General features: G+C 46.3%; 2 protein-coding genes across 11 annotated transcripts in view; both read left to right on the forward strand.

Moving 5' to 3' along the window:
- The window catches only part of LEMD1 (LEM domain containing 1), an 18,417-nt gene extending 6,865 nt beyond the window's left edge, over positions 1 to 11,552 (forward strand). Inside the window, exons 2-8 of the mRNA XM_034767170.1 lie at positions 840 to 1,011; positions 1,336 to 1,461; positions 4,436 to 4,509; positions 5,358 to 5,441; positions 6,184 to 6,282; positions 8,057 to 8,145; positions 10,000 to 11,552. Of these exons, the coding sequence (XP_034623061.1) occupies positions 858 to 1,011; positions 1,336 to 1,461; positions 4,436 to 4,509; positions 5,358 to 5,441; positions 6,184 to 6,282; positions 8,057 to 8,145; positions 10,000 to 10,246 (873 nt within the window). The 5' untranslated portion in view covers positions 840 to 857 and the 3' untranslated portion in view covers positions 10,247 to 11,552. The remainder of the gene's footprint in view (positions 1 to 839; positions 1,012 to 1,335; positions 1,462 to 4,435; positions 4,510 to 5,357; positions 5,442 to 6,183; positions 6,283 to 8,056; positions 8,146 to 9,999) is intronic.
- A 9,147-nt stretch (positions 11,553 to 20,699) lies between these two features.
- Positions 20,700 to 58,898, forward strand: KLHDC8A (kelch domain containing 8A). 10 transcript variants are annotated; one of them, XM_034767172.1, is made up of 10 exons: positions 20,700 to 20,792; positions 23,385 to 23,419; positions 26,361 to 26,419; positions 29,877 to 30,088; positions 44,133 to 44,199; positions 44,404 to 44,835; positions 50,599 to 50,763; positions 54,442 to 54,657; positions 55,627 to 55,728; positions 57,317 to 57,510. In XM_034767172.1, exons 6-10 carry the CDS (start codon positions 44,460 to 44,462, stop codon positions 57,508 to 57,510), a joined length of 1,053 nt encoding a protein of 350 aa, XP_034623063.1. In that variant the 5' UTR covers positions 20,700 to 20,792; positions 23,385 to 23,419; positions 26,361 to 26,419; positions 29,877 to 30,088; positions 44,133 to 44,199; positions 44,404 to 44,459. The 10 variants fall into 10 exon arrangements, with proteins under 10 accessions (XP_034623063.1, XP_034623070.1, XP_034623069.1 ...); XM_034767171.1 differs by lacking the exon at positions 20,700 to 20,792 and adding an exon at positions 23,039 to 23,124; XM_034767175.1 differs by lacking the exons at positions 20,700 to 20,792; positions 29,877 to 30,088 and adding an exon at positions 23,039 to 23,124.
- The last annotated feature ends 6,486 nt before the right edge of the window (positions 58,899 to 65,384 follow it).

Raw genomic sequence — 65,384 nt, forward strand, 5'->3', positions numbered from 1 at the left:
AAATAACCTATTTTATTAATATAACCCAGACAAAGCATAGCTTTGACTTGCAGATCTTATAGGCTTTCCCTTCGGTCATATAGGCATAGGCAATCTGCCTCTTAGCTCTAGAAGCTTTACTGAAGACTATTAAATCTACATACATACATACAACTTGAATAGAGTGGCAGGCCTGAAAGGGACACTTCTCCATCACTACAAACATAAACTGAATAATGATACAATATTTTTAGGCTGCTACAGAGACAGCCAGCAAAAGGAAAGCAAGTTAACAAAACCATATTTCTAGAGCATTCATGACAGACAAAGCAGTGAAGAAGGCAGGATTGGGAGGTTGGGGGACAGGGAAGGAAGAGAAATGGTTCCCAAACTCTTGATACTGCAAACATCTGAACTATAAAGGGATACACAAAGTACTTTTCTAAACATGTTGCATATAGGCCTAGGGATTTAGTAATTATTGGTCTCTCTCTCTATACACGCACGCACAAAAGGTCTCTTTACCTCATTTCCGGAAGCCTCCTCTGAAATTTGAGCATACCATCTCTTGTTCCACTTAGCTGTAATTGTCAATTAAATATAATTTGTTACCTATAATTTGCCACCTAACTTTGTATGAAAGCTCTAAATCTGTAGATACTGAAATCTGTGATGGAATAGTGAGGCACTTGGAAACCATTCCAACAGTGGCAGGAAACCCAAATATAACTATTCCAGTTTATTAATCACTTCTATATATTTAGATAAAACAGGATTTGCAGAGCAACAGGATAAATGCTTAAAGATGCCTTTGTACTGTACTTAGCTTTCATGGTGAATTCTCGTATCTTATTCCAAAGATTCTGCTGTTGGAAAAGATGGCCCAGGTTACTGTTGGTGTGTTGTTAGAAAAGCAAGAACAAGAAAACCGAGATCAAGACACAACAGATGAAATCAGCATTAAACTACTGAGTGACAATGAATTGCAGGAAAAACTTCTCATGTACGGTGCCGAGCCTGGACCAATACTACGTATGCTTCAAATTAATTATGGTTCTGATTGGGAACAGATGGGGAATTAGAATCTAATCTAAAGTGTCTTTAAAGTGAGAAATTGGGTCTCAACCCAACTCAAAAACTTAAGACAAAAAACAAAGGCCTGAGTTTTCAAAAGAGCTCAGCTCCCATTTAAGCACCTAAATGATGTGCTCCGCACTTGTTCTCAACTGGAGTTGCTGGATCCTGAGCTCATTGTAAAATCCCTGAAATTTAGGACCAGATTTTCAAACAATAAAACTGTTTGCACAGCAAACCAATTGTTATTAATCCCCTTGTATTCTGAACTGCTTATTTTAGCTTCTACAAGGACTCTTTATGAGAATAAACTACTGCAGTTGGTGAATCCACGTCCACAAGGATTATGTGGCAAGCCAAAGGAAAGTGGAGGTCTTGATCGGAGCTCAGAGAGTGAGGAAGAAAAAGGTATAATAGTAAACTTTTTGGATGCAGAAATTAAGTGTCAGTTTATCAATCTTAATACTTTGTATGTTTGAGAACATTTAGTATTACCATGTGAGATTTTTCTGTGTTGCCTAGGAACCTATTTTCCATTAATTTCAATGGGAGTTAGGCCTATCTGCATCTTTGAGCGCTTCAAAAATCTGGCCTTAAGTGATTTAGGAGCACAAATCCCATTGAGAGTCAATGGGACTCATGCTCCTAAGGCCTGGTTTACACTAGAAAATTAGGTAATCATAATTACATCACTCTGGGATATGAAAAATCCATACCCTGACCGGTGCAGTAAAGCCGACCTAAATCCCTGGGTAGATAGCTAATCCTCCTGTCTGAAATTATTTTAAATGTTACTGATAAACAAAAGTATCTCAATGGTGACTTTTTAGGAAGGAAAGTAATCTTGCTGCAATAGTTCTGTGAGTCTTTGCAGCTGAACTCCAGAGCAATTTCTTAGGTCAAATCCCTTTTGTCCCTTCCATATTGTGCTCCTCATAGAATCATGGGGTGAAATCTTGGTCCGATTGAAGTCAGTGGGGGATTTGTCACTGACTTTAGTGGGGCCTGGATTTCACCTATTGATCTTACTTTCGTGTGGCTTAATGGGTTTGTGGTCTAAAACTGTTTTATCACCTCTTGCTGTCTTCCACTCCACCAGTCCCCATCTTGCAATTCATTATCAAGTGCGCCCCACCCCATACTGTTTGGTATGATTTTATTTTTTAAATCAAAAGTATAATGGCACATGGTTTATTCAGTGTCAGTGGAGTTGTAGGCTGACTCTGCTCTGAGATGGAAAACTAAAAATGCTATAAAACACAGATTCAGTAGCAAATGTCCCTGGGTGCTGTAAAAAAAAAAAAAAAAATTCAGATCTGGGCCATGTAACCCAAATAAACCACGCACATTGAAGGACTTGCATGTATTACACAAATAGAAAATAAGTTGCCTTGGCTTTTGGATGGCATCTTCAATCTCCTCTCATGCTGAAAACACTGGGACTGGTCAGTTTGAAGAGGAGAGAAATAAGGAGACACAGTCAAGGCATACAGGACAAGAGTTTTGAGAAGGTAAATTAGGGACATAGAATTATTTGTGTTGGAGAGAGGCCTAGGAACCCTAGTCATGGACCGGAACCCCATTGTGCTACGCTCTGGACAAACACAGAACAAATGAATGCAACTGAATGGTTATCAATATTCAGTTCATTAAAGGAAACACTTGTTTACATGATGCACAGCTAACCTTTGTAACTCAGTGTCACAAGATATTGAGTCTGAGGGCAAGTCTGTGCTGCAAAATTAAGTTGACCTAAGTTACATCGACATGCAGCCACTGCAGTAATTGAATCTGTTTTACACGTCCATTCTATGCTCCTTGTGTCAGTGGTGCGCATCCTTACCAGGAGCACTTGCATCGATTTAACTGCCAGTATGGGCATTGTGGGACAGTTGCTGAAAGGCAGCAACTGTCAATGTAAGCAACACAGTGTCTACACTGACACTGCGTCAACCTGACTATTGACCTAAGCACTACATCTCTTGTGGAGGTTTAGTTAAGTAGGTGTAGTGGGTGAGTTAAGTCGGTGGGAACTAAATTTTACTGTTGATGCTTTCAGAGTTAAGGCGACGTAAGCTGCCTTACATTGACCTAACTCTGTAGCATAGACCAGGCCTGAGATCTTAGCTAGATTTTTATAAACAGGGACTATTATTATTACACTAATACCTCTTTACAGTACTCTGAGGGGCAAATCCGCAGTTGGGGTAAACAATCATAATGCTTATTGAGGATTTGCTTCTGACATTGTAAAGGGCCTTAAATTGGCCCCTAACTTGGTATAACTTAGTCAGGTCCTATATGGAAAATGAGAATATCCACTGTTAAATGAGACGTTTAGAAGTCTGAAGAGATGTAAACCGGCATGTTTCAGGGCATAAGCCAATCTGTGTGGGAATTAGGAAGCAATTTATTCTATAGGCAGGTTGTTCTGTGACTGCCTGCCACAGGGTTCCCTGAAACATCTGGCACTGACCGCTGTCTGACATGCTATTGAACCTGATGGCCCTGTGGTCTGATCTGGCATGCTAATTCCTTTGTGAATATCAAGGAAATTGGAAATCTCTTCAGAGGAAAAAACGAATGTAGGGTTTTCTCTCGGCAGAAGTGTAACGTTCAGTAGCTCAATCCTGAAGATCTTTTTGGGGAGCTGCATAGAACTGAAAGCCAAGCTTTGCTTTTTTTTTTAATCGCTCATAAGCCTTCTTTTAAGTTCCCATCAAGGAGATAGCCAAGCCTCTCATTTATTTTACAGGCTGTAAGGAATTGCTAACTTTTTAAAGCAATTAGTTTGGTGGGGCAATTTCTGTTGCTTTTGAAAAAAAGGAGTTCCAAAATCCTGAGCGGATTAGAAGTGTTTTGAAAAATACTAAACCAACAGCTGCACGTCGGACTAATCTGACAGCATAGCAGCTGTCCTAACAAAAACATAGCTAGCTCAAACAAGCCTTCTTTTTCTATTGAGTGAAAATAATTTAAAGGAAAAAACACTTTCCTGGTTCTGTTGCATCATGCTATGGAATGGATAAGGAATTGTTTACTCGTTAGTTTTCCGGACGTGATTGCCAATATATGAATACTGTTCTGACACCTCTCCTACCCCTTTACCCCTGAAGACTTTAATCTAATCCTCTGTTAGGTAGACCGCTGGCATTTGGGCACATTGCCTCTTTGCAACTTCTCATCTATGTATTTGTATGTTGCCCATCACCATTGCATCTAGGTGAAAGCACAGGAGAATAATTAAGCAAAGCAGTTTCTAAAGATGGCCATCCTATAGCTCTTGTTCTGAAGTGTTGACTCAGGCAACAAGGCATAGATACTCCAGCATAATTTACTCTTTTAAGGGCCTCACTTATTAGTTTTTCCGCTCCTTATTCAGAGACCAGTACTGAAGTAGTCCTTGAAACAAAAGACTTCAAAGTGACAGCAGCTTGTGCCACTGGCTACAGTAAAGTAAGTAACCTACTAATGCATGAATATTTTATGTAGCTGCTGCTACATGCAGGAAATTTCAAGTTAATAGAACCTGATGTTCTTTGTATTAAGCTCTTGACAAATGCAGCAATTACCTTCAATCAGTTAATTATAGTATGCTTCTATGGCATAACTTCTACCGTACAGCCCAAGGAAATCTACTGTGAAACAGTCAGCTCGGGTGTTTAAGAATATGCCAAGTTGATTTCCTGATGTACAAAGTGCCCAAGTAATTATAAATGCCGACTTAAAATTAACTATTAAATATTGATTCAATTACCAGTGTTTCAGCATGTTAAATAACATTTAAGCTTAGATTTTAAAGGGATACAAAGTAAGGTGACCATTGTAAGTGGTGTGAAAACCAGTTCCTACAAATCTTAAGACCAGACACATCCCATTTATCTAAAGTTTTTATAGGGAAATGCTATTATCCCCATCTTACATTATAGATGGGGGAAACTGAGGCGCAGAGAGAAACTAAGTGACTTGCCGAAGGCTGCACAGAGAGTTTGTGGCAAGGCATGTAATTTAACTCGAGACTCCGGAGTCCCAGCTACTGCTCTAACCATTGGACAAGCCTTCCTCAAGTTTCTTCATATTTTACAGAAAAAAAATTCCGAATTACAACAGTTGGCTTCAGATGTTGCCCTGCAGCATTTGAGGAAAGCTTAAGTGATAAATACCATACTAAGATGTGGTGGCTCCATCTATGTAAAATAAACAGTTCAATATTGCACCGATTTAACAGTTCAATATTTGAAAAATATGGACCTTTAATTAAGATCACGGTCAGTAAAAGTATTGTGGATTTCTTTTTCTTACAGGCTCCACACACTGAATTTTCAGAGCGCCACAAGAAACTCCTAGCACCTGATGCAGATTACAGTCTTGCCAAGATCGTGGCAGAGGAAAGTACCTACCCTCCCAATATTTTAATTTATGGTTACGTTGGTGCTCCTAACAATTCACAAATTTTATGCATGAACTTGCATGAGAAAAAGCTTCTCATTAGGCATGCTGTAATGCAGCTGAACGTTCCTTCACTGCTTCTTACTTCACCGACCGCTAACTTTTCAGCAATGGTTATTCGTGATCGGGGTTGACCTAGAACATCGGCTTTGGCCTATTTGCATCTTGTTCATATAGAAAAGCCTTATCGTTCAAATTACATACTGGAAATAGTCACGAGAATAATTCCCTTGTGAAATTACTGGCCCATGTCACTGAAGGTGTTCCATTAACTGTCAAATGGGCCATATTATAGACATCTACATTGGGCCTTTAAAAAATAAGTAGCAATCGAATATCAGCTTGCCTTAACAACAGTTTCTGCTCTATCTTGAGGACTACTTTACATGTCTGATGTGTGATGCACAGATGATTCCAGGTTCTTGGTTACATTGTTTTTTGGTTTGTTTGTTTGTTTAAATCAGCGATGCACAATAAATGAAGGTGTAGACTTATTGTCACAGATGGAAAAATCACTAGTAGTCATTTTTTGGATAAGCACAGGTTGTTAACTGCAAGAGAATAGTCTCTTGTGCACAGTATTCTTGACCTTGATACAGCAGCTTTGACCAGGAGAGTATTCAATTATGCATAGATTGTTTACCCTTCCAATTAATGAATGCCTGTCTTGGATATTAACAGCTAGAGCAAATATTGCCAGAGGATAAGTTGCCAGCACGTCGGCCACAAGGACAGAAGAGGTCAGGTGACAGCAGTCCCCAGGCTACTCGTAGGACAAAGGTACTCTGGCATCAATTAACTTATAATAAACTGGCTTTTTTCCAGAAAATCTTCCAAAAGTGCTATCCGCAAAACTGTGTCCCAGAGCAAATAGTAAAGCAAAATGGTGCACATGATGGATCGCTGAATAACATTTAGCTACCTAATGCACTATCCATTCACTTCAAAACTCCTTTCCTTGGTCTTGCATTTGATCCCTAATACAAATCTTCTCTTACCCTAATTTAAGACAAAGTAGCACTACCTCAAAGGTGGACTCTTAAAACAAGCAAAATGCACACCCAATTGCATGCCTCCTTTTAAGGAATAGAAAATAATTGCAGAATGACGCTTCTTTGCATTTATAAATCAGCAAGAGATGATCTTGAAACTGTATGATGTATACTTAACTTTATGCAAGATTTCAGCGCAGGAAAGTTGAATTTGTTTTAGGCCCCGGTCCTGTAAAGTCTTATAACAGAGCACGAAGTTAAGCACACGCCTACATCTTTGCCAGATTGGGGCACTAGATTGTGATGTCTTTAAAGGGAGGATAGCCAGAACCTGGGACTGGACAATCATATGGATTACTTGATAATTGTTCTGTTCTCTTCATTGTGTCTGAAGCATCTGCACTGGCCACTGTCAAAGACAAGATACTGGGCTAGATGGACCCTTGTTCTGCTCCAGTGTGGCTGTCCTTATGTTTGTACAGCAACCAGCACAGTGGGTCTCAGCTCCCGATGAAGGCCTTTGGATGCTATGATAACATAAATGTTGATATATCACTGTTTATCTTTTTCATTCTGAGGGCTTTAGACCAGACCTATTGTGTGCTTCAGCCCATAAACCTAGCTTATCCATAAAAATAATTGTTGACTCACAGCTGAACACTTTTTGTTGGTATCCGTGAATAATAGTCAGCCTTCCAACAACCTAAACAGGGTCCATTTGGAGTAGTGCCATTGCAATCTTTTGAACAGATTCAGTCTTGAATTTCATATTTGCCCTAAATGCCCTAAGTGTTACAGCTCAAAAAAGCTTAAAATCCATCATTTCCCCCTCCCCCATTATTCCATTTCTTTCTTACCTGAACCACTTTTTTTTTTTTAATTGCAGTGGGTGGTTTTTGTTGAACTTGTTTATATGGGCCATTGAATTCGTGGATTTAGATCATATGTCCAGATACAAAGTACTTCTTATTGTGGAATGTTGATTTATTTACTTAAAGTAAGCTGTAATCACTTGCTTCTTTGGCAGGGTAAGATCATGCTGGACAAGAGCACAATGACTTATCGAACACCAGCTAATACTCCACAGGCCTCAATATTTGTTAAACAGAGTAGACTGCAGGCAACTAATCTATTTTTTTTTTTAAACTTAATTTCCTGGGTGGCTGTAAATCCTTCACAAGGTGTCTTTTCTGGTCACAATAGAGGAAATATCCACTTTAAAAAAAGTTATTTGAAGGCTGCTTCCACTCACTGAATTGCTTCTTATTAGAAAACAAAGAATTTGGTTATTACGTTTCTGACACAACTCTCCTTCCGGCTTTTGTGATCACAGCTAATGTTCCAGACTAGCACTGGGCACATAATTGCCCTTTCCCATTCATCTTGTTTTTGGTCATTGTAAATCCACCAAGATGAATCCTCACTCCAAAAAAGTTAACTATGATTTTCTTACTCTCTTAATTATCCACAACTTGTTCAGGGGCTTCAGCAGTTGGGAGTAAAGGATCCTGCATACAGTCTATTTACTAAATCTCCCACTATAAACTTTCTTCTCTTGTCAGGCAGCTGACACAACGGGTTGCTCAGTTGGCAAAGATGATGGTCAAGGTGAAACATGGTTTCCTGATCCCCGGTCTCCCATAGGAATAAGGTAATGCTCTTCAGCCATTCACATTTGATACAACCGCACTACTTATCAATAGCCTCTCTTCCTTCCTATTCCCTTGGCAGTTGAAAAGCTGAGACTCCACCAGGGTCTTCCATGGATGGTAAGGTCTCTGGTCAAAAATGTTGGTAGGCAGCACTGAGGTGAGGTAGGAAAGAACTACAGAAAGCGCATGACATACACAGCCGCTTCTTAGAATGTATATTCTCTTCAGCTGTCAAGTCTTTCCATAATGTGTTGGGGAGGAGAGGGGGGCATTAGCCAGGGGAATGCAGAAGTTGCAAGTTACTATATTTAAGTTCTTGGGTGACCCAGCCAATGGGCCTTGAATTGGGGAGACCTCTTTTACCTGAGAAGAGTCTAATCTCCATGGCGCAATGGATCTTTTTCTCTGAGTGCCATTGAGTACCATTTATCGGCCCTTGTGATATGGCCGCTCTTCACCTAGGAATTAGACACAGACTTGCTAACGCATTTCACATAACCTACCAAGCAGCTTAAAGATGGTGATGATGTTTAGTCCCCTGGGGCTGACTTGAGCCATTGATGTAGAGGTGAGAGAGGAAGGATTACTGGTTAAATCACTGGACTTGGGACTTGGGAGATCTGGGTTCAGTTCTGAGCTCTGCCACAGACCTTGAACAAGTCAGTTAATCTCTGTGCCTTATCCATAAAACAGGGAGGAGGATAACCCTTGTCTGTTTAGACTGTAAGCTCTTCAGGGACAGAGTTTCTCTCATGTGTATGTACAGTGCCTAGTACAATGGGGTTCCAATCTTGCTTGGGAATACTAGGTGCTACATAAAATACAATAATTAGTAGTACAGAGACTCCATATTGAACCACTGAATCCACTGGGCCATTCACTAGCGTCCACTCTTCCCTGTTCTGAGTTTCATAGGAGAGAAAACACTGACCCCAAATGGACTAGAACAAGAGATGTGCACTGTTCTAATGCACAAAAAAAGCTGGTGTCTCTTGTCCTTTTTGCAGCAGCCAATATCTGCTTGAAGAGACATGAGCTTTGATAAAAGGCTGTGTTCCTGGAGTGCTTTGAAGTGGCAACTAGAGGTACTGCCAATCAGTGTCACAATAAAAATGAACAGTTTAATTTTTTTAATCTGGGGGGCGGCATACAGATTCTAAACACCAGTCGTCTTTGTTTCAAAAATTCACTACTCCGTCACTGAAACTAGTGTAGCGGCTTTTAGCTGTTTCTCTCTTAGGTATGAGCTTCCTTTGCAGCTCTGCAAAAAAGCTACTTTCTAATTCTTTAGAGCTTCTCCTAGACAAGAACTCGTTTCCTCCTGCTGCCTTAGAAGGCCTTGCGGAGGAGCGCTTATCTTGCAGTGCAGCTCATTAAACAAAAGGAGTCCTGACCTGTGAATTTTGTTTCTGTTGGCTACCAACCAGAATGCAGTGTTTCCCAATACCACTTTACCATCACTGTTAACACAACAAATAGTGACCATATGGCAAAAGCCCATCTGGGAATGTATTCCTTCCAGTTTTATATTAAGGAAGGGCATGCTGGTCCATGCTGTGTTAAAATGAACTTCCTGGCTGCAATGGGTGCCCAGCCTGAGTTTAAAGCAATCCTTGGCTGTCCCCATATACGCAGTTCATAAAAACTACCTATTGTTATGTTTAATCTCAAAGTATCTTATTTGATCATATGGAGGTTTGCTTCAGCTTTGGCTATATTTTAGTTTGTCTTGATCACAAGAAGCCTGATCCCTGGTGCTATATTTCTCTGAGCCTGTGTGCTTAAGTTTGAAAGGTAACGGTGGATGTCTTAAACTTTAAAAGTTGTCTTAAACTTTACCATCCTTTTCACAGTCCTGCTAGGAGAAGATCAGTGAGAGAGAGTGACCCATCAACACAGAATATTGTGGAGAAATCCAAGGTGGAAAAGGAGAATCTTGAGGCAGCAGCATTAGAGCGGGAGGAGGCCCGTCGAGGAATCATACCGATGCCCATAAGGATTGCTATACTCGCTATCTTTGTTTTCATACTCTTTGTGTATGTAACTATGGAGACCAACCCAGACAATCCATTCACAAACTTCATCACAGGAAGAGGATAGTAGTGGTGTCCTGACACCCAGCTAGGGAGCATTTAGGAGTGACTACAAAACAAAGCAAACACCTTTTTTGCTCCCTACTTTCATGTGAACAAGCTCTTGAAATCATGAATTAAAAGACCAACAGAGGAAAAATATTAGTCACTGAGTTTTCTTTTGTCAAATATTCATTATATAGAGAGGCTCATAAGTCTTGGAGACCCAACTTGCTTCACAATTTATCACCTCACCTTGAGCTGGGGAGAAACAGACATGTATCTCATGATCAGATTCATCAGTTCATCCACTCGGAAGGGGTTTGCATTTTTCTAAACTACCAGTGGCTGACCATTGTCTTTCCACAAAATGAATGCTCTTTTATTGAACTGTTGCTCCCTTGTATTGGAGAAGCACTAGCTCAAGACCTAGAAAACAAATTGCACACCTCTGACAAGCCATGTAACAGCCAGCATGGTACCACACACAATGAGGAGCAAGTCTCAGGGTCCCTCTGGAGTGCCTTCTTGTTTCTTAACTATGACAGGAAATTTGCTTTCTTCTGCACTCCTCCGATTCTGGATGGTATCAAAAGTGAATACTGTGGTTGTCAGCACATTTCTGAGGCAATGTGTTTCCTCCTGTTTTAAAGTTGAACTGTCTTTTGTTTTTTGAAATACGGATAAGATCCTAAATCACTCAAGTTACGATGCTGTAAAAATTAAGATGCTTTAAAACAGTAAAGGAAAATAATTTCTTTTTACCTGCCAGGACCAAATTGAGAGCATTTAATGTCTGCATCTCTTATAGGAAAAACACAGAACTCTGAACTTAGGGCTTGACCCTAACGCATCACCAAAGCCTTATGAAATGTGTTTAATTTTAAGTCTACTCATGTAGTCAATTAACGGCATAAGATATTGAATGGTCTCTTCTAATTCTTAAAGGCATTTCATTTAGCCTAAGATATCAGCAAATCACTTTACGACTGTGTCTGATACCCTCACCTAAAATCTTGGATAAAGTTTCAATGTGAGGTAATGGATTATCTCTTTCCTAAACTGATAACTAGTAACAAGGAGAAAGGGCTTGACTCCTACAATTGTTGTGTATAATTCCACTGCCTCAGAAAATTCTCCCACTGTATTCTGAGTTGCATGTTCTAAAATGCTAGCTGCTTTGAAAAAAGCCATCTTTCAATATAGTAAATGCAAGGAAAGCTGGAAGATGCTATTTTTGCATGGCTTTGTATTTACATGGAAACACTTAACTGTTTCAGATTGTTGTGTAAGTACCAAGTTATTTTAAGTGCAATTGCTACAATGTTAAATAAAGAGCCTTGTGATATGAAGTCAGTTTCCCTCCTCAAATCCACACCTTGTGATTTCAGCCTTTGACAGCAGGGGCACGTAAGCAGCGATCTAGCTGTCACTCAGTTCCCGTCTCTAAATCTTGTGTTGTATTTTCCAGCTGAAATTGGTTGCTTAGGTCTGGTTATTTAGGATGGAGAATGGGAGATGTAGTTTGTACACCCTGTTCTAGAAGGGTTTTAAATCTTCCTCTGAAGCAGCTAGTATTCTGCTTTTTGGCATATCCGCCTCAATGGACCACTGTTCTGAGCTAGTATGGCAACTTTTGTGTTCCCAAAATCTGTCTTAGTTGTAAAATATATTGCCTCTGATAGAACTGGTTTGGCCTAAGCAACTAGCTTTAAATTTTGTCCTCTTACATTCAGAAAGTTTGGTGCTTTTTATGTGATGAAAAGAGCTAGGTATTATTGTCTCCCTTTTCCCTGCAGATTCTGAGAAACTTTCTCTTGCCTCTACAGATACTTTCAAAACTTACCTTAGTTTTGAGATAAGTTCTGAATACGGGGTAATGCAGTACAGGGCTTGTCTACATGAACACTGAGTTTGTGGCAAACTGGGGTGTGAATCTAGCTCGCACTAGGCTGCTGTGCACTGACTGTCCATGTGCACTTTTCTGAAGCACACAAACAGTTCAATGCGCTTTAATCTACTCCTGTTTCAATCTGCACTCTAACTTACCGTGAACTCTGGTGTAGACAAGCCCACAAGTGCTTTGAAGAGAACCTGTCATTTTCCCAGCATCTAGATGTGATCTGAGACCACACCAACCTATGTGCTGGATTTACATGATAGTCTTCATGGAAATACAAAGGATGTTGCACTGGAGAGAGTTGTATGTTGAATGGGTAGTTCACATGAACATCAAATTTTGTTACTTTTGTCTGCAAGTTCTTTTAAAGCCTGTTCCTCTCCATTACCAGCAGATCAATTAAGTTTATAATACACTAAGAAGAAGCAATATTAACCAGACTTCCTGTCTCTTGGCATTAGCTGCTTAACACCATGGAACATGTTGTGGGGCCTGTCCGTGCGCTTCCCCCACTGGGTTAATGCAAAGAAGCTAGTGAATTTACTCTTGTCCGTCATCTAAACCAGTGGTTCTCAACCTGCGGGCTGCTTGTGGCCCAATCAGCACACAGCTGTGGCCCATGTGACATCCTCTGGGCCATACAGCTACTATATATATTGTGTGGATGCAGCCCACATAACACACCGAGAGCTGCATATACAGCCCACAATGGTAAATAGGTTGAGAACCACTGCTCTGGACATTACGTGCTTCTTGCTTCTCCTGCTGCCATCTACTCATGAGAAAAATGTTAGCATGCAATGCCCTCTCCCTCACTAGGTGATATTTCTTGATCTAGGTCCTGCAAGGGCAAGTATATATCGGTGGGTATTTATTTCTTAATTTTTGGTTTGCTGGGCTACTATGTTCGGTGCTGTACATTCTAAGTGAAGATACCGGGGGGGTGGGGAGGCTGAATTTGATTTATTTCAACAAATGCAGAAAACTGGCTTGCTGGATCTGCTGAAAATGCCTAGTATTCAAATTTTCCCCTAACCTATAGCTATATCTGCTTCCCTGTAATTGATTGACCTACTTTAAGAAAGCATGTAATGGATTGAAAGCTTAGTTAATCCTTGTCAATATTTTATTCTGTTTTTTTTTTTTTTTAAATCCTTCTCACCTTGGAATGGAGCAAAACAAGCAGCTTCCTCAACCTCCAGAGAAGTTTTGTGCCAGCTGTTACCCATCTCCATTGAGCTAGACAAGGCAGCAGTTACCTTGCCAAAGTGATATAGGAAGCAATGCTTCTATACCCCAGGGAGCTAACTTAGCACGTATTGTGCTTGTTCATTTTACAGAACAGATCAGCAAAACAAACACACGAACAAACATCATGAAGGTGTTTGTAAGGCGTCGATAGAAGGTGAGCTGTGCAACACCAGGGTATCAGCTTTTGAAAAGTGATAGTTACAGGCAATATTCTCGTGCGTGGAAGGTAGCTTTAACACAGTCCGTAACTAATAGTGCGTGTGTTCTTGGCAAATCGCGTATATCCATGGTACAGGGCAAGAAAATGTTGGTGCCTTGCTGCAGGGTTCCTGATGGGCACAGTAAGGCAAGGGGCGTCAGAAATTGCATCCGTGCTAGCCAACGCCTATGGTAAAACATTGGTCCGAAGTTCAGGGATCATCCTATAGTGCAGCAGGGCACCTATTCAAGTTGAAATGCTGCTGCTTTCATTTTCAGCAGCACGCTGTGGGCAAAACAAGGGAATAAGGAAGTGATCCATGGAGAACAGAGACAGAAAAGACCTTATTAGCTTATGCTCCATCCTCCTCCCCTTTGTGGTCTTGTTCCCTGCAGTATACCATATTATTATTACAGTCTAGGGTTACCATATCTAATAAATAAAAAAAAGAGGACCCTCCACGGGCCCTGGCCCTGCCCATTTTCCCACCCCCTATCCCCGCCCCAACTCCACCCCTTCTCCGCTCCCTCCCACTCCCAGCCACGGGGAAAGGGCTGCCCCAGTGCTACCGGCTTCAGGGTTTGCCGGGCAGCCCCCAGACCCTGCGCCTCTGGCGGGCGCTTCCCCAACACAGCTGGAGCCCGGGAGGGGAAGCGCCCAGCCGGGGGCGCAGGGTTTGGAGGCTGCCCGGCAAACCATGAAGCCGGTAGCGCTGGGGCAGCCCTTTTCCCGTGGCTGGGAGTGGGAGGGAGCGGAGAAGGGGTGGAGTTGGGGCGGGGATAGGGGGTGGGAAAATGGGCAGGGCCAGGGCCCGTGGAGGGTCCTCTTTTTTTTATTTATTAGATATGGTAACCCTAGACTGTAATAATAATATGGTATACTGCAGGGAACAAGACCACAAAGGGGAGGAGGATGGAGCATAAGCTAATAAGGTCTTTTCTGTCTCTGTTCTCCATGGATCACTTCCTTATTCCCTTGTTTTGCCCACAGCGTGCTGCTGAAAATGAAAGCAGCAGCATTTCAACTTGAATAGNAGCCCCGTGCCTCCAGACCCTGCGCCGCCGGAGCCCAGGCAGGAGAAGTGCCCGGCTGGGAGTGCAGGGTCCGGAGGCACGGGGGCTGCCCGAAGCCGGTAGCGCTCGGGCAGCCCGGCTCTTAAACAGAGCCGAAGAGTCGGGAGGAGCAGAGCCGCCATTTTCCCAGACATGTTCGGCTTTTTGGCAATTCCCCCCGGACGGGGGTTTGACTGCCGAAAAGCCGGACATGTCCGGGAAAAAGAGGGCGTATGTTAACCCTATTACAGTAACTTACAGCTTCCTTCAGACAGGGCTCCATTGTGCTACTGTACAGACAAAGAGTAAAAGACAACCGCTGCCCCAAAGAGTTGACATTATTTGACTAGGTCCTCACTGACAACCTGTGTTTGTTAAATGCACCTGACTATCCAGCTGTAAAAACATACTGGAGACCAGGCACTGTAGTTCTACTGTGAGGTAAGCTAGGCAAGGTCAGCCATGGGTGTGGGTATAGTGCTAACCTCACCTAGCTACCATGCGGCAAATGCTACACATGTCTTGTCTTCTTTTAGGATTTTACAGCAAGATAAATATCACGTGTTATCTCGCTGTATTTCAAAACCCAAACCTTTCAATGAAGACAAAGTCGTAGATTGAGGCATGAATGGGAGGAGGGGACATAACTGAATTTGGCATGGCTCTATAGTGCTTTGTCAGGCTTGTTATCAAGTAGTTGGACTTCCATTTCCCTTGAACGACAATCCTAGAGTCTATTCAGTCTCTCCTGTGTGTGTTGGTTCTTCCATTATTCTTTACTTTCCCAAACTTTTTGGATTGCCGCGTATGTATGTACTCATGAGGAATGCCTCGTGTCGTGTGCTCTTGAGACGTGGCCTAGAACATATTGCAGTTGTAAGAAAGTTTATGCCGGGATGCAGTTTTGTTGCTGAAATTAAGTGGCCAGTTTTGGGGGGGCAGGGAAGAGGGTTATGCTTCTTCTTACTATTTCTGCAGTAATCAAGGCTGCTCTTCCATCTCAGCATGGCCTCAGACTATGCCCTCCGTAGCCAGGGATCTTTACGGCCAGCCCATCTGCTGAAGGGTGATGATCATGATATGAAGCGCTGAGGCCGCTGCAGCGTATGCTGAGTAAGAGCAGAGAACCACAAGCAGTTGCTCATCTTGCTTTGCTTAAGACAAGCCCCTTGAATGATTTCTACCTTATGAGATCCATAATAATGATATTGTGATCACAGTGCACGTTGTACAGCCAATACTTGCATCTTGCACTGCTTTCGATAGGTGTGGAATGGCAGATAGGTAAAGCATTACCATGAATGGTACTTTATCCAGCATCACTAGAGTTAGCGGGAGCTTTATTCTGGGCTCCAGAATGATGAATAAACCAGATTCTACTATAGAGAGATCACAAGTGGGTTGTAGTTCATTAGTTAGCCAAATGAGCACAGAGGAAAATAAACAGGGCTCTACATGCCTGTTTTCATTTTTATTTTAAGGTGTCAAACATCTGGTGGAAGCTCAGTAACTCCAAGTTGTTCTAGGGCCATCGTTACTTGGCTGAAAGCTTTTTGCCTGAACTGGAATTTAACAGTACTTGGAAACTCAGATGTTACAAATAACAGTGAGTTGTAAATTTCTTTTGCAATAAAAATGTGATGTTCAGACTCAGCCTAGATGGGCTATTTCTCTCGCGCGTGCACTCGCTCTCTCCTAAATCCATTTTATAGGAGTTTGGGGTCTTTAAACTTGATATGCTGTACACTTAGGGCATTAGATGGTAAGATTTCAGTAATAAATTTGCTGAGTTTCAGTTGAACATAGCTGGACAGTCCATATTTGCAAGCAGAATGTTGGAGGTATCTTTTATGCCTTTTTCCACAAGTTTAGAGCTCGTGTGGCCAACTTTAGGGTAGAATTTGCACGACTTAGTATTTAAGAATTAAAAAAATTTTTTTTTGATTTTTAATAGGAAAATCGTGTTCTAAGGTGGATTTAAATAGAGTTTAGTTACTTGTGAGTGTAGAGAGGGCCTAATCTCTACTTGTGTAGCTCAACTTCAGTCAATAGAGTTACACTTGCAGAGAATTTGGCCTGGGGCTTTCCAAGTAGTAGGGACAACATGGGAGAAGAAATGTGTGGAGAAAGCAAAGGATCGGTATCCAGCAGGTGAGCAGATGGAAATGGGAACTTGAAAGTGAGGATTTGCAGCTAGAACTTGGTAGGTCAGGTGAGAGGAAGGTAGGAAAGGGATGTGAAGTGGGGAAATGACGTGGTCAGATCAACAGGACGGGGAGTTGTGTTTTAAGCAGCAGCATTTAATCAGTTGGCTCTTCAATAAAGGAAGCAGCCAAAGGAAGTAATTAGGTCTCTGAGCTGAGACAAGATAAATGATTTCATAAATGCTCAGCAGGAATTCCACTCCCTGTATTTGGGCTCAGAAAAGAGTCTCTGGAGATCAGAGGCAATTCAAATGCACGGTAAGTCTGTGGAGCCCATGCACCTTAAGGAACCTGCAGTTCCCAATGAGTTTAAATGGAGTTGTGGGTGCTCGGCATCTCTGAAAATCTGACCCGGAAGCTCTGATTTAGCAAAGCGCTTGCCCCGTGCTTAAGTCCCATTGAAGGTAAATGCTTTGCTGAGTCATGGCATACGTGAATGGGTGAGGGTAGCGACGTGGCCTGAGTGCTTCACTCTCTCAGAGCCTAGGGAATAAGTCCTTCCTCTGCTAGTTCATTGTGTCTCACCTCTAGCCTTTCAAGCCTCCATTTCAGAACCACTTCCAACATTGTGCTCTAATTGTGCTCTGTGGGATTTCATTTCAAGGCTATGCATTGACTTTAATGGCCAATTGGCTAAAAAAAAATAAAATACTCTTCCATTATGCTCTGTCTCCTATCAGTGTACTCTATACAAAATGTTATAAACAGGACCTTTTGTACTAGTGCAGATTAGACTGCAACCCAGAGCTGTTTATATCTTTGCTGAAGCTATGATTCTGTAGCGTTCAGCGCACAGCGTGGAGAGAGGGGTCAGATTTATTCCCGATGTCACTTTGTTGAAGGTAATGAAGTTTCCAAGAACAGCTTTGGCCTCTTAATATTGAATATGACATTGTTGTCACTTGATCTCATAACACTTTAGAACGATTAATCCTCACAATCTCCCCGGGGGAGGAAGGTAAGATTTATTACCTCATTTTACAGATGGGAGAACCCAAGGCAAAGAACAGGTTTCAGAGTAGCAGCCGTGTTAGTCTGTATCCGCAAAAAGAACAGGAGTACTTGTGGCACCTTAGAGACTAACAAATTTATTAGAGCATAAGCTTTCGTGGACTACAGCCCACTTCTTCGGATGTGAATCTCGCCACATTCTGCTCTGTGCAAGGCAAATTTCTTTGACTTTGCCTTCTCTACCATAAACATACAGCTGTGTGTTGATTAGATAGATATAGCTTATTACCCACATACTCCATATATGTGTATATGTGTGTGTGTGTGTGTGTGTGAGTGTGTGTACAGATGGTGTCTAATATAAGCATGCGTGTGTATATGAATCCAAAACACACACAGCACTGCTCCCATATCTCCCCTGGGGCGAGGATGACTGAACATGTAACAGATGTTAGTCCCTATGCTCAATGCACACCTGGAAGGTGCTCTGATATTACAGCGAGGCGTGTGGTGTAAGAACCTATACAGACTCTAAGAGGCCTTGTGCAAGCTCCCATGAATTAGTGGCAGAGTTGGGAATAGTGAGTCCATTCTCATGGCTCCCACAATGCTCTACCCACTCAACACGTTGCTCACGTGACTTGGTGCCACAGATGCACTCTTCAATCCTTACGAGTGAAGCAAAGTGGGAAATGGTGCCGCTTTTATCTGAACTCCGAAGGCTGAGAGTAGCATGATATGGACTGATCACCTTTGCTAGCCATAGGAAGCTACCAAATAACAGTAATGAAGGTGAGAGTCTGCATGAAAGATCAAGTGTCATGGTGGAGTCTCCATCACTGACCATTTATAAATCCAGACAGAATGTTTTTCTAAAAGATCTGCTCTAGGAATTACTGTGGGGAAGTTCTGTGGCCTGTGTTATGCAGACTATAGATGGTCACAATGGTCCCATCTGACCTTAGAATCTCTGAATTAGTATTACAGCAGCCCCAACCAAGACTGGGACCTATTGTGGTAGGTACCATATATACATGGAGTGAGCAGTCCAGCCATGATAAAGAGTGGGAGAAAGGAGGGATTTGTATAGAGGGGAAACTGAGGCACAGAGGATAAATGACTGGCCAAAGGTCACACCAGGTATCCAGCCCTCTTGAGTTCTGTAGCAGTGCCTGAACCATCCCATTGTCTTGCCCTTTTATCATCTGTTTCAGTAGATGTATGAAATCATAGTTACGGAGTCTGGCTGGGGATTTGATCAGTTTTCCTGTCTTACAATTAATCCCACTGAGGGTGAAAGCCTTGTGCCTTTTCCTTTATGTTCAGAGAGATAGCAGCAATGTTCTGTAGAGAGGACTGGTAGGAGGGGCCTGTCCATGGAGACTGATTGCTGGGAACACGAAGCAGGAAGGAGAGTCTGTGCTCTCTTGGCTGTATTATCTCCCACTCTCTGGATTTTATCTCCTTTTCCTGACTGCTCTATGTCCGTTCCATAGCCAGGAGCCTTATTCTAGTGCTTCATCCCATAAACTTGGAGAGAACCCCTCAAGCTGGCTAATCCACCATGGCGACTGCTTCGCCTGACCACAAATCTGACACTTTATTTACTTTGCTTGGGCGCAGACCCTTCTGCTTCCTCTCCAGTCACTTTGCGAATGTAAACGCCTGCTGCTGGTCTGTGCTGTGACAGCTCTCAGCATCCCGCCAGGGCGTGGCTTCCTGAGGCAGCCTGTTGCTTAGAATGGAGGAGATAGCAGCAGCTTGTCCTTTCTTCAGAAAATACTTCACAAATGTCTGAGTTGCATCTGCATCTGGGAGAGAAGGAGCAGCTGGCTTTGGTTTGGTTTGGTTTTTTTCATTCTTTTTTTTTTATATCTGGCTAAAGAGAATTACTGCCCCTATATCCAGGAAACACAAGGTCCAATCCTGCTGTCTGTTATGCCCCTGTCAGTGCAGAGAAACTTCAGTGGAATAAGTATAGAGTGATCCAGTAGATTGAGCATTAAAAGGATCCCTAACTTGTAGCATCAATAGTTCAAACGTGTCCGGTTACAGAGACCCTGCTAGATAAAAAGAAAGGGCTATATTTGCACCAGCTTTTGTTTCAATTATCTGGTTGTTTATATTTTGCCTCTGTGTCTTTCCCTCCATCCTCTGTGCTCTGAATTCCGATCAATGAACTGGGAGGAATGATTACTGGACTAGGGTCCACTCTCCTTTCTTAACCAACTAGCCCCTCCTCTGCTGTGCTTGTTGCAGCTTCCCCTTCGGTCGTACCACCCACAGATTGCTGGCAGGCTGCCGTCTCAGACTGCCTCTCCCACCCATCTAATTTTACGCACTGCAGCCTTCTCCTCTTGAGACCTGTCAGCGAGGATCTGTGCTAGGCAGAAATAGCCCTGGGAGAGTAATGACAGCAAAATGGTTGCTAAATAGGGAATGGCTGGGGCACTGCAGCAGAAAGGTCAATTATAATCAACTTGTCTCCATATTCCTCAGAGACATCCCAGGGATGAGGAGCAGCTGGGGCTGTAAGGCGTCTTAGAGAGCTGCCACTGATGAAGACAATAAGGTATCAGACGGATGGGACTATCACCTTTTCCTTATGCATTTGCTGTGGTGGTACTGTCTTCTCCCATTGTTGTGAACATAGCTCTGCCCAATCTACTAGTTGCTCCTGTTGTTTTGCAAGGCTTCAGATACTTGCAAAAGTGCCTAGTGCCTAGAGGCTTGTGACCTAACTTTTCATCCACCCAACTGTGGAGCTAGAGAATGAATGGACTTCTGAATGCAGGTCCTCGCCTACCAGTACAAGGTTCTGCCCTGCTGGCATGCAAACTAAATGGTGTACACCTGTTTAGTGATTAACACACTTGCTGTCTTTAAGGCTCAGCTGAAGTTCCCCAAAGTATTTTCAGAAATTCTTATGACCACTACACTTCCTCGAGGGCTTTCTCAACCAGCTGATCTCCAAATGAGTGGCAGACACTAGCTAAACCTAACACCCCCCTTGTGCGGTGAGTAAATGAAGTGCCCATTTTACGGATTTCCAAACCAATACACAGAGTTTAGGTGGCTTGCCTGGAGAGCTCACAATCAGACGGTGGCTGAGCAAGGAACAGAATCCATAAGTCTCAACTCTCATTCCCCTGATCTAACCACCAGAGCACATTCCTCTTCCTGGTCAGGGAATAGAGCTCATGACACCTGATTCCTAAGCCACCTGCTCTAACCACTGGACCCCATACTCCCCCACCCCCTCAAGCTATGAATAGAATCTCAGAGTCCTGACTCTGATTTGCCTTGTTCAAACCATTAGACAAACGCACTCACTCACTCTTTCTCGCTCTCTGAGCTGGGAACATAATGTAGAAGACCTGATTTTATGATCTGCTATCCTAACTGCACTGCCTCCTGTACTGGACTATGTAGGAAATCATCTTTTGCCTTCTTTACATACAGGACAGTATAACTGAACTCGGAGAGTAAGGAGCTCTCCATGACAATGGCAAACTATTGGTTTATTTCCATGGGCTTCCATTTATCACAATGGTAATCCTGAGTAGAGATCCGCTATTTTGATTCCTGCTAGGTCCCAAGTAAGCTTTCTCCATAAGAACAAACATTTTCCCAGCTGTAAATAAACATGGACTTACTTTTTTTTTTTTTTTTTTTTTTTAAGCCGATGGCTTATTTTTCACCCCATTTCTATAGGCTGGCTTGTTATGCAGCTTAGCATCTTCTGCTGCTGATGATGAAATGCTACTAACTGGCTAATTTTGAATGTTGCTCTCATGTATGTATCTTTTCAGCCACTATCTTTTCTTAGAGGCTGCCTCTGCTGAAATGATGACCCTCTGTCAGAGGGTCAGGTGCAGCCGGTGAACTTCTCCCCTTGAGAGAGCCTGAAGCTCTTAGCTCAAGTTTCCAAGGATTGAGGTGACTAGCTGTGGCAGAACTAGCTGAGGGACCTGCACTGAGGGAGAATTAATTAAATGCCAGACTGCCAGATCTATGAGAGAGACTGTCAGTGAGGAATGGATCTAGCCGCTCTAACTCCACAATACAGGCCTCTACCATGTAAATGAAACGGCTAATTTTGCTCTCTGTGAGCAGTAGCAGATGGCGATCCTGTGTGGGTCAACCAGAGTGGCACCAAGACATGCTTGGCTAATGTGCTACGCCTCTTTTCCCCTGCAAATAAATCCCACACTGCTGAATAGACTTCAGGTCTCCTGCTCCGAAGAAGATTCCTGTCTGTTGGGTGGCTGAGCCACCACTAGAGTCCGGGGTGTGTGGAACGAGCCGTTTGTTCTCTCCCATCACCCTCCGCCTGGTCTCATCACTGCAGCTCAGCCACGGGACCCATCAATAGCAGAGGGGCTGCTGCAGAAGCTGTAGCAGGATGATCCAAGGGATGAATCTGGCTCATAGTGTATTAGTTAATGAAGGCCGGGAAATTAACCCTTTATTAGCTGCTCTAAAACACCTTGCTGCATAAAGCATACATGCAAAACCAGTATCTGGTCTGATGCCACCAGGTAAAAGATCCACGAGGCGGGTTAGTTTCCTCCCGAGGATGTAATATGCCTAGGAAAGAGCAGGGGGAGGAAAAAATGGCTGCCTCTTTGACCAACCGCATATATTAAGAATATATTAGTTGAATCTTAAAGGCTGCAGGTGCTATGGGAGGGAACCTGAAATTTGTAGCGTTCAGCCTATTTGTGTAATTTACAAGAGTCCCGACAATTCTACTGCTGCTGTTCCCATGGAAACAGATGTTGGCTTGCAGAAAATCTTTACAGGTTTTGTTGTTTGTTTTTAAATTTAAGTCCTCCTGCCTCGTTTTCAGAGAGGCAGGACACTTTTGCTACCTAGTCCCTGTTTGCCAGGGCATGCCAGAGTTTGACTGGGCTGTTCCCAACCCATAAGCTACCTTAAGCATCTTGAGATCCCTCTGCATCTGTCCCCATGCCAAGGCAATGCTAAGACTACCCATGAAAATGAGGACACCAGCTGGAGTCAATCCATGGGTGGATTTTGTTCTGCTTGTTCTGTAGTTGTACTTGACATTGTTCTCTGCTCTGACCATATTTCAACATCATAAGTTGCTAGACGAACCTCCCCCCCACCCTGCCCTTTCTCTCTCCCACTCATCTAATGGAACAGTCTGACTTCCAAATCTGTTTGGTGAGTTTGTTTCCATGGCAGTTGCTGTCTGTCTCTGCGTCCCTCCCTTTCATTACAGAGCAGGCCCCCAGCAGCCAGGGAGATGGTGTAGGTGGAAGGAGGTCTAGTAACTATGCACACTGCTGTGGCTTTTTTACCATTTAAAAAGCAACTGCTAGGGTAAACCAACTCCTATCTTTGTATATGAAGACTCTCGAGTCTCTGTAGCATGTTACGTAAGCTTGGTTCTTAAGAGACAGACAGTTATTTTCCAGCTTGTCAGGTCTGGCTCAGACAGCAGGGGAAGTCATCAATCATGCAATGAACACGTTGGATTTTGTGGCCGAGCTGATCTACCATCTCTGCAACACATTTCTCTATCTAGAACAAACACACTTTCTTTCACAATCTTGATCTTTCACTTCTTTTGTCTTTTGCAGATGTTAACGTGATGCAGTTTATTCTCCCTGGGAAGGTAAGTCTCTCTGAATTACTCTTTTAAGAAATGATTGCCAGGCAAATGAAGGATCGTAATGTTATGTTTTAAAAAGTGGGGTGAATTAGATGCTGATGGGCTAATAGCATTAGCCCTTATGAATGATTTTATTAGCAGTAGCTAGAATGAAACCATGAGGAGAGAGACTGTGCAAGCTTCCACACATGGATCTCTGTTGATACATCCATGATCTACCCTGCAACATCTCTGGTATCCTGTTAGTATTCATATTACTGTAGGACCTACAGACCCCAGCTAAGATCAGGTCATATGGTGCTAGGCACTGTGCATACACATAATAAGAGACAGTCCCTTCCCCAAAGAGCTTACAGTTTAAAATAGACCAAAGATGGGAGGGGAACAGAGACGGTATGTTGTCCAAGATCACACAAACTTATCGACAAAGTCTGGAATAGACCTTCTGAGCCCCAGTTCTGGGCCTTCCCATTAGACTCCCCTAGTACTGGCTGGCTCAACCCATTTTATGTTGCTCAGTAATGTAACCCATGCCAGCTTGCTGGGGCACTCTGCACCCTTCTAGTGATGGCTGGACCATCTGGAGGTTGATGAGCCTGTGACAGCCTTGGCTCAGAGAGGTGGGTCTCTTCAGTTGGGCGTAACAATTCATGCACTGGCTGGAGGACAACAGCTCCAGTCTGATGGATTTTGAGATTTCAGAATTTGGCTTCGTTGGGCATCGGAATGAAACCTGAATGTTTTGGTTGTGTGGTTTTTTTTTTTTTTTTCAAATTTCGATTTCAACGGCTTTTGATTAGATGTTCTGTTCCATGTGTGTGAGAGAGAAATTTGAAATAAAGACATTTCAAAATGAAAAAGCAAAATGTCTCATTCCCCAGTTGTTCAGCTTTGTTTGAATGTTCCCTTCTCCCCTGTCCCGCCCCGTTTTTTCCCCGAAACAAAAATTCGGAAAAATTTACAGGACTCCACTAAGTGTTTCGAATATGATGGGGGAGCTGCATTTTCCAGGGGCAAACGGTTCCATTGACATTTTTCTGAGCTGTTCTAATCCAGAGATCTCCGGTTTGGTCCCTGCTTTTGACCATCCACACACATGTTTTTCTGAGGCGAACAAAAGTCTGCTAGGGAGCACGGCAATCTCCGTTTTAGAGCTGCTGAAAAATGCGTCAAAGGTTTTCACCAAACAGTTTTTTTGTTTTTAAGACTTGAAAATTCTACAACAAATATTCACTGGAATTTCACTTTTTGAAATTTTTTGACCAACTCTCTCCGTTTTCATTTTTCATGCCACCGGCTCCAGAGTCTAAAAGCATCTTAATGTATGTAATGCATAGTGATAGGCACTGTACAGACACATAAGAAGAGAAATGATGATCATTAGAAGTGGGAGCCTAAGCCACCAAATTGGAACACTCAGGGAGTTTGAATCCAAGGTTTCAGAGTATCCTAGTAGAAACACAGGGGTCAGTAGTGAAATTTAGATTCAGATTCTGACCCCCCCTCAGGTCCCTCCTCAAAGTTTGGGCATGTTCAGATCTGGGGGGTTGGTTCAGGTCCTCCTCTGAGGACAACACTTACATGTAGGATGAAATAATTGATGGGGGAGGAGGGTCTAACCATTGCCTTCTACTGAATAGGCTTTCCGACCTTCTGAAGCATATGTTATCATTGTCCTCCTCTAGTGGTTGCAGCCAACAGAGAGGCTATACAATCTAATACTCCTATAGCTAATAAAGATAATTTTTTAGTTCAGGTGGCTTGGAGCACTAGGTCCTTGGGTTTTCTATTCCTGCTGTTGACCTTGAAGTCCAGGTGCCCCTCAACCTGCGTGTGGGGAAGCTGACAGCTGTGAAGTCATGCTCAGTCTCCGAATCACTGGGATTGTATTGCACAGGCAGGTGCAAACTGTGGGCCCCGATCCTGCCATTGGACCTTAGTGCCTATCCAAATCCACAATGAGTTAAGCGTGCAGAAGTGGCTCTGAATTCAGGACTGGAGCTTGTGGCAGTTGCTATTGTAATGCTGGTGACTACGCTCCAGGCTGTTGCGGTGAAAGGATGCAAAATGCAACAATAAATAGAGAAATATCCAGTTTTTAGTACTTCCCGTCCCCAATTGCATTGGCCCTCACTATGTCACAGGGTGTAATGTTTGTTCCATTTTGATTTCTACTGAGACCCTTATATACATAAAGTGCATTACAGAGCTGAACTGTATAATACACAGTAACTTACCCTGTGATGTAAACTATGCAGCGTGCATGGTAAGAATAGCCCTGCCCATTCACAAAATAGCTGAGATGCCAAGTACCAGTGGAGCCTCTTGAGAAATAATAATAAAAGGCATCATCATAATTACTAAAAAAGAAAAGACTATATCCAGCCATTTCCTCTATACCTGAGCTTTGCATAGTGCCAGATCTTGGTCCATTTGCTAGCACCTCCCATGCATTTACAAGCATAGCAGTTAGAAAAATTACTTTTCTATGAAAGATTTGGAAAGAGATGAACAATTTTCATTAATGTTTTGTTCACTGATTTTCTTTTTTTGGAGGTGGGGGAGTCGTTACAAAAAATTAAACCCACAACTGTTTGGTATTCAGTTCCCCAAAAATGGGGGGGATCATTTTTGGTTACTGAAATGTTTTCATTTTTCAGTATCACTATTATTTTAGTTGTATTGCATTGGTGCCTTGGATTCCCAGTCATGGGCCAGGACCCCATGGTGCTAGGCGCTGTACAGACAGAACAAAACAATGGCCACTGCCCAGAGAGCTTCCCATCTAAGTACTGAGTGTTTTACTTTTTTTTGACAAAAACACAACTGTTTTTTTTATGAAAATGGAAGTCTTGGTGAAAAATCTTCAATTTAATCAAAAAGCCGTTTTTTGTGGGGGGAAAAAAGTTTCCGTGAACTTTTTTCCAACCATCTCTCCTTACAGGTCCGGATCCTGCTTGGAAAACAGTGGCAAACCTCCTAAACCCTGACCCACAAAAAGAGGTGTGTGACTGTGTGTGAGACTAGTTCCATTGGGACTACTCGCATGCTTAAATTACACAAGTGCTTAGGTGCCTTGATGGATGGCTGGAGCTCTCTTGCCTCTTTTCACTTATTTATCCACAGTGGCTGTTTCATTTTGGGGCACATCAGATTCCCTTTCCACAGTTCCTCTCCCTTACCTTATAATTTATACTCTACTCAACTAGGTGTTTCATGGCCTGAGAAGACTTTTCATGATGATGTTCCCACCTCCATAGCAGTCAGCTCAAATCTTGCAAATTCCTTGGTGTCTAGGTTTTCAGCTGTCTGGATTGAGTGGTAAACAGTCTGTTAAATAATAATAACTTATAAATACTAAGTGTCTAATAAAACCAAACCTCTAATAAGCCCCCATTAAAATGCACGTTGACATTCTTTTTAATTTTTAAAGAGGCAAATGCATTTGTAATTAGCATTTTAACATTAGATTGGCCATGTTCCTAAGGTTTCTATTTAAATGCAAATTAAATCCTCCCACTGGAAAGCTAATCGGAGATGAAAATAGCTGGTAGGGGATGGGAATTTGCTTCCATGTGGAGTCATTTTAGTCATCTTGCTGTTGATTTCTTCATTTTTTATGGCCTGGTTTGCTTTAAAAATAGAGTTCCTATGTAGAACTGCATGAAACATCTGTAATAATTAACCTTGCTTGGTTCCTGACAACACTGAAAGTTAAGCTCAGACTCTCCGAAAGGTTTGCTAGCTTTCTGCAAACATGGACTAAAGTTAGAACTAGCCTGGGCCCAGTTTTGGACGATCTAGCGCTTGGTTTCACATAGTAATCAGGTCAGAGAGGAAGGATGGTCCTGCGTTAGGATCCTAGAATAGGATTTCGAAGTTTCGTTTCCAGCTCTGCCACGCACTCCTTGTGTGATGATGGGCAAGGCATCGGGGGCCAGATTTTTAAATGTACACCTCTACCCCGATATAACGTGACCCGATATAACACGAATTTGGATATGATGCGGTAAAGCAGTGCTCCAGGGAGGCGGGGCTGCACACTCTGGCGGATCAAAGCAAGCTCGATATAACGCGGTTTCACCTATAACGCGGTAAGATTTTTTGGCTCCCAAGGACAGTGTTATATCGGGGTAGAGGTGTATTTAGGCACCTAAAGATGCCAATAGGAACTTAAGAGGCGCTTAGGCCCTTTGGAAAATCCAACTAGGTGCCTATCTGCATCTGTAGGCATCTAAATACCTTTAAACATCTGGCCCTTAACTCTCTCAGTGCCTCAGTTCCCCATCTGCGAAAGGGGGACTCCTTGTCTGAGCTAAGCACACATGCAACCCATACTGAAAAGAAACTGAGTCTGTCTCCCTGTGGTGTCTGGTGTACATAACAGCTTAAAGAGGCTACTACAGATCAGATAATACTACAAGGGGACATTACAGGGCTGAGATCTTTACGTCAAGTGATAGCTGCTCATGCTTTTAGATCTGAAGCGTGCTGGTTCAAACCCTACTAACTATCCAAGCCTGGGTGACTATACACAGATGTGCATGTGCTGTTTTAGGACGCATCCCGTATCTCAAGGAGCTCATAGATTTAGGAAGTGGTATCCAGTGGGATCATCAACCATTTTCTCAGGTATATGTGAATGTGAGAAATTCAATGTGGAGAGAGTCAGCCAAAATAAGTGGTAAAGAGAATGAATTATGAGATTGTCATAGTTTAGGGAGCTCCTCAGTAGATGTTGATGTTGGCTCCAGGAAAAAACTGCTCTAGGCCATTATGCAAATATAACTTTGGGAAGTAGTTACTGGGATATACTTTGAGATACAAGGTTGATTTGAGGAACATCTTTTATTGATCCAACTTCTGTTGGTAGAAGAGACAAGCTTTTGAGCTCCACAGAGCTCTTCTTCAGGGCTGGGAAAGTTAATCAGGGTGTCACAGCTGAATACAAGATGGAACAGATGGTTAAGCATAAGGAGTTAACGCATGTTGCAAGAAATTGTTCAAGATGAAGTGGGCAATTAACACCTCTGCAGTCACAGGACAAAGGCAAGTTAGTGGGTTACAGAGTGTTGTAATGAGATATAAAACCAATGTCTCTATTGAGTCCCTGATTTTTGGTGTCTAGCAGAGTTATGAAATTTAAGATCCCAGGCTCCTCTTCTGAAGGTGTGTGCAGGTTTCCTTTGAGGATGAAGACTGAGAGGTCAGCTGTAGAGTGTTCTTTTTATGAAAAGTGATCAGCAGCAGATAGGGTGTTTTTGTCTTTTATCATTTTTCTGTGTGAGTTCATTTGAGAGTCTAGTGATTGTCTAGTTTCACCCACGTTCTTGTTGGGGCATTTGATGCACTGGACAAGGTATACCACATGTTGTGATGGGCATGTGTAGGACCCTTGGGTCTTTGAAGGTATGTTGGGGGTGGTGGTGGGGGGAGTATTGACCATCATAGCAGTGGAGATATAGCTGCAGGTTTTGCATCTGTTATGACGGCCTGGTGCTGCTTTGAGTTGGTGGGGTGCTAGCTTCTGAAGATGAGCTTAGCGATGCTACAGGATTGTTTGAAGTTCCAAAAGAGAGGGTTTGGGAAAGATTTCTTTCAGGATGTAGTCCCCATGGAGTATGGGTTGTAACTGTTCAATGATATCCTGTATGGGTTCTAATGTGGGGTGGTAGGTGACAGCTAAGGGTGTGCGGTCAGTGGGTTTTTTCTTTTCTGTATTGAAGCAGGCTCTTTTGCGGGATTAGGGTGGCCCGTTCCATGATGCGCTCTACTTCTCTCGTGGAATGTCCTCCTTTGGTGAAGGTGGTTTCAAGTGAATCCAGCCATCTATTAAATCTTGCTCGTCCTCCAGGGCTCTGACTCTAGCCAAACAGGCACAAGGGATCATTTGCATCTCTCTCCCCTGCCCCTAAAGGATCTAGGGTGTGGGCTGAGCAGCTGCCTAATGAGATGCTCGCTGAGACCTTGAGCTAAATTCAGTCCTGGCTCAAGCAGGCGAAACTCTCCACAAGTCAAGGGAGCTACATTTGTCTCTCCAGGGTTACCTTTTGCCCCTCTGTATCTTATTGGAAACATCTCCTGCTTTTCATCTTTCCCATTTTAGTCCTTCCTTCTGCCTCCCTTTCCCTGTTGTTTTTGTTTTCCGTGCAAGTTCAGAGAGAGACCCTCTTACAAAACATCATGTGCTAGCATGGGGAGCCATAAAAGGCTTAGCATAGCTCTCATAATCCAGTACGTGTACACACACACACACACACACACACCTCTCTCTCTGACTTCGGGCACTGAGAAAAATACAGGTCACCACACCAGATGGGGATTCCTCTGACTCTAATAGTCTTTCATCTTCTGTAGGAAAGTGATTAGGTCCGTTGGATTTATGCAGCCAGTTGATTTTATTTCTCCCCCTGGAAACCCAGTTTGCTTCTTTCTTGGTTTACTTTCCTCTTAAACAAAGGCTGCAACCTCCAGGGAGAAGGAGAGAGACCAACGCACAGAGAGAGAGAATGGCTGTTGAGAGAAATGAGACAGAGGAACAAGGGAGGGGAAGAGAGATTCAGAGCTGTTCCTGCAGGAGCTAGGTGTCTGGACTTTCTTGTGTTAAAGTTGCAGAGCATTCTGAATAAAGAGCAAGTCTTCCTTGGGACCCACTGCTGCCTCTCAAAAACTGTAAGTACAAGACACTTTTGAAGTATTTCTTTGGCAGCTGAGAGAAAATTCCGCACTCACTAGAGGTCATTGGGTTATTAGCGTGTGTGTATGAGTGCAAGCCTTGCAAGGGAACAGCTTCTTTCACACATGAGCATAGCTTTTAAGGTGCAACCTGAGATGAATCTTTAAGAGCATCGATGTTCTCAAAAAGAAATGCGTGGGTCAGGCCAGGGTGGTAATTTTCTCTCAGTGGTTGCTTTTTAATGGCTTCAAAACTAAGGTTGCATTGTATATAAATTCTCAGAGGGTGCTTCTGGTTGGCATCTCCTGAGGCTATATCTGTGGGGCTGCGGCTCACCGTGCCACAATCCAAAGCCAGACGGTGTCAGCCTTTTGCAGTCCAGGCCAATCCTTGAAGGAAGAGGCCCAGATCCTCAGTTGGTATAAAGGGGTGAAGTCAATGGATCTATGTTAATTTACCCCAGTTGAAGATCTGGCCCAAGCTCCTTAAATTATATTTATAGAGATGGCCTAAATACCACAAGGCTGGGTGCCTCGCAAATATGATTAATGAGACTGAAAGATACGAAAGTGAAACTCGCATATTTGATCCAGTGAAAAATAAAATGACTGACTTATAGAGAGCAACAGTAGTTATGACCGGGTGGGAATGAGGAACACAGCATGGGGATTAGGAAGATCAGGAAAGGGTCAGCGTTTGCTATGTGAAGTGGATTGTTTTTCTTTTGTAGGAATTGTAGCTCTGAGTCTCTCATTAGACAAATCCCAGGGTGAATCAAGCAGTCCAATAAATCTTGCTATGTCCTCCGAGGCTCCCCAGCCACACAGGGACGAGGGATAATTTGCATTCCTCTCTGTCCTAACAGGCAGAATTTCCAGAGGTGTGGTGCCCACCCCCTCTAAAAATTGACTGTCATTTCTTTCCCTTCTGCCCCTGCTCTGGGGCTCCTACAGATTTACCCTTGCCCTGCTGTTAGCTGTGGAATATTTCCTTGCAAATGCTGTTCTGTCCTCCCTTTTAGCAACATCGGGAAAATTACATTTGGCATAAGACAGCAAATAACAATCTCCAGGGGCTGGTAATGGGGTTAAAACCAGGCAGGAAGTTAAATATTCATAGTCTGCTGTCTTTGCATTAAAACTGTGTGCATATAAATTAAGAATGAGCGACATGAACTGCCCATTGTAGCAAAGGCCTCTTCTCTCCTCACAAAGTTTCAGTTAATTCCCATTTACCAATACAATCTTTTCCCTCTCTTTCCACACCCAAAGCATCTTTTCCCCTGCACGACATTTTCCAGCCATGTAATCCTGGAAGAAATAGGGCTTGTCAGGGTTTTGTCGGGTTTTCTGGTAGCTGTCGAGAGACTTGATTCAACTTGATGGGAGGTCAGCAAATGTCAGATTTAACCAGAATATATATATATATAATCTAGAAACCTCAGCTGTCAGGCCTTGTGCAAAGGGGAAATGATGTTGGCACCAGAGTCCCTGTTTTCAGAATGATTTGAAGCCTTTGCTGCTAAAATGTGGCATAAATTGGGGTTGTTTGAAAGCACAGGCTGGTAACTCAATACTGTGCGGGGCAGGCTAATCATCAAATAATACTCTAAGCTCATAACTTTCAGATCTGCATATGGAAGGCCTTCCTATCCACAGATATTGCTGAGCTTAGCTGCACAGCTTTCTGCGAGGGTAGCAACAGCAGGGAGAGGCTTTATTTTTACAGGATCATGCCGTAAAGCATGGAAATCTTTAGGAGGAGGACCAGATTTCCAAGCGCTCAGCACTCACAAAAGGCGTCCGAGTTTCAAACAAGACACTGCTCCTATGTAGGCACCAAAAGAAATGGCCAGAGTTCCAGGGGAGCTCAGCAAGTTGAGTGCCCACTGGGTGCTGAGTGCTTGGAAATCTGGCCCCGTTATGTGTGTTGAGCACTGAGAAATCTGGCTTGTTGCTTTTCTGAAAATCTGCCCCACAGTGTGTTTCATGCTTCGCTCATTGGCTATGTCTTCACTGCAAAAAAAAGGTGTATTTAACATCAAGCTTGGTTTCTCAGTGTAAAATTCTGAGAGAATTTTTTACCTCCTAGCAGAGGTCAACCCCAGGTGGTGGGCAGAGAGTTGACCTTGAATAGCTGCATCAAGATAAAAACAACAATGCCTTCTTTCCACTAGGATTTTACATCAAGAGAGCTACCTTGATATAAAAACCCTCTTCTGTTTGCAGTGAGAGCATAACCAACGAGGCCTGATTCTGCTCGCCTTGGGGCTTTTGTCACTGATGTCTATCGGCCCACGAATCGAGCCCTTGGCACTAGGTTCACCTTGGCTGAAATTCATCCAGAACATTCCATGCAACTACCCCAAAAAAGCACGTGAATTAAATGATATATATTTTTAGATGAGCCGAAGCAGCTGATTTTGATGATAGTGATTCATTTCAAGGTTTACAGGACATTTGCTTGTCTGGAACATTTCAGGACTCTGTGTGTTTATTTAAAATACATTGCATCCTGCCAACTTTTTGTGCATGTAGTAACAGAACAAAAAAGGTTGAAGGAAATATTCACAATTATTCTCTTCTCCCTCCCCCCAATTTGGTCATATTTTGATTCTCCATAAGCTTCCTGCCGTGTTCTAGAAAAATGTGATTTTTTTGTTCCTGTTGTATTGTCAGGAAGCTCCAAGTTCAGATGTTTAAAATGCTACTTTTTGCTTCTCTGTTAAAGGCATATGTAACAGGGTATGTTGGCACTGTAAGGCAGGCCTACAGTCTAGTTCTTTTCTGAACATTTCACCAAGGTGAATCAATTGAGTCTCCCATCCCTCTTGCAGGTGCATTGCATTGAAAAACATTGAGTTTCTGTTTAAATAACAAAGCAAAGACACTGCTCCCATTTAGGATAAGTGGGATTTTAAGGCTGCAGGGCTAACTCAGCTCTGATGTAACTCCATTGACTTTAGAGCTGAACTTGGCCCTAGTCTGAAATAAACCTGAGTCTTTACTAGATGACTAATAGGATGCTTAGTCATTGCCCTCCGGAGCAAGCGATCAGATGCTACACGCAGTCTCAATAAAATTAAGCACTGAGTCCTGCTCCAGAGCGTACACTGACTTCATTTGGGTTTTGGATCAGGCAGTAGGTGAAGCTATCCACACTGAGCAGCTGGTGTGCAGCACCACATGTGAACCCGTTCCCGGACTCGAGATGTCTACGTAAGAATGGCCATGCTGGGTCAGACCAAAGGTCCATCTAGCCCAGTATCCTGTCTTCCAACAGTGGCCAATGCCAGGTGCCCCAGAGGGAATGAACAGAACAGGTAATCATCAAGTGATCCATCCTCTGTCGCCCATTCCCAGCTTCTGGCAAACAGAGGTTAGGGACACCATCCCTGCCCAACCTGGCTAATAGCCATTGATAGACCTATCCTCTATGAATTTATCTAGTTCTTTTTTGAACCCTATTATAGTCTTAGCCTTCACAACATCCTCTGGCAAGGAGTTCCATAGGTTGTGAAAAAATACTTCCTTTTGTTTGTTTTAAACCTGCTGCTTATTAATTTCATATGGTGGCCCCTAATTCTTGTGTTATGAGAAGGAGTAAATAACACTTCCTTATTTACTTTCTTTTCTTGGCAACAGTGCAACCAGTCTAGGGAGCTGTCATGATTTTATAGATCTCTATCATATCCGCTCTTAGTGGTTTCTCTTCCAAGCTGCAAAGTCTCAGTCTTATTAAGCTCTCCTCATATGGAAGCCGTTCCATACCCCTAATCATTTTTGCTGACCTTTTCTGAACCTTTTCCAATTCTAATACATCTTTTTTGAGATGGGGCGACCACATCTGCACACAGTATTCAAGATGCAGGCATACCATGGATTTATATAGAGGCAACATGATATTTTCTGTCCATTTACCTATCCCTTTCTTAATGATTCCCAGCATTCTGTTCTCTTTTTTGACTGCTGCTGCACATTGAGTGCATGTTTTCAGAGAACTATTCACAATGATTCCAAGATCCTTCTTGAGCAGTAACAGCTAATTTAGACCCCATCATTTTATAGGTATAGTTGGGATTATGTTTCCAATGTGCATTACTTTGCATTTACCAACATTTGAATTTCATCTGCCATTTTGTTGCCCAGTCACCCAGTTTTGAGAGAACCTTTTGTAGCTCTTCACAGTCTGCCTGGGACTTAACTATCTTGAGTAGTTTTGTATGATCTGCAATTTTTGCCACCTCACTGTTTACCCCTTTTTCCAGATCATTTGAGTATGTTGAATAGGACTGGACCCAGTGCAGACCCCCTGGGGGACACTATTATTTATCTCTCTCTATTCTGAGAACTGACCATTTATACCTACCCTTTGTTTCCTATCTTTTAACCAGTTACCAATCCACAAGAGAACCTTCCCTCTTAGCCCATGACTTCTTACTTTGCTTAACAGCCTTTAGTAAGGGACCTTATTAAAGGCTTTCTGAAAATCTAAATATACTATTGCCACTGGATCCTGCTTATCCACATGCTTGTTGGACCCCCCCCCCCTCAAAGAATTCTAGTAGATTGGAGAGGCATGATTTCCCTTTACAAAAACCATGTTGACTACTCCCCAACAAATTATGTTCATCTATGTGTCTGACGGTTTTGTTCTTTACTATAGTTTCACCCAGTTTGCCTGGTACTGAAGTCAGGCTTACTGGCCTGTAATTGCCAGGATCACCAATGGAGCCCTTTTTAAAAATTGGCATCACATTAGCTATCCTCCTGTCATTTGGTACAGAAGCTGATTTAAGTGATAGGTTACAGACTACAGTTAGTCCTGCAATTTCGCATTTGAATTCCTTCAGAACTCTTGGGTGAATAACATCTGGGCCTAGTGACTTATTACTGTTTAGTTTATCAGTTTGTTTCAAAACCTCCTCTAATGACACCTCAATCTGGGACAGTTCCTCAGATTTGTCACCTAAAAAAAATGGCTCATGTTTGTGAATATCCCTCACATCCTCAACTGTGAAGACCGATCTAGGTGTGACTGGAGCTTGTGTAGACATACTCTAGCTAGCTTTAATGGAGCTAGCTCAGATAGTGGTGGTTCAGTGCAGGTTAGCCTCGTGAGGAATTAGCCAGGCTTCTGGGTGGGTTTGTACAGTGCGCACTGAAGCATGTGCTGCTGCATCTTCACTGCTCCAGTCCCCAAGCTAGCTGGATGAAAGCTAGCTTGGGTATGTCTGCATGAGCTGCAACTGCACCCCTTGATTGCAATATGGACATACCCCAAGAAACGTACACAGTGAAGGGGTGGAGAACAGCCACCCACAAGGAGATGTGATCTTCAGCACAGTCCTTGTGGTGATTACGGGACATGTAGCTACAGGATCCACGCCGAGGCCTCCCTCCTGCCACCAGGTGTTCCATGAATGCTGGATCAGGATTCCATGTCTGCCAACCTCACCCTCATATCTTCCCACAGGCCCTATATCAGTGGTCCCCAACCTTTTGTGGCCAGTAGCACATTCATGTTTTCAGAAGAGTGCGGCGGGCACCAACAATTTTTCAAGGCTTATTTTGTATTTGTACATTAAATAATACGAAAAACATCATATTTAATATTACGTAATATACGAATCCAGAAAGAAGAGAGAAGCCGCGAGGACAGAGAACACCGGCGTCCGCAACCCCAGAGTACTCTGTCCCCAGCAGGCGCAGGGCCCCGGCTTCTCTCCCCTACTGGGCACTAGGCGGGCCCCACGCCTGCCGGGGACAGAGAACACCGGCGCCTGCAGCCTGCAGCCCTGGAGTTCTCTGTCCCCGGCAGGCGCGGGGCTGAAGCTTCTCTCCCCTGCTGGGCAGTAAGTGGGCGCACATAAATGCCCTGGTGGGCGCCAAAGCACCTGCAGGCACCGCGTTGGGGACCACTGCCCTAGATGGTGACCTTCGAAGAGCAAATATCAGCTCAGTTCTCAGCCCTGAAGTACCTCCCTTGAGACGGTGTCTCTATCTCCGAGCCATGCTGCCTGTAGTCTCCTCCTGCTCCTTTTAACAGCACGCAGGCAGTCAGTATAATTGAAATGAAGCAGCTCACTCAGAAACATAAATGCTGTGCTTGGGGAACAGGAGATGAGATCTTTCGCCAGTGTTTGCATAACATTCCCAACGTATTGTTGCCCGTCTTCCTGTCTCTGCTGCTGTGACAGTCCCCAGTGTATTGAGAATAATTGTGGATTCAGCTATTGGTATTGGTTTGTCATATTATTCACAGCAAAACATTCAAACCTCCTTGACAGTTCAGATAGCACACAGCAGAGCTGCACAGCACTTATCTGATGTGACATTTAGGTGAGTACAAGAGCTTCCTCTTGGAATCGGAAGGAATATAGGTTCTCTAGTGTCTTTGTCAGGCTGGTGGCTAATCTGTCTGTCTAGCCCACGTCTTGGCAACCGTGCAACCAGTCTGGGGAGCTGTAATATTTTAGAATCGTAGTCCTCGAAGGGACTCTGTCAGATGTCATGGGCTTAACTCGCCTCTCAGTTGACACCAGTGTAAATCAGGAGTAACTCCACCAAAGCCAGCAGAGTTCAGAGTCGCCTGTGTACAACCAATGTGAGATCAGAACGAAGCCCTGTATTTTTAAGAAACACAGTGGCAAATCAAGCCTTGTAACTCCTTGGAAATCGGTATCATTCCACCAGCTTGGAGCATGCAGTGGTGTACCAGCTCCAGATTTCCTTAACCTTTGGCATAAAATGAAAAGAATTGTGAGCATCACATTTACTTTTCAACATCTAAGACCCTTGTGCATTCATTCAGCTTAGAGAGTGAAAAGAGACTCCCTTTCCTTTGCAGTCGTTCTCTAGTAGGTTTACACTCTCAGCTCTCAGGCACTGACTTGCACAGGGCTACAATGTTTGGGTTTGCTGATGCTTTAGGAGCGAGTTTAAATCCAAACAAAGCTGTTTTCATTGGAATGAAGACTCAAGACGTAAGTGGCTCCTAGGTCTTGCTCTGGCCCACTGCGCAGGGGTGAATTTTACCGTTAGAGCATGACGCCCTTTGAAATACGTGTGAGATGAGATTCTATGAAAGAGAGAGGTAGCATAAAGGACCTACCTGCATTCTAGCAAATCTAGGTGTGTTCAGAGTTCATCCCCCTCCCCCCCAACACACTGACACACAATCACTTTACTACAATATTTAACACACACAGCTGTTTAATAAATGGCAAATGGCTGTTTTGTAAAGAGCAAACTGCTGCAAATCATAAACGTTGCTTTAAAAACCGTGGGGCTGGATCCTCAGCCGGGTGTGACTTTGTGTAGCTCTATTGACTTCAATAGAGTCACGCCAGCTGAATATTTAAAAAGTAACATTAATTGTGCATGTTCTGCACTCCCCCGAGATACCAAACAGTGACCTGTTCAAAGCATGATGGAAACCAGAGGGCAAGGAATAATGGTTTTGTCTGTAACAGCTTCCAGGTTGTTTTTTTAACTCTTGTAGGATACAAACTATGGCCTAGAGCAGTGGCTCTCAACCTTTCCTGACTACTGTACCTCTTTCAGGAGTAGGATTTGTCTTGCGTACCCCCAAGTTTCACCTCACTTAAAAACTACTTACAAAATCAGACATAAAAATACCCAGTGTCACAGCACACTTTTGCTTCCGTTCTTATTTTTACCATATAATTATACAAATAAATCAACTGGAATATAAATATTGTACTTACATTTCAGTGGATAGTATATAGAGCAGTATAAACAAGTCATTGTCTGTATGACATTTTAGTTTGTACAGACTTCACTAGTGCTTTTTGTGTAGCCTGTTGTCTAGTTTTACAAGCATCTAGATGAGTTGATGTACCCCCTGGAAGATCTCTGTGTACCCCCAGGGGTACAGTACCACTGGACTAGAGGCTTCAGTTGCTGCGCATCCTCTGCTCTCATCAGTTTCACTCCCATATTCAGGCCCCCTGTATTTTTCTTTCTTGAGGTTGTAAATTTCTTGCCTTCCCTGCACCTTGCTTTCAACACCTCGTCACCTGCTATGAACCACAAATGCACCCAGTGGTCCAGGGATACCCCACTGCTAGGAGCTTTTATCCTGGCACTTTCTGGGCGAGACTGATTTGAGCAGCTCTGGCAGCTGGCTCAGCATGACAAAGAGAATCTCTCCTCTCCCATCTCCTTTGATAGAAAAGCAATTACTATTCATTTTTGTTTTAATGTAGCCATTTAGGAAGAAAATGTTAACGCTTCCAATTTGTTTGGTATAATTAAGTGGTAATTCCATTTGCCTGGGAGTAGATGAAGAGGAAAATGGCTGAAGTAGGTTGGGGCTATTTGCTCAGCACATTAGTGACAGCCATACAGTCCCGAGGCACGGCACAGTTATTACTTTGGAGTGAAAACCCTAGTGCCCCTTGAGAGAGGAGGGAAGGACTAAGTGTTTCAGGCTGACCTTAACTATTTTTTTATTGTATATTGTTTAGAGATGGACGGCAAGGCTAGAAGATAATTCTTCTGCCTTGGCATTGAAACTCATACGAGGTAGCAGATTAATGCACTAGATGCTCCCCTTTGGACGCCCACGCCTGGGTTCCATTTGACGTGGGTCACAACTGGAATGAATTTGGCAGGTCTCTGCTTAGTCTGTCCTCGCTATGGGCCTGATCCAAAGCCCAGTGAAGTCAGTGGAAAGATTCTTGTCCGCTTCAATGGGGCCATGATCAAGCCCATGGCTTTCCTATGCTCTGACACAATTGGGAGTCTCTGAAGCTCAAGTGTGAGGCTCAGGGTTTGCTCCAGGACAGGATTAAGAGAGGTCACTGGCTGAACTGTCTGGGAATGCCAGCAATGAATAGAAGGGGGGGAAGGCCCTTGGGGGAAGAATGAGGTGCATTGGCTCATTAGTGCATTGAGTAGGGGAGCCTAGACCTGGTATGTACAGTAGAACCCCTCTTTTGCTAATTTATTGGGGTTTCAGGTCATAAAATCAAACAGCTCAAAAATAGAGCAGATGCAGGGCATAAGTTGCAGCCTGGTGCACTGTGTGGCTTTCGTCTTGTCCTTCACACCAATGGCAAAGCGATTCCCCAAGCACCGAAGGCATCGGAATGGGAAGGGATGTCGACTTGTTCATAATCACTTGTTCTCCCTTGTTTTTCTCCAGTTTGGGAAAAAATGGTTCGTATAACTGGTTGTTCATAAGGCTGGTGCTTGTGAAATCGAGGTTCTACTGCAGTAGTAGGGTGTGGGGCTTCAGGTCAGGGCTGAGATCAATTAACAAAGCTGTGCGGGGAGTCAAGAACCCAGCACTGGAAAGCAGGGTTCCTCAAGTTCAGGACTGAGATGCACTGGCAGGGCTGTATGGAGGCTCGGGACTGGAGTAATCAGATTGCTGCGGTTCAGGAGGGAGATGAATTAACAGGACCCTGTGGGCTGAAAGAAGCTTGCATAGCAAATGTCTGCATTGTGTGGTGTTCTCAATCGTCTCATTTTCACCACTATTGAAATTCCCTAATGAGACAGCTGAATACAGACTATGGGATTGTGACGTTGCCTCCCTTTACGTTTGGGTTACCTTAGATTTTGCTCCTAGGCTCTGTTGTCTCAGTTTTGATCATAGAATATTAGGGTTGGAAGGGACCTCAGGAGGTCATCTAGTCCAACCCCCTTCTCAAAGCAGGACCAATCCCCAGACAGATTTTTACCCCAGTTCCCTAAACGGGCCCCCTCAAGGATTGAACTCACAACCCTGGGTTTAGCCAGCCAATGCTCAAACCACTGAGCTATCCCTCCCCCCATGCTGACCCTGGAACGACCACCCACTGAATCATATGCAGGAAAATCTGCTTCTTTCAGGCCAAACTGCACAAAGTCCTCGGAACCCTATGCGTCTCCTGTTCCAATAAGGATCTTGCATTTCACAAGGAAAGCAATGCAACTGACTCAGTACAGGGACGCTTGATCAGCTCAGACTGCTGCCAAAGGCACTGAAAGGGTTATAACTCTTGGTCTTGATGCCTCAGTGTGCTGCGACTGTACTTCCCATTACAGTAACAATATTCGTGTGGGTCTCCCACCCCAGGGAGGGACAGAGGTAGCTGCTAAGCTCTGAGTACATTCACCCTTAAACCACATTTGGGAGCTTAACATTAGTTTTAACCCCGTTCTAGCTGGTTTCTAAGTAACACAGTTTGCCCAGCCACAGTTCCTGGGGTCGAAGTTTGTTCAGAAAGCCTGGTTTAGAACACTGGGACCAGTCCCCCCGCTGGTGTAAATTGGCGATGAAATCAGTGAAGCTAGGCGGTCTTAAATGCTGTGGACATCAGTGGAGCAATGTTGATTTATACCAGCTAAAGATCTGGCTCATCATTTTTAGTTAACATGCTTTGGGCTTCGCAAAGGTCAAATCATGGCAGAATCTAGTTTAGTTGGAGTCATGTTTAAACACGGTTCCTGAAATCAGCTTAAAGAGCAGTGTAGCTGAAACCTCATAGTATGGTAACGGGAAGAGGATTTGCCACTGATACCTTGTCGAAGTGGCTAGTTTTTAAACTGCTGGAAAATAAGTTGCATCCCACATGGGAAGAGGAATTGGTTGGTTAAATAATACTGTTCCCTGGCACCTGAGCTGAAGTTCTGCTTTTGCCAAATGTTTGGGATAATAATGCTCAGCTCTTTATAGGTGGGGAAGTGACTTATCCAAGGTCACACAGCAAGTGAGTGGCGGAGCTGGGAATAGAACTCAAGTCTCCTGGTCCAATGCCCTATTTGCTGGGCCATGCTGGTTCTATTGTGATGGTGTAAAATAAACTACAGGTGAAAACGTTAAACGAGGGCTTCCAAGCCACCAAGGTACAGGAGGGTGGGGAAGGAATAAAAACCACAGAGCTGATCAAATTCTGAGTGAAATTATATATTTGACAAATATTGAATTGTTCAGCTATTATTCAAGAGACAATGAAGCAATGCTGACTTACACCACATAAGGATCTAGTTGTTGTTTGAATCTCTCAGTGATCAAATAATTCACAAAATGCTTTAACTTATTGTTATTACAGGTTAATTTGTAGTACGCGAGTGCCTAGATGTCCTGATCCAAGGTCCCGTTGTGCTAGGTTATATATAAACACACCCATAATGAAGATGGTCCCTGCCCCAAAACGCTTACAATCTCAGTAACGCAACAGAACTTAATTTGTGTCGGAGCTTGCACGGGCTCAGCACAGCACCTCTGCTGTCAGTGGTGTTTAGTAACACATGCAATTCGCCACTTGCATGCACGGTGTGACCTTGCGCCTACGGTGCGTGCGAGGTGATGGTGTGCGGCAGACTCCATTTTGAGCTCTGACACATCTTTCTTTACAAATTAAGCACTGATAATGCATAAAGACAATAGCTTATCCAATTAATATTATTTGATCCGCTCTATAAACATGTAAATTGGAAGGTTGAATTGCAAAAAAACAACCTTTTGATCTCCTGATGTAAAGCACAATATAAGAATTCTATAATATTTATCAATAACCCATTTTACATTTTTAAAAAAGGAACCAACCTCAGCTTTACTTTGCTGGTTAAGATCTGGACAGTGCTGTGCTGTTGGAAGACTATTTAGCAGCTCATGTGTGAAATGAATTTGATGGACCTCAGTCCAGTTGTCAGTAGTTAGCTGTCTGCATCACAGTTGCCCTCCCTCTATTGGCAGTGAAGAAGCTAAGTAGTGACTGGGCTAGGCAGACTGAGCTCACCTGCAGGTGGTCCTTACTGATCAAGGCTAGCAAATGATGGCAGGACAGTGGGTGAGAAGTTTGCTTTGCTGATGCCAGTTCTATACCCACTCAGGGATAAATAATAATAATCGCTTGCGTTCTATAGCACTTGCCATCCGTGGATCTCACGAGGCTGTACAAACTATCAGTATCCCAACTTTCCTGATGGGGAAAACAGAGGCGAAGTGATTTGCCCAAGGACATCCAGCAGGTCAGTGACAGAGCTGGGCACAGAAACCAGGTCTGTATGCTCTACTGACCGTGCCACAGCAGGGCTATCAGTTCTGTCCTTTGCCACAGCACTGAATTCAGGCTGGAAAGTTTCAGCCATGCAGAGCCTTTCTGATAGCCCTGGTTCCTTTGGCGCTAAGAACCTCTGCCCCTCTTTCCTTCTGGGGAGAATTTGCTCATGCTCCACAGTGCGGTTCAGTGAACCCATCAAGATAGCAACTCAGATCAGAAATGATGGGTGATTAAAGGGAGTTGTAGGTGGCTGTTGCTAGGTTACAGGCTCTCTCAATCTGCTCTCACTGTCAAAGGGTTCTGAGTTGGGGAGATCTGAAGCAATGTGGCCGGGACTGGAGGAGTAAGTACTTCCAACCCGTTGTGTGTGTGGACAGCCCTGTCGGCCCAGAAGCAACCAGGGACTTCTAACGTGGGAGGCTTGGCTCCTTAGGAAGCAATGCCAGGCATGGCATGAGACGTGGTGTGGGTTAGTAGGAGGTGCTGCGGACATATCTCCTCTGGAGTTCTGTGATAGCTCCTAGTTCTGGCAGTGGCAAGGGGCATCCCAGCCGCTGCCTTTGGGCAGAGCCATGATCTGCAAGTGGTGGTGTGAGCTCAGGCTTCTGGAATGGGGCGCGCAGAAGTGTCTGGGAGCAAATTGTTTCCTTTCCCTCTGCTCCTGCTGATGCAGAGGGGTGTGGGGCTGGGCTTTGCCCCTAAAAAGCTGGGACCACAGCCAGTTGTTGGCTTTGCTTGGGCTTAGGGCTTGCCCTTATCTTACCTTTGAAATAGATGGGAAAGCGCCATTAGGCCATTGAGTCGACACCTTTCCCCATCACAAACAGGAGAGAGTTCCCCCCACAATAGGGCAATCACGGTATCCGAGGCTTAAACTGATGCCATGTTCAGTCTTAGCCAGAAGGTTGAGAAGAGGTGATGGGCGTTAGCTTCTCTAAAACGAAACCGTGCAGAGGAGCAGGCTCAGGTTGCATCTCACATGCATCAAGATCCCCGAAAGCTCCAGAGGAAGTGGGGACCAAGTCAGATAGCCCTGCACTCCGGGAGTCCGGATTCCTGGGTTCTTTCCTCATCTCTGACACTGACTCGCTGTGTGACCTTGGGCAAATCACTTCACCTTTCTGTGCCCCTCTTTCAAATGGGGATAATGTTACTTTGTGAAAGCACTATAAAGGATAAGTACGAAGCATTACAATGCTAGGTGGGGAAAGGTTTCCCATATAGGCTAATAAACCACCACATGTGCTCTACTTTGATAGTGGCAAATATCCATTATTGCTAGAAGCCTGAATTTCAGAGATCAATTTGTGACACTTGGAGAGGAGCATTGGCCCCTGGAGCCAGAAGTGTGCCTGTGCTCTGTATACTGTGTGTGTTGAGGATGATACAGTCCCAGAGTGATGGGATATATAAATCCTACTTTACTTTAAGTTTAAACTCGCCAGCAGCTTGGGTTACATAACGAAGGCTGAGTTTCTCACTGTGGTTTGCACACCTATTTATACACAGGTGTGAGTGCGTGGGTGGCTGCCTCTCTCGATCCCCTTCTGTGTGTCTCCTCTCCTCTGTCGCTCTTCATTTGTTCATTTCATCTGAAGGTTTGACAGCTATTCAGAGCGAGAGGAAAAAATAATCCCTGGTTTCCAAGGGTAGTTTGAGACTCTCACTCTGTCCTGCTGGGCTGCTTTTTGGATCTTGTACAGTTCAGCTGTAATACTGCGTGTGACAGTCAGAGAGCTGTGGCTGGAGGGTTGGTCTCTGTACTCCAGCCTTTTTGCCTTTCCCAGCAGGAGGTACCATAGTAGGTTCCCCCTGGGGGTTTGGGAAGATGTTGACAATGGGCATTAATAATAATCTTGTCAATGAAGAATTAAAGAAAGAAAAGTTCCTAATGAGCCAAGGAAGCACCGAGCCGGGGAGCTGACAGCTTGCAGCATCCTCGGTTGGAATGTCCTGTGGGGGAGGGGATGCTCAGAAAAGGGGGGAGCGAGCTGAATCCAACCTGTGCCTTTTATTTTTAGGACCCGGCTCTGCGTGAGCTGCTCTGGCAGATGTGGAACTGCAGGATTAATGGAGACGTGATGAAAGGTACCGGCTCCTGCTTCTCTCTCTTTCTCTCTGTCTCTCTGTGGTAGATGGGACCTCTCATTATGGACGGCTGCGTGGAAATAGATGCATTGCTCGTGAAGGGGTTACTGTGTGCCCGGCTCTCTGGTGGGGGTGGGGGTTCTTTGTATATTTCTCTGCTTGTTTTCCCTGTGTGTGATGCTTGTCTCTGGCTGTGTTTTGCAGCTTAGCCAGCCCTCTGGCAGGCAGGACAGATGCTGCCTCATCCCTGACGATCCGCAATGGAAGTGCCCAGTACCAAAGATTTCCAATGGAAAACCCTCGCACCCCTCCCCAGCGGCAGGGTCTACTGCTCGCTGGTGGAGGCAGGCGGCCAGGTCTTTGCCATCGGAGGCTGCGACGACAACGGAGTCCCCATGAACTGCTTCGAGGTTTACTCCCCCGAAGCCAACCAGTGGAACTCTCTCCCTCCCATGCCCACGGCCCGGGCAGGAGTAGCCGTGGCCGCCCTGGGCAAGCGGATCATGGTGATAGGAGGGGTCGGGATGAACCAGACGCCCTTGAAGATAGTGGAGATGTACAACATAGATGATGGCAAGTGGAAGAAGAGGAACTCCTTGAGGGAAGCCTCAATGGGCATCTCCGTGACGGTGAAAGGCAAGGAGAATTTGTTTCCTAGGCAGCGTGTGGGGAATGGCACTACAGAGAGAAAGGGTGGAGGGTAAGGTGAGAGTTCAATTTATGCATCTAGCCAAACAGCTTTCAGAGACTCTTGGGGCGGTGGGGGGCTTTGAACAGGGGCAAGGAAGCAATCCCCCTTCCCAAACCCTGCACTGAGAACTTGAGATGAGCCTTATCTGAGGTTGGAGAAGTTGGGTCAGCTAGACCCCTCCTCCTTGCAATGTCCAAACAAGGCAGGACTGGACCAGAACCACTGTAAAGAGGACTTTTCACTGAGGCTGCTGAAACCAGACAGATCCGGTGGTTCCCTCTGGCTCTTCAGCTCTGCCTGTGGACGGTGAGCACTCTTATGGCCGTGATTATTTTAGACAGGCAAAGCTGCATTGCTGGAATCCAAACTTTCCCAATGTTGGGTGACTTTTGGATCCCAGGTTTTGGCTTGGGCCCAGCTCTAGTTCTGCAGGATTTCTGTAAGTCAGAGTTGCCAATAGGGGTGTTAGAGATGTAGGGCCCAGTTCTGCTCTCAGTTACACAAGTTTCAATCCTGGATTGAATGGGGAGCAGAATTTGGTCCTTGGAATGGTCCCCTTCACGTGCATTTCCAAGGCCTTATGGCCTGATTGTCTCAGATGCTGGCAGGGCTGGTGCTACTATTAAGGCAAACTAAGTGGTTGCCTAAGGCGCCAAGATTTGGGGGTGCCAAAAAGCAGTGCCCCCAATTTTTTTTTTACAGCGTTCCTCCCTGAGCGCGCAGTCGCCGCTCCACTTCTCCCGCCTCCCAGGCTTGCAGCACCAATCAGCTGTTTGGTGCCGCAAGCCTGGGAGAAGAATTAGAGCAGGGGCGGCGTGCCGGGGAGGAGGCAGAGCAGAGGTGAGCTGGGGTGGGGAGGTGTTGCATGGCTCCCCAGGCTGGGGGGATGGGGAGCTGCCGCAGGGGTGCCTCAGGGCGGGAGGGGAGCTGCCGCAGGGCTCCCCACCCCAGCTCACCTCTGCTAGGCCCCCTCCTCGAGCACGCCATCGCTGCTCCACTTCCCCCGCCTCCCAGGCTTGCGGCGCCAATCAGCTGTTTGGTGCCACAGGCCTGGGAGGGGAGGAGAATTAGAGCGGGGGCGGCGTGCTCGGGGAGGAGGCGGAGCAGAGGTGAGCTGGGGTGGGGAGCTGCTGCACGGCTGCCACATGGGAGGGCACCTCAGGACGGAGGGGGGGACAGGGAGCTGCCTCAGGGCTGGGGTGGGGGGTGCAAGGTGGAAGTTTCGCCTAGGGCACAAAACTTCCTTGCACCGGCCCTGGATGCTGGAAACCTAAAGTTCCCGTTCATGTCAGTAGGAGTGATGAGCACTTAGCACCTCTGCAAACCAAGCTACAAGGATCATAAAATGGGTCAGAATCTGTGAGCAGAGACAATTAGTGACTTTCCCTGAAGGGCTACAAATAGGAACAAAGAGCTCTTGGTTGGCATTTATTTCCAAGGGCTTTACAGCTGAGATGGTAGGCTCCTTATCTCTCTCCCGTTTGGGCCATAAGATGGGTGGGATCCACCACTTTATCTGGTTTGGCACTTGTACCACTGCCCTCTGGAGAAACAGACAATGGAGCTGCCGATTCTACCGTAGCCATAATGAGTTACTAAGTAGACAGGTGAAATCATTCTGCCTTCTTGTGACCTGATTTTATTAGAAATGGGAAAAGTCTTGAGCTTTCCCAGGCCCCCCCCCAGCTCAACAGCCTTTCAGAATTCTTCCAGGGACAGGGCTGCAGCTGACCTAGGGCGCCTCGGGGTAGGGCGCATTCACCAGGCGGAAAGCCTTGTGGCCCCGGCTGAGGGAGGGGTGCAGGGGGCCTATTGATTGATTTGCCCTGGGGCCCGGAATTACTGACGGTGGGTCTGCCACCGGCAACACACTCACCCTGCACCACACTGCATGGGCTCCCAGAGCCCCTCTCCACCGGCCCCCTGCGGCACTGTGTGTGTGCTGTCCAGCGCCGGGGGCGATGGAGGATGCACCCCATCACCTAGTGGCCTGATGGGTGAAGGGTCAGGGCTCAGGTGGAGGAGCTGCCGTCACATGTGCCTCCTCCCTCCGCAGACTGCAGCAGCCGCCTCAGCCCGCCCTGCTCCCTTCTAGCCGGAACGGTGGAGCGGCACTGGTGGGCGCAGCGTGAAAGGAGCCGGCCACCGGCCAGCGAGAGAGCGCAGCACTGGGAGTGGCAGCCAGACGCTGCGCAGGGATGCTCCAGGGGTGGCGGACGGGGCTGGCAGAAAGGTGGAGCTGGACCTCCATGCTCTGAATATTGGTGGAGCCCGGCCACCACAGGCCCATATGACCCGCCACCTATGCCCAACGCCCCATTGTGAACCCCCTGAACCTCACGGCCTGTTTAGGGAGCGTGTCAGTAGGTGCATTTTCCAAAAGTCGATGCCCTCATCTTCCTTGGAAAGAGGGTGACAATTTGCCCCTGAAAAGGGCCAGGTTGTGATACCCCTATGGGGCTATTCACGGAATAGGGGGATTCTACAGCATCGGTAGGGATAGCACTGCCGGATCCCAAAATTTGCACCTGTGCAAATGAACCAAGTGCACAAGTGTGAATGCGAGCACTGATGCTTCCCATTGCCCAATTCCCCCTGCTTCCGGTACTGTCATTAGAGACACAAGGGCTCTGATTTGCACCACTGCCTGAATTGAGTGCAAAATGCAGGTACAAATTCTGTGGTGCAAGAAAAGGTGGTGTCTTTTGGTGAGCTCCAAACACTCCTCTTTCCTCTGCCTTTCATAATACTGTGGCATTAAATGGACATACAGAAAATCCTTGTATCAGGGCTCTGGCTTGCCTATCTAGGCATCTTGTTTATAATTTTTAAGCGGAGGCTTGGAATATTGATTTCCTTTGGAATGTGCTGCCATGCGATGAAAAGCCCCAGGCTGGGAGCTGTGTTCTCATGCAATGAGCCCGAAGGTCATTTAGCTTCCTGAGGTGCTCTAGGCAGAAGAGGCGTTCATGATCCAGTCGCCAGACAGCTTCTTTGGAAGTGGTTGGTTGGTTTTTGTTCGTTTTGTTTTTAGGTGGATTAAAAAGGGTACTGTCAAGGCATTTAAAAAACAACAACAACGTTTACCATCATTGAGCCAGTTTCATCCCTGATGCAAGTCTGCTGGCTTAAACAAAGACACACCAGGGATCAGCTTGGCCAGAAAAGCCTGGAACATAAATCCTTCCCACAATATTTTGTCTTCCTTGAGCAGACTGGTTTGTTAGTGTAAGGTTGTTCAGAAGTGCTCGGGGGGAGGGCACCTACACTGGTGTGGTGTTATAGGGTTGCTTGGGATTGCTGAGGGCTTCCTATACCGGTTTATTATTGTAGGGATGCTCAGTCGTGCTCTGCTCTGCGTATGCTGGGGGATTATTATAGGGATGCTCTTGTGGACCAGGTTGCTGCCATTGGGTTCTTGGCTTTCATTTCTGGAAATAAAGCCTGGAAGGTTTGTGTCGGAGAAATCCCCCACACACACGCACACACACACCTCCCTGTTTGTATGTAAAGGATTCCATTGGTGAGGACTGGATTTGTTGTTACCCAGAGACAGATGTGGGTGACGGGCAGTCAGCTATGAACAAATTGGTTCTGTGCCTTGTGTGCGTCCTGGCTCTGACACCGTGGCTTGGGTCACAGGACTAACCATCCTTTGCCTGCTTTGAGGCATTTCAGACGCCCTTCCTAAGTATGGGCTGGAGAGCGCTGTGTTGACTCTTCTGTAATTTGAGTGCACCATCTGTTTCTCTGACCTCATCTCCTCTTCCGGGGAGCAATAGCCAGGTACTTGTATCCCAGCCAGAGTGAAACAACACAGCCTGCTCCTCCACAGCACCTTTCGCACCCTGCCCCCTCAGGGGCTAAACCGCCCCAAAGGTAAACAGTCCCCCCACTTTAACCCCTGTGACGCAGGCCAGGACAATGGGGCATCAGCTGGGTACAGGGAACACCCAGACTGAATAGCAGGAGGGGCTCTGGCTGAGCTCCACATGGGAACCCCAAGGCTGGAATAGCAGGGGGTGCTGCAAGTCAAGACATAGGGCAGCAGCAGGGCGGTGTGAGAGCTCAGGCATGTATCTGGCACCAGCCAGGGATCTTAGTCCTCACTGTCATGAGCCCCATTTCCCCTCACAGAAGGGAGGTCTAGGCATGCTTAATTCTGTTTCCGTGCGGAGGGCTGAACTAGATGATCTCTCGAGATCCCTCCCAGCCCTGCATTTCTATATCCAAAGCAGAGAGCCCCTGTGTTACCAGGCTTTTCCCTCCCCCCACGACCCTCTGGCATTATTTCCCTATTCCCCAGTCATTTATTTGCAGCTCTTTTCCAAGAGCTTATCAGTATCTGGTGGGCACAGGCCTACGCCCTTCTACATGAATGCCAGGGCTGATACAGTAATGCACCTCTGCACTATGGACATTGGGGGAGCTGGGAGAGGAACACTTTCTCCCTGACTGGCTTCTTAAACATGCTTCCGCTGTGCCACCAGTTCTCACCCCTACCATGTGTGCTTTATTGGGCCTGTAGGGTCTGGCCACACTGCAGCTGGCCGTGAGCTTCCCAGCCCAGGCAGGTAGACGTGCTAGCGTGCTAAAAATACCAATGTGGCTGTTCTGGCTCTGGTGCAAGCTCAGGGTCTTGAGCCCACCTGACCCTCTAGGGAGCCCGAGCTCCAGCCCGAGCAGAACGCCCACGTGGTTATTTTTCGCAGGCTAGCTCGAGCCCTGCTTGCGAGAGTTCGCCTGGGCTGGGGGCTCGCTCCCAGCTGCAGTGTAGACATCACCGAAGACTCTGAGATTCAGGCTTGTGAGTTGCTGGGACCGGGGCCGATCGACACAGGGTCGGCTCCGTGAAACGCAGATGCCCCTGTCCGCAGTCACCGTTTGGTGGCCCAGAATAAACCAGACAGGATGATAAAAGCAGATTGGGTGAGAGAATCAAACAAACCCCACCCCTTGGGTGAAGCTGCTTTTCCAGTTCAGAGCACAAAGGTGCTTTATTTGCTGTAGTGCTTAAATATCTGTCTAGGTGCACTGGGAGGGGGATAAAGGTGGATTCATATTCCTTCCATTGTTACGAAAGGGAAGAGAGCCTCTTTGGCAACTGCTTCTGGTTCGTTAACCCTTTCCCTGCCCAGGACAAATGCCATGGTGCACTGGAATGGGCCTGACAGTACAATACCTCCTGGTCTGAGTTATTGCAAAGATTTACATGGCACAGTGGGCACTGCATGAAAACTGAGAGGGTGGCTCCCAAATATCCTTCGTGCCAAGGGACAGTGCTCTAGGCCCAAAGTTAGCTGTGCTCTGGGCAAATACGCCCTCACTTGTAGGGATGTAAATCTATCTCCGAACAGATCAGTGGCTCTGAGGTTCTCGAGAGCGCTGTTTACACGGAAGGAAGAGCAGCACTGCGGGGTAGTGGAGAGGGCACTGAACTGGGGCTCAAAAGAATCTCCATTACCTCTTAGCAGTACAAGGGCTAGAACCTAGAGTTCAGCAGTTCTGATTCCAACCAGTAGAGGCCAGTGCAACGTGCCCAGGCATGCACCAACGCACGCTGGCATGTTGACATGCATGCAGTGCATGCATTTTTGCACCCTGGAGATTGCCCTGAGGGCAAGTGTCTTTTTCATTGTCCCAGGAAATAATTAGGATCTGGATGCATTCCTGAGCCCTTGTGGCCTCTGCTTCTCTGCCCTCTGCAGACTACAGAGTCTACGCGGCTGGCGGGATGGGACTGGACCTGCGGCCTCACAACTATATGCAGCACTACGACATGCTCAAGGACATCTGGGTGTCACTCGCGACCATGCCCACGCCCAGGTACGCTGCCACCTCCTTCCTGCGGGGCACCAAGATCTACGTGCTCGGTAAGGATGGGCCTTGGCTGCCTCCTTCCTTGTTCTTCTGTAGGGATCTGCTGGACAATAGCGCCTCCAATCCGTGTGCTCCTGTGAATGCTGAGGGTGAGAGAATTCCTAGAACAGACCCAGACTGACCTAAAACCTCATAGGAGGTTCTGGAAGCTGCTTCCGTCCACCCCCAAGTGGTGATTTTAATGCATCCCATGGGTTTAGCCACCATTAGAAATACCAGGCCTGCTTTTGCATCTGCTGAAGTCAGTGGGAATTTGGCCATTGGCACCAGCAGGCTCAGGGTTGGGTCTGTTATGAGCGAGATAAGTTGCCCACTCAAGTTGCAGACCAGAGATACCTGCACAAGCGCCTGGCCTTTAATAACCATAAAAATGCTCTGTGTCTATACAGAGACAGTTTATGTCTTCAAAGCACTGTACAGACATAAGGGTCTGATCCTGAATGACAAAACCCCACTGATGTCAGGATGTCCTTGTCCCTTTGTGGGGAGTAGGTATCATTATCCTCCTCTTATAGATGGGGAAACTGAGGCAGGGGTACAGCACTACTTGCTTAAGGTCACACAGCAAGTCAGTGGCAAAGCTTGGATCAAAACCAAGGAGCCGTGACTACACTCAAATCCCCAGGCAATGTTGTCTCTCTTAAGGTTGCTACAGAAAAGAACCTTTGATGCATTTGAAGTTCATCCACAGCATGCAAGGCCCTACAGCAAACGCACATTTCCAGTCTTCAAAGACATGCCAAGCACCTGAACGGGAAATAGATGTATTCATTTGCATTTGATTTATAAAAAGAATAATATGGCATCTTTTGACATTAAGTACTAGCTGTCTAGGCCATTCTGTCTGTCATTTTGAGTTCTCGCCCATGCTATGGGCGGCACCAGTGCTGAACCCAATCTGAATTGCAAAAGCCCTTGAGCTGGCAGTACCCATCTTGCTGTGAACTAGTCTTGATTACATTGGCACATATTTAAATACCTTTCAGTGCTAGCTATCCAGTGTTCTAAGTGCGGAACATGAAGTGCCTGGTGCATAAAAAGGACATGTTTTCATTGCATGAAACAGAAGCTGGGAAAAGTCTAGTTCTATTTAGTTTCAGGTTCAGGCTGTTGAATTCAAATGAATATTTTAATAATTCTTTTAAAAAAATGTCCTTCACAGTGTTACTAATGGCACTTCTAGACTGTTATAAAGGAGAGAATTTAAAGCATGAACCAGTGTTCTGAACTCTAGTAATCTTATTGTAAGTCTTGGGATATTTGGTGTTTTTTCTTATAGCCCCAGCTCCTGGAGTCATGTGATTATTTGAGGCTCTGAGCTTTTATTTTTGTTTTTAAAAAACAAAAACAAACTACCTTTCCAGAACACATGATTGCAGAGAAGCGCTTGTAAACATAAATCCTAAAGACTAAGGAGGCAAATAAAAAGCACAACACTTATTTTTTAAAAAAAATCTCAGTCTTTGTCACATTCTCAGGGTTTTTGATGGCCCGACTCGTGATTTCAGAGGGGTTGCAGTTGGCAGTGCTGAACCACCATCAGTTACACATTCCTACTGTTTCCTTTTTTGCACTTCACTCTCCTTAGGTTGCATTTACATTTGAACTGGGAGGTGTGATTCCCAGCTTGCATAGACATGCCTGTGCTAGTATAGCCGGAGTAGCATGGATGGTGGCTGGGGCTACTGCCCAAGTACGTACCTGGAGGTCTGAGTGGGTACATGCTCGGGCGCCTAGCCCAAACCACCACCGGTGCTACCCTGGCGACACCACTATTTTTAGCATGCCATCTAACAAACCTACACAAACTGGGAATCACACCTCCCAGCTCCCATGTAGAAGTAGCCTTAGGTCAATCATTTCCACTTACTGCCCACAGTCCGTTTAATTTTCAGGTCCTTTTGCACTAGCTCAGTGCTGTGGCATTTGGGTTCTCGCCCCTACAAGGGAATGCTAAATTCAGAATCCGTCAAGGAGGAGGGGCACAGAAGATCACCCCAATGTTCCATGTAGTCCAGTGTTCTGTTTCCGGCAGCAACAAGCACCACAATATTAACCGTTATGATGATTTTGAATGGAAGTTGGGAACCAACTTCCTTAGCAGTTAGGTAGCTGGTGTGCTTGAGAACACTGGCGATCAGCTGAGAGTATTGTGCCATTGTTTCCTAGTGCTCCCCCATCTCTGTCAGCATCCACCCGTTGTCTCTTGTCTTACACTTGGACTGTAAGCTCCTTGGGGCAGGGACCATTTCTCTGGTCTGTGTTTGTATCTAGCACAACAGGATCCTTCTCCGTGCCCGGGGTTCCTAGGTGCTCCCACAATGCAAATAATTAATAATCATTATTAGGCTGTTCTGAAAATCTCAGCCACTGGCTTTTGTACAGCCCTATCCCACCGCTAACCTCCTGAAAGCCTCAGATGTTGTCTTCCCACTTCCTGTCGTTGACTCTTCCCCCCTAGGGCTGACCTTCCCCTGCACCCCCCGGCTTCGTGGCAGTGACGTTTCCATGTGCTGTCGTCCTAGAGCAGCTGGGCTCCATGATAGCTGTGCGGCAAGGAGCGCCACACACATCAAATCACATTTTTAACCTTGTTCAGGGAACTGAGTGATTCGTTTATTTATTGATTTTTAAAGGTTGCTTGGTGAGAATAAGTGCTGGTGAAATGTGCTGTACTGACAGCTCTGGAAGCTGATGGTCTCTGTTTAGCTACAGGGCTGGCACGGACAAGCTTCTCCCATTCACTGCCCTGCCCCTGTGCCTCATCCCTGACCGGAGGGGATTCCCCCCCCCCCCAGGGGCAAGAGGAGAGTTTAATCTCTATGGCCCAGTCAACCCCTGCCAACAGCTGAGACAGTGGCTTTGGATAGATGGTCAACTCCATTGGTAACTGGGCTTATTACCATTATTATTAATTTGTATTGCTGTAGCAACCAAAGGTCCCTCTTAGGATCAGGGGTCCATTGTGCTAGGTGCTGTACACACACCTAGGAAGAGACAGTCCCTGCCCCCAAAGAGCTTCCAGTTAGAGAAAAATGCTCAGAAAATGGGATTTCTTTCCTTTTCCACTCTATACGCTGGCCTCCATGGTCAGATCACATCTCCCATGATGCACCACAGTTTCTCCTCTGTTAGAGGAGTCCCTGGCTGTGGTGCATCATAGGAGATGTAGTCCAGCCAGGGAGCTTAGCCTATAGAGGAGAATGGGAGCATGAGGCACCTGAACTACAGCACCCATGAGGCACTGCAGCAACGTTTCAGATTACAAATGTTTTGGGGTTTGGGTGTTCGGTTTTTCGATGAAAAAAATCAAAATTTTCCACAGAAAGCTGACACTGTTCCTGATATTTTTCATTTAGTTGAAAACCCAATTTTCCATTGAAAAACCGTTTTGGATGGAAGGTTTCTGACCAGCCTTGCTTGCAATCTAATTTAAGACTAAGACACATCCAGTGAGTGTGGCAGATGAAAGCAGAGGAGGGAGGATAAGGGAAATAATAATAAGGTGGTTACCTAAGTTCCGTCGTATGGTTCTGTATTGTCTGAAACCTGCCACACTCATTTCAACTGCCAGGTAAGTTACTCCCAGTTAGTCTGTGCTTCTCCCAGAGCCTGGAGGCAGCTAACTGACAAACTGCCCTGGGATGCTTCTGTCCCCATGTCTGTCCCAGGTGGGAGGCAGTCCAAATACGCCATCAATGCCTTCGAGGTCTTTGACACAGAGACCAGGTCATGGACCAAGTTCCCCAGCATCCCCAGCAAAAGGGCCTTCTCCAGCTTCGTGCCCACGGAGAACAACCTCTTCAGTCTCGGGGGGTTGCGGCAGGGCAGGCTGTACCGGCAGCCCAAGTTCATGAAGACTGTGGATGTGTTTGACATTGAGCAAGGTGGGTGCCCGTGAGGTCCAATGCTTGCAGGTGAGGCGCGTGTGTGATATGAAGAACAATATCTTTTAAGTCAACAAAGGCTTAAAGACACATAGCTAGAGCTATACATAGGTGGGCTCAGAGGGATCTGCAGCTCCCATTGGCTTTGTTGAGGGTCGAGGCACGCTGCCTCCTGCAGGATTGACTGCGGATTGCTTGCACCCAGCTCTGCAGAAGGAATGCCATCAATAGTAAAAAAACAAACTAGCCATGCAGTCTGCGGGTGGCAAACCCATTGTCCAGGCAGCTGGCTCTAATACCAAACTCTCTCCTGGACACTGCCCTGAGAGACCCTGGCCAGCTGTGACATAGGCTTATACAAGCCAGGGCAATGCCTGGCAAACAGGCTTTATGGAGGTGGAGAGGCCAGCAGGGTTTGGTTCAGTTGTGCTGCACCTGTTTGTACACAGGTAAGATCTGCATGGAGCACATTGAATCTCAGCTGTTCTCCCTTCAGTAAGGAAACCCCAAGCAGGGCCTTGGTTTCCCCTGGCTTGCCGGTGTGTCTGGGCTAGTGTGAAATGCAAGAGTTTTGCTTGGCGAGGGAGGGGATGTTCATGCCAACTTTCTGGAGATGGGCACAGGCTGTAAAATCTGAATCCAGATTTTCCAGCAGCCCACAGTTTGGATCCAAGGTTCAGTTCTGCCTGTTGTAAAGGTAGGACAAGGGCCTTTTGCAAAATCAATATCCTCTTCTGAGCTCAGATTTCAAATACCCAGTGCCTGGCTGGGATTTTGGCTCAGGTCCATCTTTAACTTCACCCCGTGTGAAGTTAGTACCCCTCCCAGTGACTTTTGACTCTGTGTCTGGGGTTCAAACAGAACCAAAGATTCTGAGCAAAACTCCCCGACAAACCACTGAGTTTCACCAGGAATGTGGTGAACTGCCGAGTTTAGCACGGTTCGTCTGTCTGTCCTTTCTCTCCTCAGGTGGCTGGATGAAGATGGAACGCTCCTCCTTCCTAAAGAAAAGGCGAGCGGACTTTGTCGCTGGCTACTTGAAAGGAAGGGTCATCGTGGCCGGGGGGCTAGGTGAGGAACAACTGGAGGGGAAGGGTAACCTTTCCAAAAGCACTGAAGTGATTTAGGAGCCTAAGCCCCATTTTCAAAAGTAACTTAAGCACTTCAGAGCCCAAATCCCATTAACTTTCAGTGAGCCTTAGGGAGATTTTCAAAGGCAGGTTGACTTTCAACGGGAGCTAGGTGTCTAACTGCCACGCGAAGCTATGAAAATCTCCCCATTAGTCTCCTGTGTCATTCAGGCACTTTGGGAAATCTCACCTGAATTGGGCAAGACTTTCACAGGTCTCTGTTGATTTTGGGTGGCTGCATTTTTGGCTGCCCAGCACAGGACCCTGGAAGGGGCCTGATTTTTCTGTTGAGTACCTGCCTTCTGAAAATGAAGCCTCTTTTGGGTATCTTAAGTTGGGCACCCAAAAGTGGAGCCATCCGAAATCACTAGTCACTTATGAAAATCAAGGCTGAAATCTTCTTCTGTCTCATGCGATGCTTGTGAGGTACAAATCTCTTTTCCAGCCCTCCCTCAAGTTCTGGGTAACGCGTTACCTGCGAGCTTCCACTCCCGTTCGGAGACACCTGTGCAAGAGTTCACGCCCTGCCCCACAAATTCATATTGTCGCTGCTAGGTGTTTGGGAGCCATCCTTTATGGTAGTTGTTTCTTCCTGGGTAGTTGTGAGGGATGGTGCAGGGGGTTCACTGCGTGGCACCTTCTAGCTGCTGACTGCAGCCTTAACGAGTACAAAACAGCAACTCCATCGAAGGGCATCGTGGGTCCTGAGGAGCTAGTGTGGCACAGTTGCTATTGTAGGGTAAGGGTGTCGCCTGGTGCAGCTGCAGAGACTAGAGGTCGTCACCCATTTTGGACAGCAGGGGGCAGACCAGTCACTATAAGCGGCAGCAGGCTCTGGTTTCTGTGTCCTGCAATACTTGAAAAGAAAGAAATTATTCAATGCAAGTTCTTGTTGCTGCCCTTCCTGTACCTCAGTTTCCCGCAGTGGGGCTAAGAATACTGGCCTCCCTTGTAAAGTGCTGCTTTGAGATACATGGCTGAAAAGTGCTACATAAGAGCTAGGTGTTATTTTTATTTGTTTCAGAGTAGCAGCCATGTTAGTCTGTATCCACAAAAAGAACAGGAGTACTTGTGGCACCTTAGAGACTAACAAATTTATTAGAGCATAAGCTTTTGTGGACTTCTTCGGATGAAGTGGGCTGTAGTCCACGAAAGCTTATGCTCTAATAAATTTGTTAGTCTCTAAGGTGCCACAAGTACTCCTGTTGTTTTTATTTGTATGATTAACACAAAGAACAGAGTGAGCAAGACTGGAAGCGGGAGCTGGCAGGTATCACCTTGGGTTCTGCATGACCACCCAGAGAAGTCTTTGTTCTATGTAGCATCCTCATGGGAGGTGGGGGGAAGAGATGACAGAATGAGGCCATTTCTGCTTTTGGATCATTGCCCCAAATTTCTTTTCTGATCAAATCTGATTTTTCCCCCCATTATTTTTATATATTTATCCTGTCTCCACAACACATTTGCTCTTCCTCCCCTCCCCTCCCTGCCTCCTCCCCCTCCCCGCCATCCCACTTTGGCTCTTTCAGGGAACCAGCCAACGGTCCTAGAGTCAGCTGAAGCCTTCCACCCAGGGAAGAACAAATGGGAGAGCCTGCCACCCATGCCGACCCCCCGCTGCACCTGCTCCAGCATCGTGGTGAAGAACTGCCTGCTGGCCGTTGGCGGAGTGAACCAGGGCTTGAGTGATGCAGTGGAGGCACTGTGCGTCTCTGACTCCTAGCCACCCCCTTTCCAATTCCCACCCCCTGGCAAGTCCAGCTCTGAGATCCTGGGAAAGTGGCAGTGGCAGTGATGCTGTCAGGATCAGCCTTGCGTAGTTTGCACCCTGCTCTCTCCTGCTGCACCTCTAGCTGCCTTCACAGGACGTCCCGGGGAAGGTAGGCAGCACCCCACCCTCGTGCGCACACCTCTGAAGCGAACGCTACTCTGAAGCTGTTGGCCAGCAGGGGCTCCTGGTCGTCTATTAGCCAGTCTTGGTACCCAGGGGCATCACCCCTTCATCTCCACCTCCATCCAGGACCCCTCGGTCCTATGCCAGCCCCGAATTGCTGAAGAATGCACCAGCCTTGTACCGCAGTGCGGGAGATTGACCAGCCTAGGAGGAGCACTTTGGTTGGGGGTGATCCACTCTGACCACCTGCAAAGGTCCAAGAAGGAGCTTGGCTGAGAAGAGCGCCCCATGGAGTCAGAACATCGTGTACCCCGCCATTGGGAAAGGACCCTTTAGATCAGGGTATGCCAGGGCTACGTCCTCATACTCTACTATGCTTCTCTAACCGTGGCTCAGAGCTGCAGCGCTCACATGAAAACCCCATGTAGCCAGACACGCTGGTTAAAGAAACCCCACTGACTCCATTGTTTGGGTGGAACCAGCCTTCCTGTTCTGTTGTGACATTATGCTTGCCAAGCACCCAGGGTGCAAGACATCCTTCCCAGCGCAGAACCCCTTGGCGAGCTACAGAGGAACTTCCTAATCATATAAGCTAGAATGGATGGTGAGCGCCGTCAGCCAGAGAGGAGCCAGTCCATGTCTGGATTGACAGCAACTTCATTGCCCATTAACTTGTAGATTTTGCCCATTGCTTGTGCCCGGAGCTGAAGCCAAGCGTTGCCAGCACTCCTGGGTGTGCTCTGACAGATGGAGGCATGGAGGGCTAGTTTGAGGACTGTTTGAAGCAAATGGATGATTCTGCATTTAGCATAGAACAGGCAGATCTGCCTTCACTCGTTCTGACACAGAGATGGGGCCGAGCTGCAACATTCAGATCTGGTTCCAGGTTGGGATTTTAATGCCCATGATGCTCCGGGGTGTTCAGATCCAGGATTTCACTTTGGTTCACTTCACAGATAAAAGACCATTTGCAAAACCTTGACCCCGAGCTAACTTTGGATTTCCAACACTCCGAAAGTTTAGGGGATGGCTTTGGACCCACCTCTACGTACACGCGTCCCACAGAGAAGCCAGAATGCAACAGTGGTCTCTTCCTTTTCCTTGGTTTTGTTTAAATTTGTATCTGTGGTTTGTGGCCAAATGCTCTTTGATGGATGGGTTGCGATTCTTGCTCATAGCAGCAGCACAATTAAAACCTGTATTCGCTGAGCAAAGGCTCTTTGCAGTGAGATTCTGTAGGTTCCTCCCTGCTACAGAGGGATCAAATTGGGGAGCTGCAAAGCTGGGACATGGACTAAAGGGAGGGGGAGCCAGCCTGGGAAATTCTTATTGTCTCTAGCAAGCGTACAGACTGACATTGAAGGCCCTGCACTAGGGCAGCCTTCACGCTGCTGCAGCCCCCAGCCTCGCTGGCTTATTGTCTACATTCCTTAATAAAGTCATTCGCCTTGGAGGAAACTGGGATTTACCAGTGAACATCCCTCCCCATCCTGTGCAGAACAAGCCAGGGTGTAGCTGCAGGGCGGGGGGTTGGGGAGAGGAAGCTGCCTGGCTTAGCCAGAGCCAATCGCAGGTATAAACCGCCTAAGACCCTTCCATGCTTCCTGCCTTTGAAAGAGCCCAGTAGTTGTCAACGTTATTTGTGACGGGGCAAGCGCTCAGGGGACAGGCTTTGTCGATGAGAACAAAGCCAGGCTCTCCCTGGGCAGCCAGACATAGCTGCCCATGCTAATCCCCTGGCCACACCGCACGGGGCAGAGCCATGGGACAAGCCGGCCGCTAGCAGGGAGCGCTTCCCTGATCAGAACAGAGAAGGGGAGTTCGTTTTCTCCTACCAGCTGTGCTGTCACCATGTTCTAAAACAGCCCTTGTGCTTCTCCCGGTGGCTGGCCTGCACGGTTCTCAGAAAGAAATCCCTATCCATGCGGCTCAAGCTAAGTCATGTTTAAACGTGACTCGTACCAGCATAGAGCAATCACTGGGCCTGTCTGCAATAGGGGAGGTTGAGCACCATTTTCTCGGCTGGGTGGTTATAGCCGTGGGTATGGAAGGGTGTTTCAGCCTTGCTGCTACCGCCCTGGCCTTCTGCTGTTTGGACTTGTAGCTACTTTAGGATTCTAGGATGAAAGGCCTGCTGGGAGTGCAGAGCGCGGGGTGACTGTTAACATGTTCCGAGTAGCGGTGACTGGAGATGCTAAGGGGCCAGGCAATGGATGAGAGGGGCTGGGGACAAGGCCTCTGGGGCATTTGTGCCACCACAGGGCTGGGGACGGATGGGGGGTTGTTGCCATGGCAGGGTGGGGTGGTTGGGGTACTGGTGCCACCGTAGGGCCAAGAAAGCCCAGGGAAATGGGGCCTTGAGGTAGTTTTAGCACTTTGAAACAATCCATAAAGGTAGCTGCAATTAGCCAAAGGAGCGGAGACACAGGTGCTTGCAGAGCTCCTGGCACGCCAAGTCCGGCCCATTCACAGTGCTTTGCTGCTTAGCCTCCCGCCCTACGTGAGCTGCTTGTTCCTCTGCTGGGCTGCTCCCCCTCTCTGAGGGCAGACGCCTGGCAGCGGGGTCGTCACCAGATTACGTTCCCACAACACTACAGGGAGCAGGGAGAGAGCCAGCCCAGCACCGCAGCAGCCACAGCCGATTGTAACCGGTGATAACCAAGCCATTGTTGATCGGCCTCCCGTCTTCCCATAGCAGATGCTGCGTGAGACACAGGAGCTCTGCCCTCCCAAGGTAACTACACCAAAGCCCTGCTATAACCCAGGGATCGAAAAGCACTCCAAGAGCACATCTTGTCCAGCCCCTTCTCAGCCCAGTGCAGGACTGTTCCCTACTGAATAGTGTCATGTACTGTGCATCTGTGTATCACTGCCCTCTCCTGGATAGAGTCAGAACGGCTCAGCTGTGTCATAGGCCCTATACTGCTAGCAGATAATGGGAATTCCCAAATGGCAGGGACTTGAGCTCTAAGCCATGAGCACCTAAATTCTATCCTTGCAGTTGTTGTGAAGTTCCCAGTGTGTGGCCTAGTGACAGCAGGGAAATCTTTGTTGTTACAACGTTGTAATTTTTGAACAACTTTAAAAATCTCATTTACATATTTTTGTTAAAAAAAATCACAGAAATTTCAAACAAACTGGAAAAAAAAATCCTTTTTAAACTGTTGCACAAAATATACATTTCTCTTGCCCAGCACACCAGCTGCCAGGCTGTGGCGGATGCTAGCAGAGTGAGGGGATGCAGAACATTGTTGGGAACACCAGAGGGCACTTAATGAGGCAAGGAAGGGAGAAAAAGGGTGTAAAATCCAGCGGCTGCCGCTTTGCAGTTGTTCGCACCTGTGTAAAGTGGGAGGGTGATGTGACCGGCTCTCAGTGGCTGTGCTTTCTGCCGGGAGAAGTGGGCCCATCACAATGAGATGTTGGCATTTTGCGAGTCAGCGCCAATAATCCAGTTTCATCTCCCTGAGCCTGACGCTGCAGCTCCTGGGGGGAGTATTTGCTGCAGATGAGTCCCAGCGGTGCAGATTCTCTCTGGCCACACTCCCTGCTCGCTAGGAGGTGGGCACTCCGTGCTGCCATGGTGATGTAACTCTTTGGGGCCTAGTTCAGCAAAATAACCTCTGGGATCCTCTCCAGCTCCCTAATGCAAAGCCTGGACGTGGGTTCGTTGTAACCGGGGGATCAGCCCGATTTAATACTCATCACTTGGATCCAGGCCCTGTGTTCGGGGTAAGGCCTAGATCAAGCAGTGCCAGTGAGTCAGAGGCAGTGCAACAGAAGTCTGGACTGATTGCAGCTGGCTGATTCTGCCTCCGAGGTCAAGGAGAGGGAGAAAGATGAGACTCTTGTTGGGAGGCAGGAATGAAGGCTCCCTGCCAGGCCTGTGGAAATCTGGGCCAGATAGTCTCTCCAGGGTGACTCAAGACTTCAGTGGATTCTGGGATCATAGGCTGTGATGGGCCTACAGCACTGTGATGCCTTTTGCTCTGGTCTGTCACGTGCCATGTGGGCTTTCAAGCTGTTTGGTCGTGGGTCACATCTTGAAGCCCAAAGGCAAGTCGATAGCCCAAAATGCAGCACTGGAGCAGCATGCAGAAATCCGGGGGCAGAGGGGCCTAGCAAACCCACCGCGTCGCCAGGACTGAGTTCCCAGCCATTCCAGCGAGTTGCCGTGCTAATCTTTGGCCTGGCAAAGAAGCGGGACAGTCTTGGGGTTGCTTTAGTGTGCCGCTTTGAGGACACCTAGTGGCTCTTTGGGTCATCGCATTTGAAATTCTCTAATGAGGTATTTCTAATACAAGGAGCCCTCTATCCAGTGCATCTCTGCCGAGAAGGAAGGTAGTCGAGACAAGGGATACTGGTAGGGGGACACGCACAGTATCCCGTTCCATTGTAGCTGCATAGAAATGAGAGGCAGGGGGTTGGCTGGCTCAGACTAGGTAATGGGCTATGCTGAGCTGCCACCATGTCACATCCAGCCTTGCTCAGTAATAGCCTAAGTCCTTAGCACTGCAGAGGATTTGAAGGAGTTTCCCAGGCCTGAGCCATTCTTTTAGGTGATAAATCAGAGACTGATCAGTGCGCCTGCGATCCAGATCTGAATGCTGTGGCTTGAGCCCTCTCCCGAAAGTTGTTGCAGAGGCCGTGGGAGAAAACCATTCCCGTCTATTTGCATTTGCCATTGAGCAGTGAAATCGGTGGCCCCTTTTGAAGTGCTGTCCCGCCAGCTGTAAGTCACCTTCCCCTCTGATCTCAGACTGCCACCTGGTACAGATGAAAGGGGGCGAAGATATTTACTCTTCAGCTAGCAGCCCTGGAGATAATTAGTTACATCCCCCCTGGCTAAACACAACTGGCAGCAGCTATGGCCTGTCTGATCACACTCTGAAGCAGGATCCCACCATGTTTTAGGAATAAGGGCCCAGATCCTCAAATGTATTTAGGCCTCTGACGTCTATTGGTTTCAGGGGAAGTTAGGAGCCTAAACACCTTTTGAGGTTCTAGGTCTAGGAGCCCATGATCTAGCAGCTCAGGAACCCAAAGAGCAGCCTCTTTGAGAAGATACCCTTGGCCTCTGGTTGTTTCTGGCCCAACCCAGGGAGATGCTGAGCCCTGTTTATTGAGCGCCGTGGACAGTGGTAGGACTTGGTAGCACTCGACAGGACTGGGCCTTTCAGCAGGGAAGGAGCTAGATAAATGCAAAGTAGTAACTGCAATACGGGATGGTCTCACCAACAGCTGAGATGCAGTTATCTCGGGGGCTGAAGGCAACACTGCTCAGGAACGCCGCGCAGTCATTGAAGACAGGAAGTGAAGGAGAACACTGAAGCCAGGTGAAGCTACAGGATCAATTTAGGTTGGCCGATGACAGATACAGAGTGTGTGGGACTGATAACTCTGCCATAAGCACCAGAACTTGGTCCCAAAAACACAACCACAGCCTGCCCCCCCACTTGGTACCATGCTGGGGCGTTGGGAATCACTGTTTTCGCCCTGCAGGCCTCCCTTCCAAATACCGAGCAGACACAGCCGGCTTAGCATGTGCAAGCTAATGTAATGGCAAGCTGGGCTGATGTAGCTGTGGTCACAGATACTGTCTAAGGGAAGGGGAAGGAAATGTCAACAAATTATTCAGCTGCAGGGGAATAATCAGCAAGGTGGGAAGGAGGAAATGACAGGAGTGTTTGTAAAACAGCCCGGGATTAGTGCCTGGTGGTGGTTCTAATTTGCTAAGTGGTGTATGAAACTAATCAAGGCAAAGAAACTTCTCTCTGAACTCCATGTGGGAAGTTCCATGAAACACACGTCCCACATCAGCGTAGCCCACTCCAGTGGGCGATGGTGCAGTCGGGTAGAATTGCGAGCCAGGACTCCGGGGGGGGGGGGGGGAGGATATTGGGCCTCAGTTTCCCTGTTGGGAGAAGGACACTGCCCCAGCTTTGTAAAGCAGGTTGGCTAAACTGTACAATATGAGTGCAGATTATTGTGTTGATTTATTGTGATTGTGGAGTATTGTGTCCAGTTCTGGGCGCCACATTTCAGGAAAGAGGTGGACAAATTGGAGAAAGTCCAGATGGTAGCTGAGCACTGGAACAAATTGCCTAGGGAGGTTGTGGAATCTCTGTCATTGGAGGTTTTTAAGAACAGGTGATCCAAATACCTGCCAGGAATGGTCTATTAAATAGGCCTGCCTTGAGTGCAGGGGACAGGACTAGACGACCTTTTGAGGTCCCTTCCAGTCCTACTTTTCTGATGCTGTGATTACCATGATTCTCCTCCTGCTCCCGTTGAAGCCAGTGGGCTATCAATAGACTTGGAATCCATTGCGCACCATGCCGCTATGATCCCGATGGCAGTGAAGCCCAGCCCATTGAGCGGCCAAAACGACTCAGTATGCAGAGCCAGAGGGAGCCAGGTCCCAGCCTAGAGGCTGTGAATCCCTCTCCGGTTCATGAGTTGCTGGTGTGTTGGCTAACACAGCTTTGTCTCTCAAATGCAAATGCCGCTCCGCGCTGGAAAAGGGGTGGCTTTTTTTTCCTCTCCATTTTAATAGCAAACCCCAGCTCCCAGTACCGCCTCTGCACAGCATAAAATCTCCATCTATTAATGAAACGCTTCCCTTTGTCCTGAAGGAACCTTTTCTCCACAAGACGCAGCCTGCTGCTTCCCCACTGGGCTGATTTTTCTCATTAGCGCTGAGCCCTGCTTATTATAATGAGGCATTCTGCTGGCAGAGACTCCGGGCTCGATTCTGATCTCGCGGGTGTAATGCTCTGCTGGATTTGGTGGGACTATACCAGCGGAAGGGAGGGAAGGAATCCTGCCCCTTTGTCTCGCTTCTAGACGCAGTCTGAAGAAGGAGCCCAGGGCCTGATTCCACTCTTGCTTCCTCCCGTGTGGATTAGAATCCACAGAACACACTAGAGTCAGCGTGGTGTCGGCGGGAGGGGGATCAGACCCTGAAATGCAGAGCCAGGGGCGAGCGGGGGGACTGGGAAGAGGTTGAGGGAGAGACAGTTACTAATCAAAATAATAGCTGTGGAAAGCACTTAGAGGGGAAAAAAATAGTTATCCAAGCTACACGTTTGCTTGGAGCTAACTCCATTTACATGGGCTTAGTTAGCGAACCCAAAGCTCCCATGTGCAAACTGTAGATCATTCTAACGACCCCGCGGCTGTTGTTTGAAATGAGCAGCAGCTCACTTTGTACCTGTATCTAGTGATGATGTGCTCGGGGAACGTGTGGAGGGACTGGATGGCTCAGGGCAATGGGCTAACCATAGAGCCTTTTGCCTCTTACCAGCTAGCAGCTGGAGTGTCTGTGCAATGAGTTTAGGGAGGGGGTCCTCGTTTGCACTGGGTATTTCAGTCCTTGGTGTAGTTGCACTAGTGTAAAGAGGTGAGGTGGCTATTTGCACTGATGTAAACTTATTCATATTTGACAGGTTTCAGAGTAACAGCCGTGTTAGTCTGTATCCGCAAAAAGAAGAACAGGAGTACTTGTGGCACCTTAGAGACTAACAAATTTATTAGAGCATAAGCTTTCGTGGACTACAGCCCACTTCTTCGGATGCATCCGAAGAAGTGGGCTGTAGTCCACGAAAGCTTATGCTCTAATAAATTTGTTAGTCTCTAAGGTGCCACAAGTACTCCTGTTCTTCTTTTTGCGGATACAGACTAACACGGCTGTTACTCTGAAA

This window comes from Trachemys scripta, chromosome 4, assembly GCF_013100865.1.
Source record: "Trachemys scripta elegans isolate TJP31775 chromosome 4, CAS_Tse_1.0, whole genome shotgun sequence".
Lineage (NCBI taxonomy): Eukaryota > Metazoa > Chordata > Testudines > Emydidae > Trachemys > Trachemys scripta.

What these genes read in the sequence shown, in the direction of transcription:
- KLHDC8A (XM_034767172.1), top strand. Translation starts at nt 44,460, where the DNA reads ATGGAAGTGCCCAGTACCAAAGATTTCCAATGGAAAACCCTCGCACCC. An exon ending in CATCTCCGTGACGGTGAAAG is followed by an intron (nt 44,836 to 50,598) that starts GCAAGGAGAATT and finishes TGCCCTCTGCAG; the next exon opens with ACTACAGAGTCTACGCGGCT. An exon ending in TGTGTTTGACATTGAGCAAG is followed by an intron (nt 54,658 to 55,626) that starts GTGGGTGCCCGT and finishes TTCTCTCCTCAG; the next exon opens with GTGGCTGGATGAAGATGGAA.